The sequence below is a fragment of the Cupressus sempervirens genome, chromosome 8 (genome assembly GCF_028749045.1).
Source record: "Cupressus sempervirens isolate cs-2001-9-10 chromosome 8, ASM2874904v1, whole genome shotgun sequence".
NCBI classification, from domain to species: Eukaryota; Viridiplantae; Streptophyta; class Pinopsida; order Cupressales; family Cupressaceae; genus Cupressus; species Cupressus sempervirens.
In genome coordinates this window covers 79,412,526-79,484,614 of record NC_143125.1, presented here as the reverse complement: position 1 = coordinate 79,484,614, position 72,089 = coordinate 79,412,526, and positions in this window count along the sequence as shown.

The window sequence follows — 72,089 nt, the reverse complement described above, 5'->3', positions numbered from 1 at the left end:
GTAGGTTTTGAATATATGCACGTGATTTCTGGAACTACTAATGTGTGCAATTAGTGTGTAGGATATTTAACCAGGAAATCTAATGGAAAAATGAAACTGAACCCCTTACTATTGTGCTAATTTGTATTGTCTTTATTTGAAGGTTGTTATAATGTCTTAAAATTATCTTAGCTTTTGTTTGGGTTCTATTAAGTCCTTAAGGCCTAAAAACATTAAATTTAAGTACCCTAGGGGTAAGGGTATGGGTTGGGAGTACTTTCCACACCCTTAGCCTCTTTGGTTGACTTTTAGGGTCAATCTAAAACCTTACTTTTGGTTGATTGCTAAAATTGATTTGTCTCCTCCATAAGTTGGTTACTCAATCTCCACCTTGGGGTTACCTAAAGTTTGGTTGAGTTAGGATCATATTTAGATGCATTCTAGAGAAGTTTTGGGGTTGTTACCCAATCTCTAGTTTTTAGAGAGAAGTTTGAAGATTGAAGAAAAGAAGGAAAAAAGCTCTTCTCAACTTGTCATTTTATCATAACTTTTTGTGAAGGTAGGGTTTTTCACTCTTTTGTTCATATTTCTTCTTATTGTTCATGCTCAATTCATGCATAAGGCATTGTGATGATCTTTGTATTTCTTGTATGTGTGTTGAGGGTGTTTTGGGAGGATTCTTAACTTGTTCTCGGATGTCATTCTTATGTCTTTCTTTGAAATTTTAAGGGGATTTTATGGGGATTGTTTTGGCATTACTCACTCTTGGATAGGGAAGAAGTGGCCAAGTATGGGGGAAGGGCCTTAGTTGGACCTCAATAGTGTAGAGTCTCCTCTCATGGTGAGAAGAGGGAAAGAGGGTAGGGTGTATATGCCCCTACTTGTCATAACATACCTTGTATGAGAATTTGAATTATTGTAGAAGGGAAGGAATGAAAATCATTGTTGTGTTGGCCTCGAAAGGGCATTTGTAGAAGAATGGAAGTTCTTGAGTTTTATCCCTGAAAGGGCTATGTTATGGTATGGTGATTGACGTCTCCTATTGAGAAAATCCACCTTCCCTCTATTTTGGTTCAATGTTGAACCTATTTTGCAAAACTGGGTTGGGAATACATGCTTGAATTGTTCATCATATTATGTTGTTTTACCTTTGTGTTGGTTCTTGTCTTCTGCATGATTCCCTTGTTACATTGAAGATATTGGAAAAGATCTCTTGTGAAGGACCTAGAAGAGAATTCATTTGAATTGTAACATTATGTAAAAAAATGTATTTTAAATTCTGATGTATTGGCAAGGATGTCAGGTTTTCATACTGGTTCTTTCTTGATGAAGCCTTGAACCAGGTTGATTGATAGAGAGAAAAGATTAAGAAAACCTCATTGCATTGTATCTTATGTTGTTTCAATTTATGCATATGTGTGTGGAAGAATAGATTAAATGATGATGTTTTTGAATTATGCAATCTTCAAATTTCAAATATGTTAGAAGGAAAAGAAATTTGGTTATGTTGAAATTTTCAACCCAACTTCATATGTACTAGGAGAAAACAAACAATCCTACATTGTGGATAAAAAAATTCATCACTTTCCTTGTTAAACTATGTAAGTGGCAAAATCAAATTAGATATTAAAAAAACACATCTCCTTGTGCCAACTAAGTGATTGTAAAATCCAATTTCGGAGAGAGCATACATCTTTTTTATAAGATAAATTAAAAAACCTAAATTATATATATGTGTGTGTGTGTGTGTGTGTGTGTGTGTATACACACATATATATATATATGTATATATACATATATAAATATATATGTATATATATATATACACATATATACATATATATGTATATATACATATATAAATATATATGTATATATATATACATATATATGTGTATACATATATACATATATACATATATACATATATATGTATATATATGTATATATGTATATATGTATGTATGTATATATGTATATGTATATATATATGTATATGTATATATATATATGTATATGTATATATATGTATATATATATATATACATATATACATATATATATATACATATATACATATATATATACATATATATATAAATATACATATATACATACATATATATATGTGTGTATATATATATATATATCCTTGTATTAAAATGTATGACCAAAGGAAAACATGTCTCAAAACAAAAAGAGTTTATGCAAGTTAAAAAGAAATCAATCAAACACAAGATAACACTTAGAAAGAAAAACATGGCTTGAAAAAAAAAAAAAACATGTTCACCTCCAAGAGAAAATTGCTCTTTGGAGTTTGTATGGGGATACAAAAACTTAATCCAATTGTCAACAGAGCATATCCCCCTTTTGATTCTTCAAAAAAAATCTATTATCAATTTTCTTATATGTGGAAATATATAAATTTCGATTTAAAGGCAATATTTATTCTTGAAAAATACTTTTTTTTTTATGAACTGACCTAATAAATTTTTTTATCTTTATTACCCTTCCTCTATCCTAAGCCTAAGTTCTTACCAAAAAAACGTTATGAGATAACTTTGCCCCCTTTCCTAGGCGTCAGATATGGCAGAGAGGCAAGGTGAAGTTTTAAGCAAGTAAAAAAAAAAACACATTTATGTGACTTAACCCATCTTCATCCTCCCTAGTATTCACAGCCATCTTATAGCCTAGTGCTTGTTGTTTGAAAATCAAAAAATGAAATATTAAAAAAAAAAAAAAAAAAATTATACCTCTACTTACTTTTACCTTTTTGTCCCTCTTCAAATATTCCCCTTGGGTTGCATTGCCCCCACTTGGGACTGCATGGGGGAGAGGGAATATTGCCAATGTCAAATTGACTAACATATCCATGTTTAAGGCTTAAAGTGGCAGGTGATGAAGTGGGGGTTATTCAACCAACCACCTTGCTCCCCTTTATTTCTCCTTCTAAGCCCTATGAGTTTTGTCCTTGGGTCAGAGAGATGTGAGAGGGGTTGGTCTGTTGGGGCTTATGCCCACGTGTGGGACAAGCCACTTGAGCAGATTGCTTTAGAGCATGCGCTTTAAGTGCTAGGGATGGGGAGTAGCATGGGGTTGCAGGTAGCTTAGGATTGATTCAATAAGTTTTTTTTGTTTTGTTGTTAGTTTAGGTTAGTTGTTTAAATTTAAGTTAGTATTAATATAAGTTAGTTTTAAGCTAGTTACATTTTTTTGTAGCTTTTTTTATTTCATGTTATTAATTAGTTTTATATAATAATAATTAATTTATGTTGTTTCCTATTTTAATTTGTGTGTGTGTGTGTGTGTGTGTATTTATATATAAATGTCATAATAGTAATTGTAATTTAGTTAAATTAATTCTAGTGTTGGTATTAATAATGATTGTTAGTTTTAATATGTTAGAAATTGATTAATGTGCTTTAGTATTGTAGGAGTTTTAGATTTTGGTATAAGTAGAGTTTTAAATTTTAAGTTAAAATTTTTGTATAATATTATATGTTGATATCATTATAATTAGTGTTGAATTGTTTTAACATTGAATCAAAAAGAAATTACTATTTCTATGAGTCGAATATTGGATTGATTTAAATTAGTTTTTTGATCTATCGATTGGTGTAAAAAGCAATTTAGGAGGTAACATACTAGTAATTAGTGGTTGTTGAGTCAAATTTTCCTATTAATCAAAGATAATTGAATAGATTAGTTAGTACATTTTAAGGTTAGTAGTTACATTGCTCTTAAATAGATTGTTACTAGAACCAATATTATGTAATTAAGTAAAAGATGTTATTTTAGTTAAAGTGTTATTCTAATCTATTCGAGAAAATTAGTTTTATAATAGTTGAATATCCAAAATCAATTAATTAAGTTGTTAATTTACATTTTTCCTAAGTAGGTTGCTCTTGAATAAAGTTAATAGGACATGGAATTATTGTAAATTTTGGTTGCCATTGTCCTAAGGAGGTAATAATAAAAAAAGAGAGTATTTAAGGTTAATAAAATGTTAAGTCCTTTAGCTAATTGTAAACTAGTTGTTTAATTTAATTAATTAATTAATTTATCAATGAACGTATATTAACCTATTCCTTATGGGGATTTCAACTAAGTTGTAGTTTTACAAATTTGATCAGAGACCTTGAATGTAATTTACTTTTTAATCGATTTTGAACTTGTCATCTTAGTGTGTTTAAGTTGAATTATTATTGTATAATGAAATAAACGTCAAAATTAGTTAAATAATAAATATTCTATTCTAATGATCTATTATTACTCATTGATTATAATCTTAAATGGTAATGGTAGGACATTGTTAGGAGATTCCGTATCTATTTCTCATTTTATTTATACTTTAACTTGTGCATATAAACATTTAAAAACTTAGTAGTGTTATTGATTCAAAAAAAAAAAATTGTTGGTATGTTTTTGCTCTACATTTTCTGGGCATGACACAAGGTACTTTAGTTCTGTATCTCCAATAGAAGCTAGATAAAGTCTCATCAACCATTGCCATGTTGAGAAGTTGTCCCTGTTAAGTTTTGGAATTCCCCTCTTAGAAGACATCCTGACCTTTGGCTTAGATCCTTGAAATCTTTTCCTACAAGCACCAAAAGCTCTGATACCAATTGTTCGAATTATAAATGTAGTAACTGAGGGGGGGGTGTGGGGGGTTGAATTAGTTACCACAAAAAAAATCCAAAAATCCCTTAGATGTCTTTAATACTTATTTACTACTGATACTTAGTAAACACTGCAAGAATGCTATAACTTGATAGATTAACTAGTTACCAATCATCTAGCATTCATAATTATTAATATGCATGCAAAAATAAAATGAACACAAGAGACATCATATTTAACGTGGAACCCAATATGGGAAAAACCACCAAGTAACTAGCTACCAATTTTTCACTCTTTTGAAGTGAGCCATGTTAGGAGCCAACCTTGTTCAAGGTTACAATACACACTGTTAGGTGTGACCTTGTTAGAGGATTTAATCACCCTATTAGGAGTGGCCTTGCTAGAGGTCTCTAGAAAAATTCAACAAAACTATCACCTTGTTAGAGGATTTACAAAATGGTTGTTAAACCAACTCTATTAAGAGATTTGAAATCACTACTACAATTGTTAGAAAGCAACAATGAATTAACCTGAATAAGAATTTGCTGACTACAGGTCTCTGTTCTGGATCATTAGATCCTCCTTGATCAAATATGGCTTTGTTGTTCCTCAATGATCTTTGATCATCCTTCAAATTTGCTTCCACAATAATCAGTCCTCATTTCACATTAATTCCACACTTGCATCTCACACACTTAGAATTCGCTACTTGACCTCTTAATTATACCATTTAGATTATCGATTCGAATAATTTACATGTTACATTTACCAATAAACCATACATCAGTCGGCTACAAATATTACTTTAGAAAAATAGATGTTATTTCAAAAATAAATGAAATCCTTCACTGGTCGACCCTGCTTGGTATATATTGCTTTCAACAATATCCTGAGTTAACCATCTTGACTCAGTTAACATTACAACTTCTAAAAAATCCTTTGGTTACCAAGTTGACTCGGTAAGAACTAAATTCCTTCTTTTTCTGAGAGAGCTCGGTAAGAACTATTTCTTCCATATTTTCCTTTGATGATCGAGTTAGCTCAATAATAACTAAGTTCCTTTAAAGCTCAATAACAACTGTCTACTTTCTTTAGTAACCTTTTGAGCTTGGTAGACTTTGTCCTTTGCCTTGTTGACCAACTGAGCTCAGTAGACTCAGTCATTTGTCTTGCTGACCAACTAAGCTTGATAGACTTAGTCCTTTGCTTTGCTGACCAACTGAGCTCGATAGACTTGGTCCTTTGCCTTGCTGACCAACTGAGCTTAGTAAACTCTATTTGATGACTACTATGAAATTTGTGGGACATCAAAGACAACACACAATTGAACAATTGTATCCAACAGATAGTTTATATCAGGAGATTTTAACTTATTCTATGCTAATTGTAATGCCCCACCAGTGAACCCAAAAGGATAATTCTAAATGTTATGAAAGTTTAGTGCTTTTTTTTTTTAAACATCTTATTCTTGCTAAGTTTACTTAATCATAGTTGTAAAAGTCCTAAAAATTTTCCTAATGTTATCTTTAACAAAATTACTTAATTCTATTTTTGACATTTTATCCTTGTTGCTTAAGTTAAACCATCTATTAGTTTCATGTCTACAAGTATGATTTTAAACATTATCCATCCTAAGCTCCATTTACAAAATAAGGAACTAATTCCCTAATCCTTGCAATCAAATGTATCTAATTAACATGCAATAAAGATACATGAAATAGATTTAAACCATCAACTACAGATGCAAACCAAATAATAGCTTGTTCATTGATAACATTATGAAGAGTAAATGGTTATTTTATGTAGTATACATTTATATAATTACAAAGAGATATACAATTTCATGGGATCATTATAACTTCTTTCATCTTTTGAAATGATACAATATTTTCACATATCCCTTTATTTCTCCTAGAGACACCCTTTACACTTTTTACATAGATTTTCATTTCACTAAACATGCATATGATCTTTTACTTTCTCTAAGAGTTTGCATTACAATATTTCATAGATTTATTTCAAGGATATCCAACATATAGACTTCATGAAATGATCTTTGACTACTACTCAATAGGGATCCATACAAAAACAAACATGAATAATTAAATAGTATCTCAAAATATTTATCCACCCAACCATGTGGAGCCCTAAATGGTCCACTTCCCCAAGCTAAGATATAAGACCATGATCCAAATAAGTTCTAAAGTAATTGAAGGATTATACCCCAATATAAAAGTACAAAAATATCATAAGGCCAAACAAAGCATAATACCCAGATGAAATCACAATGCAAATTGACAACCAAAGGCAAAAGAAGAGTTAGGGGTTCAACTGTACTTAGGTGAGTGTCATTGTATCTTACTCTTAGTTGTGATCATTCACATGAGCTGAAGACCATTTTTCAACATAGAACATCTCTTCCCTAAGTAGTTCATTAGGATATGTATAGACTAGTTATGTTGGGATCATTCACGTAAGTCAGGAATTGATGACCTACACATGATGTCCCCTCTCTGAGAACTCCAACATGACATCTTCCTCTTACTTTGATTAATGTGAGTTCTCAAACACCCATAACCCATATGTTTAGTTAATTTTTTCACTTATGAACCAACTCACATGTAGAGAAAGCCTCTAAAGGACTCAGTTGTCTAAATAGTAGGATCCTATGGTAGCCACTTCTAAGCCCAAGCACCTATCATGAGCCACTCACCTAGGGTCTCTAGCCTACTCACCAAAAGAATCCAAAGGCACAAAGAGTTATAGGGAACAACAACCTAGGGTCCCTTATCCCTAGTCCAAAAATCTAACTCATACATCAAAGTATATTCATACAAAAAAACCTTAAAAATTCTCAATAATATAGGAAACTTTTCCTTCCAACAAGACCCGAAATCCATTAGCCTCTATTAACCAAAAGTACAAAGGAATTGCAAAACCCTACTGAAGGGGCATAGGTCCACACATTTAAAACATTTATAAAAATATTCAAATATTAAATATTAATATATCAATGCCATGATATCAATTAAAACTTTTATTTAAGATAAAACACTTAATAGTAATTAAATATTATTTTAAAAAGGTTGAAGTTTCTTAAAAATAAAATTTTAATGTCCTATAGTTTTGGTATCACATTCCTTAATCTATTACTTTTAAATTTATTGTAAAATATGGAATAATTAGTTCATGCCATTTTAACTTTTGAAACACTCAAGTAAAATATTAATCAAGAAAGTAATGTAATTTTTGGTGCAAGTTGTCCAAATGAGTATCTAGAATTTATAGTCTAAAAAAAATTATGGTAATGGGGTCAAATAAAATAATAAGACCATGAAATTAAGGGATATTCTAGGTATTTAAATTATCTTAAAAAAATTATATTTTCTATAAAATTTAATTTGGGTGCTTAGAGGGTCTACCACATAGATTTCCAAAAACTGTCCAAGAGAGATAGAATTCAGGAAAACCCTCAAACCTCAACATTCAATTCCCAACAAACAAAAATCATACAAAATAAAATGTCAACCACACGAATTTATTTTACAATATAATGCATAGATGATTTTAAAACACATAAATATCACTCAACACAAATCAAACACACATAGCATTCAAGATTAATTCAAATACATATATATCATTTATTTCTTTTTTTATAAATATTTGAGAATAAACGTTAAAATAAAGCCTACTTGTTTCTCTTGAGATGAGTTAAATAGGAGCTTGTTTCCTTATATAATTCTAGTCCAAATATTTTCAAAGGTTTTTGGCTATAGTTTTTTCCTATCTTTTCTTATCTTCTATTTTATGAGAAAAATCCTCGTTTATAGGAAGAACATTATAGTTGCATATGGTTGTGTCCTTTAGAACTAGTATTTTCTAAGGCTTGATTAATTAAATCAAACAATCATTTAATTTTCATATTATTATTTTTAAATTTTATTTTCAACAAATTTAGAACTTAAATATTATACCACCAAAAGTTCCATTCCATGGAATACACTTGGCATAGTGGTTAAGGTTCCCCTCTATTCTCCCAAGGTCAAGGGTTAAAATCCCATGTTCTTTTATTGGTACATTCTTATCCACTTATCCCTAAAAGTTACTTATAATTTATTTTTATCTTATAATATTCTTAATGAGCAAGATAGATGAATTGGTGAATAGAAGATCTAGAGAGTTGAAGGTCATAGGTTTGAGTCCCTAAAATTATTTATTAACTATATTTTATTTATTTATTTAATTTTTCAAAATCAAAAAACTAAAGATAGATGTTTAAAATATTATAGGATGCATTTTTCTATATTTATTTGTATGAATACTTGTGCACCTATATATACTCAAATAAATATACTCAATCATGCAATATAAAGACAAGATATAATCCATACACAACACCATAATTTGAAATAAAAAAATATCATCTCATCATATCTCAAAATTAAAATGTTAATCCAAACTTTCCCCAAAATAGTTGGTTAAATCCCTAGTTAGGACCTATAGTTTTAGTGTGCCTATACGGATGATGATTCCATCTCATTTTTAATAAAAATTGGTTCAAGGATTTTGAGGCATGCTTAACCCTATGTAGCTAGGTTGAGTTAATGCCTAGTATCTCCACAAAATTGCATCACAAACCAACAACATACAAGACATACCTATATATATAGATAATATATATAGGTATATAGGTATATTTATAGGTATGTGTGTGTGTGTATTCTGTTAGAAATATGAATTACTGAGGGGGGCTAAATCAGTAATTTACAAACTTTAGTTGCCAATTGGATATTATTTGTTACTTTAAACCATACATAACAAAGTAATAAAGTAATGCTATACAATAACAGTAAATAGGCACAAAGATAACTCATAACACATAATTTGTTAAGTAGGGAAACCCTGGCCAAGGGAAAACTCCGATGGGGATGATACCCACTAGATAATATACTAATCTATAAGTTACTTGTGAAAGGATGGACCATATTAGGAGTTATAGCACAGTAGATGCAAGATGAACCCACTACCCCAACATGCACCTCCAATTATAACAAGAGCTCACTACCCAAACAAGTGATTAGAATTTTGGAATATAGATTCTTTCTTAGTTTGATCTTGGATCAAAAATAGCTTTACAAATGTCACCTATATCCCTTTCACAAAAGTTCACATGCAAACACTCGACACAATTTCTCCAAGATAACACACTTGAACTAGCAAGATGTCCTTTGCATAAATACCATGCCTTTTCATAAATTTTTGATAGTTTAGCTAAGACCACAATACACTTTTCCAACTTGGAGTAAACGTCTAGGATATCAGCCCTAATTGAGCAAGTAATTATTTTGTAAATAAAATAGTTCCTTTCCTTTCATTCTGTTGTCCTATTACATTGGTAAAACACAAATATCTCTTTTTTGTACAGTCCATACTAAAATTTAAGGTTATACACATCATCATCAACATGTATACTATCTCCATCTAACTTTTCTAGTCACAATATGACATCAACAACAAGTTACAAACAAAATAATACACTGTTGTATACCAAATTCATACTTAGACAATTTTCTGAGTACCAAAAGCTAAGTATCTTTATTTTTGAGGTTTCCTATAAGAATGTACATCATGTGTTGTCATAAATGAAAACAATTATATATCCTCATTAGCCAATTGTCTACAATCTCCTCCTTTGGCATTGATGAAAACAAAATAGGGAAAATTGGCTAAGAATCAAAAACTTAAAATAAATAACACATTAACATTACATCTATTAAAATTTAAAAAATTTACACATGCTCTCCCTTACAATATGATTTCATACTTTTCACTTTACTCAATTTACAATTTTATTATGTTCTTCTCCCCTTTGACATCAATGACAAAGGTTAAATTGTCAAAAACTATCCAAAAACTATCCATCTACTATCAAAATTTCTATAAACATCTACCTTAAACTGATAGTATCTTCATGCAATCATCAAAATGTCCTTTCAAATTGTCCATACCTTTTGTCCATGTATCTTTGGTTGATTTAGTTGAGGTGAGAATTTTACATAAGGAATATGATGTAATATCAACTGAATTAAGGTTGGAGTATAAAATGTTAGAATAAGTGTCCTTGGCCTTGACACATGCCTCCAACTATTTATCAATGAAAGATATTTTTAGAGCAATAGACAATTTTAAAATTTGATACTCTCTTCAAAATTTGTTCCTTATGAAGTTCTAGTTTTTTCATATCACTTTGAATACTAGCCACTTGTTCTTCATCATCGATTTTACTAGCAAGATGTTATAATTGGCTAGATAGGGCTTCTAGCTCACTCATTTTTACTCCAATCTGACTGTTAATATCCTTAGTCTATGAGATAGAGTACTCTTGATGTGCAATATCTTTCCATCCTATTGACACTTCCAAAGTTCCTTGATGCAAGTATCAAGACTTATCAAATCATTCTTAATATTTTTTAAAATGATGCTAAACAAGTTAGCATCATGTGATATTTGTGCCTTAGATTCAACAACATTCAACAAATTTGTGAATTCTTAATCAAAAGACTTTAGTACTAGTTGTGCTCTCTGCTCTAGATCTACCTCTATGTGCTACACTACCAAAGCACTATGTAATCTATTAGTAACCTACATCAAGGTTCTCTGCAGGCTCTTCATTGCCTTGTTCTTCTAAATAATTTTTGACAAAGATGAGATCAAGTCAGTTTGATCACCATCATCAGTTTCTAGACTAGCAAGTGAAACTAGAGTAGATAAACTAGAAGGTTTAGTGTCATCATCACTTTGCTTCTTTTCTATTGCCTCTTTAACTCTTCTTTCTTCATCCTCTTTCTCTTCCCTTTCCTTTCTTTGTTTTTCTTTCTTCTCTTCCTCGTCTAATCTCTTCTTCTCATCTTCTTCTATTTTCCTTTACATTTCTTCTTTAGCTACTCTTTTCTTTTTTTCCTCTACTTTCCTTTTTGTCTCATCTTCAAGCAATTTTTGCTTGGCCTCTACTATTTTCTTTTTCTCTTCTTCATTCTATTCAAAACCTTTAAATGAATTTGTATGATAAATGTTAATGGTAATGTTGGTCTAATCTATCTACATTATGTCATTACTCATTGACACTTCCAAGGTTCTAGGTGATGGTGAAGATGCTGCTTTGGACTCTATAAACATCTAATTTATGGTTTTTGTAGTTTCACTTCTTATCTTTCTCACCACCATAAATAGAAATGGTCTTGCCTTATTTCTTAAGTAAGGCTCTAGATTGTTTAACAATCTCTTGACTTCTTCTTCATCATTAGTCTTGCATATTATTCTTAACATAGACTTCTAAAGTTCTATGTCCTCTTGTCTAGCTAGTGCCTTCTTTTCTATGTTTTTTTCATAAACCATTTGGTTTACTATGCTTTCAATATCCTCTAGTTTCATATTGTTGGCTATAATGTATCTCACAGTAGAGATATCAATTTGATCTTTCTCAAATTTGTTATATAAATTATAAAATTTGTTCATCTAAACAAAGTTGTCTTTAGTAGCAATAGCTGAGTTTACCTTCTCCATCTTTAGCTTCCAGGGTTGTCAAGCTTTTCCTATTGACAAATTTGAAGTTGTTACCTTCTCTATCTATTTAACTTCTTGTTCTTCTTCTTCTTCACTAGACTCAACAATTGTCAACAATCTATTTTGTCTCCTTCCTAGTCCAGTGGCATGTTATTTGACACTTTTAGTCTTTATGGTCATAGCTTCCACTAATCTCTCAAATTTTCTCTTTGGCTTACTTGTCTAAATATCTAACACTATTGCATAATGAATGCTCTATTCTAAAGATATCTCTACAATAGACACTGATAAAGGCTACACATTTAATATACCTTACTTCATGGTTTTCCTGACTATTTGCGACTTACTCTCAGTCATACCCACCTCTAATAAGGCTTTCTTTATTATAGTTTCCATCTTCTTGTGAGATGCCTTCTCCAAGGATGCCTAATGAGCTAATTGCATAATCTCATCATAAGTTTCAAATTTGTATTCAACTTGATCCTTCTTTGATTTCAGCAATAAGTTAATGTATCCAACTTCCATATCATCACTTAATTCATAACCAAAGGGATCAAGAAATGTTTCTTGAGGTTCTACTGCTTGAATATAAGTAAAATCTATATCAACCATAATACAAATGTCTTCTTTGAATCTATCCATAATTGTAAATGCAATCCTAAATCTTTGTCTCATTTCATTTTTAAATGTTTTCATAATTAAATTCCCACTACCCAATATTTTATCTACTAGATGTCTTCTACACACTTTTCTAATCTTCTCCATTGTACACCTCTCACTGCTCATAATATTTGTGACTGAATAATATGGAAATATTTTAAGTACATGAACAAATATGTGATTAATAAGTGATTGAAATCTAAACACACCATTCTTAGTCCTCTTGATCTTTTCTAGGTTTTCAAGAAGTTGCATTCTTATTATTTTACTAAGGTTAACTTGTTCCTTCTTAACCCATATCTTGTAGGCTACATAGATGAATCCAGCTAACAATTCATGAATCATTGGATTTGCATGTATATAAAGTAGGAAATTATTTTTCTCAAGAATCTTACATCATCTTTCTTAATGGTGCTGATCACCATGGCCTTTCCATCATATATTGCCTTTGTGTATCTCTCAACTTTATTCTTAACTATTTTCTTACCTATAGGTACACTACCTTATTTACAAAGACTAATTAGCTCATGAATAAGGTTAGCTAATATATCAACTACACTATCTTCCATCCATAGTTTTCCACCATGTATTCTGCTGAGTATGATATGTGTCCACTCATCTATGTCCAATTCTTAGTAAATATGATATTTGACTAGTAATAGTTCCTTCAAGTGTTCAAATATAAGCTTCATAGTCATATCATGGTTAAAGACTAATTCCATATTCTTGTTCATATACTTACTTCCAATCGATTCAAACTTACTAGTAAAATAACTTCCTACATCTTCCAAATATACTAGATTGTTTAGAGTAATGAATAATGTTGAGTTAGGGTTTCCTTCTATGGGTTTCATGAAAACAACCTTCAACTTTGGTCTCTCCTCATTCTCAACATTGTGAACTACTGACATATCCATTATTCTATTAAATACGAACTTTTATCAAATAAATTATATGGAAAAAGTGTTAATATACCTTTTCTAAAAATAGGGTTTTCTTTGAAATTGCCTTGTCAAGTCACTTCTAAATGCTCTATGCTTCTAACATATTCACAATGAAATGATAATCAAGCATGTACTCCATTTATTTCTTCAACTTGAACTTGCATTAATTACATACTTTGAAAACACAAAAAAATTGTGAATTAAATTTTAAGATTAAATAACTGCTCAAGATCATCTATCCAATCTTCAAATGCCACTTGAGGTTTACTATAGCTTCCTCCCATCGTGATAGTGCTCCACAAAACTTCACTCTATAATTTTTTTAAGCAAAAAACATAGTTTTCATCTTCTACTATAGAATTAACTTTCTCTATAATTATAGTAACCCTTAATTTCTTCATAACTAATTTAAATAAGCTGTAAATTGCAAGAAAGCTTAGATATAGTCTAAAATTATTTTGATACACCTTTTCCCAATTTTTCTACCTATAGTCTAATCTCTAGATGAAGTTTCAGACTCTTGTGTTGTGAACAAGCTTAATTCAACTTAATTGAATCAAACTTGATAACTAACTTCGATCTTCCCATCTCATCATCTTCTATCTTTTCTTTTGAGATGTCTAATCCTTTTACAAATGCCTCATTGAGTTCTTCTCGAAGTTCACTAACTACATTTCTTTGTTTCTCATTGTCTTTGTTAGTTTTAGAGTTCCTTTCATGGTTCCTTCTGTCATTTATGATGTTCCTTCCATCATTTCTTTTGTTTCTTCTATTTCTTCCTTTGTTCCTTCTATCTCTGAAGTTTCTCTCCATTCTGTAATACTTTGTTGTATGTCTAAAATTGTTGCATTATTGACATACTGGTGTTCTACTTCTAGGATTCTATTGATTATCAAGTGAATGGAAATTATGAGCTATGTGTCCAAAGTTGTTACATTTATAAAACATGATCTATCTTCTTTCCTCATAAGGTCTTCATTCTCTTGATTTGCTTTCATTACATCTTCTTCTATCTACAAGGTTAGTATTCCTAGATATTCTACTATGCCTTCTATTATTATCACATTTAGGTTTCCTACAATCAATTTCTTTATGACCATATGACAAAAATTATGACAATAAAAATACTTAACATGATTAAGAGACTAATTTGTATAATCTCTTTTCATATGACCTATTTTAATACATTAAAAGCACTTACCTATAGATTTATACATGGTTTCCTTAGGAGATTCCACTTGCTTTTGTTCATCCAATATTTCAACTTCGTTGTCATGTCCAACTTCTTTAGTGTACCAAAAGATTGACTGGATTCAATCTTATAATTAGATTTATATTTTTCTTTTGGATATGATCTAATCTCGGGTTTCCTTGTAGACATGTTAAATAGATAACCAAGACTAGTCTTATCATAAGTAGGTCTCTGTATTGACATTGAATCATCGAGCTTTTCTCTGCTAGAATAAAACTTCTCAAGTTCTTGCTTGCACTAAGTTAATTCACCTTTCACAATAGTATCATACTTATGAAGTTCTTCATGATCTTCTTTCAATGTTTCAGGTGTCTTCTTTGATAGACTTGCTCTAAGATCTACATTCTTAGTCTTTAAATCAGTTTCATTTTTTCTACAATCATTCCTCAAATTTAATTTTAGATTCATAATCTTCAATTCATGATTCAAGATCTTGTACTCTATCTTCAGTTTTGAATAATCATCATCACTAGTTTTAGATTCAATAGATTCGGGCTTGGATTTGAGATGTTCAATCTTTTCCTTCAATTTTCCAATGTATACTTTGGAGTCTTCATATCTACCCTTTGTTTTATCTCTTTCTTTAGTAAGGAGATCAATTTTTTCAATTTCCTATTCAAGGTTCTTCATCGACTATTCCATATGCATAAGGATCTCACTGAAGTTGTTAAGCCTCTTCTGAGTAATTGTTCTCTAATACCAATTGTTCGAAATAGGAATTACTAGGGGGGTAGGGGGTGAATTAGTAACTTACAAAGTTTAGTCACCAACTAGATATTAATTTTTGAACCATACATAACAATGTAATAAAGTAATGATGAACAATAAGAGTAACCATGCACAAAGATAACTCATAACACCATATTTTGTTAACTAGGAAAACGCTAGCCAAGGGAAAACCTCAGTGAGGATGATACCCACTAGATAATATACTGATATATAAGTTCCTTGTTAGAGGATATACTATGTTAGGAGTAAATGAGAAAATTTAGTATAAAGAGTCTCTATTAGGAGACTTTGAATCACTATTAGGAGATTCCAACCTTGTTAGGAGTTGTGTCAACCCGATTGGGAGTTGTAGTACAATAAATGCAAGATGAGCCCACTACCCAAACATGCACTTCCAATTGTAAGAAGTGCTCATTGCCTAAACAAGTAATTAGACTTCTAGAATATAGATTATTTCCCAATTTGATCTTAGATCAGAAAATAGCTTGACAAACTTTGCATATATCGCTTTCACAAAAGTTCGTATACAAATTTTTAGCACAATTTCTCCAAGATAGCACACTTGAATTTGCAAAATGTCCTTTGCATAAATGCCATGCCTTTTCATAAATTTATGCTAGATTGGATAAGATCATAATACACTTCTCCAACTTAGAGTAAACACCTAGAATGTCAGCCCTAATTGGACAAGTAATTATTTTGCAAGAAAAATAATTCCTTTCTTTTAATTATGTTGTCCTCTTACATTGGTAAAACACAAATATCTCTTTTCCATATAGTTTGTACTAACTCAAAAGGCTATACACATCATCATCAACATGTATACTATCTCCATCTAACTTTGCTAGTCTTAATATGACATCAGCAACAAGTTACAAACAAAATAATACACTATTATATACCAAAGACAAACAAGTTTCTAAGTATCTTTATTCTTAAGATTTTTTATAAGAATGTACATTATGTGTTACCATAAATGACAACAATTACATATACTCATTAGCTAATTGTCAGCACACACACACACACACACACACACACACATATATATATATATGTATGTATGTATGCATGCATGTATGTATATCTATGTATATGTATGTATATGTATGTATATGTATGTATATATACATATGCATACATATATATATATATATATATATATATATATGTATATATACATACATATACATAGATATACATACATATACACATATATATATATATGTATATGTTTGTATATATATGTATATGTATGTATATGTATGTATATATATACATATATCCATATATATGTATATATATACATACATATACATACATATACATATATATACAAACATATATATGTGTGTGTGTGTGTATCTATGTATATGTATGTATATGTATATATACATACATATACATACATATACATAGATATACATACATATACACATATATATATATATATGTTTGTATATATATGTATGTGTATATATACATATATATGGATATATGTATATATATACATACATATATATGTATATACATATATGTGTATATATATATATATATATGTATGTATGTATACATACATACATACATACATACATACATACATACATACATACATACATACATACATACATACATAGATACATACATACATACATATATATATATATATATATATATATATCAGAGCAATGTAATTTGATTATTTATATCTAAAAATCAATTTTATTCAAACATATGATCTAGATAAATTTATTCTAGCTAATTTATATATGGTGTCACAGTTTTTCAATAGGAAATGTCTATTAAATGCATGTTTTATACTAGTTTGTATCCAATTACTAAAAAAATGAAATTATTTGAGTAAAGTGACAATTTAATAACTCTTACTATTTGTTATGATAAGTTTTTAATAACATATAAATACCATTTTATAGAGCTCAAAGTCAAGAACATTCTTATATGGATTTTATAGTCTTTTAATTAGATATAGTATATTGCTATTAAAAATTCTACAAGCATGTATTTTAACACTCAAAAAGATCTTGATTTTGACAAAGAAAAAAATATTAAATCATATCAAAAAATTTAAAAATTATATGACATTCTAGAGGAGAGAATCATTTTCTAAAATATATAATTTTTGTCTGGTATAGAATAGATTTGTTTTGAAAAATGTGGTGGGAGATGAAAACTATTGATTTTAGGTGAGTTGAGATTTGAATCATTAAAAAAGAGAAAATATAGGTCTAAACCCAATTTTGATTATTGAATGTTCTAGCTATGTATGTTATCTATAATAGAGTTTGAGATCAAAGTTAAATAATTTTATTTCCATATAATTTTGTGGTGGGACCCCTAATTTTCAGCAGCTAAAAATCATGTATAAAAATTAGAAAAATTTATCAATTCTTATTCCAAATAATTATTAAAAATTATAATCCTATACTTCATCCATTTCTATACTTTTCATTAGCTTATGTCATTTTTAAATTAAAAATAATAATAACAATTTTATGTCATTGAAGGTGAACAATTATACTTTTTTTAGCCTTTTCCTTCAAGAAAGGGTGACACAAGTTTGTGCTTTTACCCTAATATGTATATATATATATATATATATATATATATATATATATATATATATATGTATGTATGTATGTATGTATGTATGTATGTATGTATGTATGTATGTATGTATGTATGTATGTATATGTATGTATGTATGTATGTATGTATGTATGTATGCATATAAACAAACACACACACACACACACACACACAGACATATACATATATATACATATACACATACATATATACATATATATATATATATATATATATATATATATATATATATATATATATATATATACATATAGATACATATATATATATATATAGACATGGCATCATGGGTGACACAAGTTTGTGCTTTTACCCTAATATGTATATGTATATATGTATATATGCATGTATGCATATAAACAAACACACACACACACACACACACAAATAGTGATAGACAAGGAATGACGAGTGTGACAACGTGTAGATCTCCCAAAGAAGTGACTATGATTGCCTCTTCTCATCCAAAAGATACACGAAGTAGAATAAACACACACACACACATGTGTGTGTGTGTTTATTCTACTTCGTGTATCTTTTGGATGAGAAGAGGCAATCATAGTCACTTCTTTGGGAGATCTACACGTTGTCACACTCGTCATTCCTTGTCTATCACTATTTGTGTGTGTGTGTGTGTGTTTTTTTATATGCATACATGCATATATACATGTGTGTGTGTGTGGCATCATGGGTTAGTTGGGGTAGCTAAACAACAAATAATAATTAGAACTATAAACAAGGTATTGAAACCATAAATACCAAATTTAGAATAACATATAAAGCATGATATAATTCAACCATATACATAATCTCCAAAATATATTATATAGACCATGATCAAGTGTATAATGTAGAGAAATATCTAACATCATAAGTAAGAAATGATGTGTATGATATATATAAATATTTTATAGCATAAGAAACTAGTTAATTACTGATTTTCAAGTAGATAAGTACTATTATTTTTTGTAAATAATGTCAAATATCATATTATAGTTTTACCTAGATGCATGAATTCATATTGTTTTAAAATCAAGGAGTACCAAAAGTAACCTTATCTCCAAGCCTAGTTAAAGTGTGGTTATACTAAATTGAAAACCCTACTAATACTTGTTACGATAAGAGGGGTATTACATCATCCACCCATAAAATTTGTCTTACTCCTAGAAGTCATCACAATACTATTATTAAATTTCAAGGTAACCAACCCCAGTTAAGCCATCTGATCACAATTAAATGCTATCATTTATTAGGAGGCAAGGTTTCTTGTGAGGAGTTCTCAAATGCATATTCTTAACCATGTTTATTTCTATAAGTTAGTTGTCTAATTTACTTAATTATATTCTAGGGTTGGAAAATCCTTTCTTGTTAGTTATATATAAAATTCTAGTTCATGTATTAATCTAATTTATCTAGAGACCTTCACATTCCATAATCTCCTATTTCTATAAAGACAAAATACTTAAGTATGTACTATAAATCTTATATTTGTATGCTACCTTCTTTATCTACAATTTACTTAAATTAACTTCAATCCTTTAGTTCTCAAAAGCTAAGAGGATATGTTTGAAGTATTGTTATTTCTCTATGCTATAAAATATAATAGTCATGCACTTTGATAATTAATTTTATAGAGACAAAAAATCCATTAGCCTAGAGTGTCCTCATTTATACTTAAATCACAAGGTACAACCATTTCTAGACATATTTCTTTAATAATTCTCCTACGGGGTTTAGTTGGTAAAAAATGAGTCCTTTCTTTATGTTTTCTATTAATTAAATATCACAGATTCCATCGTGGAATACATCTTGCTAATATATGGTCATGGTTAATTGTCTTATCAAAATATTATCCTAATTATAAATTCTTATTATCATTGTCCCAAGTAGCTTTGGACTATCTCAAAATATTCTACAAACTTATGCTTAACATATGATTTTATGATTTAACATAAATATTCAATTATTTTCTCCTAACTATTTTATTATTTTTATTTAGGATTTTTGTTAGTTATTAAGAATTATCTCTTACCATTAGCCTATTAACAAGGATAATACTCATAATTTATTAGAGTTATTAAACTATCTAACCTTTTAGAGTGGAGTGATTATTTTCTATATAATAGAGACCTAATTCCTTTAGTAACTTGTTATTCTAAAAAGCTCCAACTACAGTTCTGGGAAAGAAAGAGAAAATTATATTTAGTCTAATTGTTCTTCAATCTGCTAGAACCAAAGAAGGATATGAGATATAAAAAACTTATGTTGTCTAACAATTTCAAGTTGTTCCCTACAAAAATCATTTCATTATGAGTTGAGGTAGGTTTAAAATGCATGCATCCCTTAAGATAAATTTGACCATTAATGCAATATTTTTTCCAAACTTAACAATGAATGGCCTTACAATATATGGTTTTTTGGAACTTATATTCTTATCATTTTTTGTCTTTTATATATTTATATAGGATGGTTATCTTATAAGAGGTATTACCATATTTTCTTAATCAAGTATACAAGGCATCCATGTTTCATAGTTTTTACCCAAGAAGGTAGAGTATCTTATGAATCCCAAACATTAATATTTTGAAAATATAAGTTCACCCTGAATTGTGAAATTTTAGGTATTCATTAATCAATGGTGATTTTTTTCCTGATACTTAGGATAAGCACTAGTAAGGTATAACTTTTCTAGAGTTCTTTACAAACTCTCTTCTTTTTGTCACCACCAACATGAAGTATTTCTCCTAGACTATTTATGAATTATTTCTTATAGTTTAGGCCCTTATGATCATGATTTTTTTTTCTTACTCACCTTCAAAAATTTCCTCTTGGGGAATATCTTTATTCCTTACTTCCTCCCATGCCTTAGAAGGCATCCTAAAGATTACTAGAAGACAAGTCATAAATTGTTTCACATTTTTCCTTTCTCTTGCTCCTTCTAAGCATAATAGGCCTTTGTGCTCCTAGTGTAGCAACATAGGGCTCTAATACCAAATGTAATGCCCAACTAGGGAACCCAAAAGGATAAGTGTAAATTTTACAAAATTTTAGTGAATAATTATTTTTTCAACATAGTTTTCTTTCTAAGTTTACTTAATAATAGGTGTAAAAGTTCTAATAGGTTCCCTAATGTTATCTTTAACAACATTACTTAATTCACTTTCTAACAATTTATCCTTAGTTCATAAGTTAACCCATTTATTACTTCCATGTCTACTTATGATTTCAAATATTATCCATCCTAATGTTAATTTACAAAATAAAAAACTAATTCATTAATCCTTAAAATCCAATATATCTACTTAATATGTAATAAAGATACATGAAATAGATGTAAACCATCAACAAGATATTTAAACCAAATAATAGATTGTTCATTGTTAACATTATGAAGATCACATGGTTATTTTATGCATCATATATGTATATAAATACAAATAAATATACTATGTCATGCAATCATTAAAACTTCATTCATCTTTTGAAATGATACAATCTGTTCAAATTTCCTTTTATTTCTACTAGAGATTCCCTTTACCCTTTTTACATAGCTTTTCATTTCATAATATATACATATGATCTTTTATTTTCTTCAAGAATTTACATTACAATATTACATAGATGTCTTCCAAAGAGATGCAACATATAGACTTGTGGAAATGATCTTTGATCAATACACAACATGGATCCATACAAATCCATTCATAAATAATCAAAATAGTACCTTGAAATATTTTTCCACCCAACCACATGGAGCCATAAATGGTCCACTCACCTAAGCTACGAGATAAGATCATGATCCAAATAAATTCTAAAGTAATATAAGGCTTATACCCTAAAATCAAAGTACCAAAATATCATAAGGCCACACAAAAAATAATTTCAAAAATGAAATCGGAAGCAAAATGGACAACAAGAGGCAAAAGAAGACTTAGGGGTTCAACTTTATCTAGGTGAGTATTATTTTACATTGTGTCATTTACCATTCCGTTGCACATAATGTCTCCTGCCTGAGTACTCCAATAGGATATGTATGGACTACTAGTGTTGGGATCATTCACATGAGTTAGGAACTGATGACCTACATAGGATGTCCCATCTCTGAGTACTCCAATTATGCATCTTCCTCTTAGTTTGATTAATGTGAAATCCAAAACCCCCATAACCCATAAGTTTATTTAATGCTACCATTTATTAACCAACTCACATGTAGATCCAACCTATACATGACTATGGTCTCTAACACATAGGATCCTTTGGTCCCACTTTTGGGCCCCAACACTTATGGTGAGCTACTCACCTAGGGTCTCTCACCTACTCAATATAAAAATCCAAAGGCACAAAGAGGTATAGGGCATAATAACCTAGGGTCCCTTATTCACAAGAAACTACATTATAAAATCTCAATAATATAGGAAACTTTTCCTTCCAACAAGACCAAAAATTCATTAGCCTCTAGTGACTCAAAGTACAAAGGAACTCCAAAACCTAAATAAAGGGTTGGAAGTAAACACATTTAAAACACTTACAAAAATATTCAATTATTAAATATTGATATATCAATGTCATGGTTTTAATTGACAATATTATTTAAGATACAATATTAATATTAGTTAAATATTATTTTAAAATTGTGTAATATTAATTTCACTATCAATATTAAACACAAGTAGGAAGAAAATAATAAAATGTATTTCTTATATTGTATCCTACTTTGTCTTAATTAGTCTTTCTTCAAAGTGATTTAGAGAGAGAGAGAGAGAGAGAGAGAGAGAGAGAGAGAGAGAGAGAGGAACTCAAGACCTCTTAGTTATGAGGGGCCTCATCTCACTAATGAAATAATAGACTTAATTGAGAATATTTCCTTATTATTATATATTTAGTTGAAAACTAATTATAAATATTAATTCAAAATAAATAAATAAATAAACTTTATAATTTAATTATTTAATAAAGGTTGAAGTTTCTTAACAATAACAATTTGATTTCCTATATTTTTCGTATCACAATTCTTAATCTATTATTCTAAAACTTATTGAAAGAGAGAGAGTAATTAATTTATGTCATTTTGACATTTGGATCACTCAAATCCAATGTGAATCAAGAAAGTAATGTAATTTTTGGTGCAAGCTACCCAAATGAGTATTCTAGAATTTATAGTTTGATAAAAATTATAGTTATGGGGCCAAATGGACTCATAAGACCATGAAATTATGGGATATGGTAGGTGCATAAATTATCTAAAACATCTTATATTTTCTAGAAAATTTAATTTGGATGTTTAGAAGATCTACAAAATAGATTTTCAAAAATTATCCAAGTAAGACAGAATTTAGGACAGCCCTCCAACCTCTAGATTCAATTCCCAACAAATAAAACTCCAAGTAAGTTAAACATCAAGTAGCGAAATCTTTTTTCAATAATATATTGAATTAGATAATTTTAAAATATATAAATATCACTTAGCACAAATCAAACACACATAAAATTCAAGATTAATTTAAATGCATATATATCATTTATTTTTCTTCTTATAAATATTTCATGATGAAGGTTCAAATAAAGGATACTTAATTCTTGTGAGATGACTTGTAGATGATCCTTTGTGCATCATCAAGCTTCTTGGCCTTTGGTTTTAGCATCCTCCTTCCCTTGGTTTTCCCAAAATACTTCTAGTGTAAATATTTCTCAAGGTTTTTTGCTATAGTTTTTTTCCCATCTTGTATTATCCTTTTTTTCTCGAAAAAAACTCCTCTCTTATAGGGAGAAAATTATAGTTGCATATGGTTGTGTCTATTAGAACTGGTAGTTTCTAAGGCTTGATTAATTAAATCAAACAATTATTTATTTATTATATTATTTAAAAATAATAATTTTTTAACAAATTTATAACTTGATTATTATATCACCAAAACTTCCATCCCAAGGAATACACTTGGTATAGTGGTTAAGGTTTCCCTCTATGCTCTTAAGGTCAAGGGTTCAACTCCCATGATCTTTTCTTGGAACATTCTTACCCACTTATCCCTAAAAGTAGCTTATAATTTATATTTTTCCTTCTAAGATTCTTGAAGAGTAAGGTAAATGAATTGGTAGATAGACAATCTAGAGAGTGAGAGGTCGTAGATTGGAGTCTCTAACTTCTATATTATTATTTAGCTATCTTTTATTTATTTATTTACTTTTTTTTACAATCACATAACTAAAGATAGATGTTTAAAATATTCTAAGACACATTATTGTATATTTATTTTGATATATATGTGTGCACCCCTATATATTCAAATAAATATATTCAATCAAGTAATAAAAAAGAAAACATATAATCCATACATAACACTATCATTTGAAATAAAAAAATATCATCACATCCAAGCACCAAACTTCAAACATTAATCCAAAAGTTCCTCAAAACAGGTAGTTAACTCTGTAATTATGACCTATAGTTTTAGGGTGCCTATATAGATCATGGTTCCATCTACTTTTTAACAACAATTAGTTTGGAGATTTTGAGGCATGCTTAGGCTTTTGTAGCTAGGTGGAATTGATTCATTCATACCTACCCACACCTTCATCACCAACCAACAAGGTACAATACATACACACACACACACACACACACACACAAATAGTGATAGATGAGGAAGAATTGTGACATCATGTAGATCTTCTATAGAAGTGACTATTGTAATAACCCAAAATTGGCTCATTGCCATGATCACCAATTCTAGTATATTTTAATCAATCCTAACAGTCCTATCTCATTAGGCAATTCTCATTCTAATTGTCACTAATTGACTTAATTGTGAAATGCAGAAAACCTCAATTTGCATTAATCATACTCTCTATTTAATTCCCAAAGTATTGACTCATATTAGTCACATTAAACCCACTAATTAAGATTTAATCTAATTATTAAGTATTTATAATTTAATTAAATTAAATTATAACCTAAGGCTAATGTACTAAGGGATTAAATTTATTTAATTTAATAATTATGCTTATTTTAATTAATTGAATATGATTATCCAATTAAATAGAAAATGCATTTATGATATCACATCTCACTTTATTAAATTAAATAATATCTTCAAAATCCTCTCTTTAGTTCCAAAATAGAAACTTTGAGTGAACTACTTCTTGAAATTGGAATCAATGTAGTTAACTTGATCTCACACCCATGACAAGTTCAGTTAACTATTCATCACACTCAGAACTAAAATAGTTAACTTCACCTACACAAGGAAGTTTCCATTTCAACTAAATCTTCTATCTAATCCTGATCATTCATCAAGGTTGATCCTAATTGTTGATTCATTCTTGGGTTCTATTTAAGGGACTCATAATTCTTCATTATAGAGGTTGGATTGAATTGCTATCGAATCTCTGTTGGATTGTGCACTCATTTTCTTACTATCATTATAGCTTTTTTTTTGCTTAGATTTAATATCATATAGTTTTAATATGCATACATATAGCTTAATTTGTTTTATATGTTATTAGATTACTTGCATCTTGCATATAGAAGTAATTGCACATCATTTAGATTTCATTGCACTCTAAAACCCTTTTTTCTAGAATAATCTGGTTACCTGTACCTCAAATCTAAGAGCATATGTAGGTAAAATCCACTTAGATAGAAGGCAATAGGTCATCTTGTAGGACTCCTCTTGGGTGAGAAATCTCATGTTCATTCCAGGATGAATCCATATATAAAGACCGTGTTGAAGTGTGTGTGTTAAATAGAGGCCACATTTACACATATACATTTTTGGTGCCCACCATGGGGCCAAGGAAATCAATTTCTCTAGCCACATTTTCCTTTTTTTCTATCATTTTAGCATTTTTTCCATACTATTATGTATAGTCACTGGAATCTTCATTTGAGACATTCCATTTTTGCATGATGATTTGAAGTTCTCGCATGAAGTTTTAAACTATATCACCGAAAAAGTGCCTCATTGCGGAAGTCTTCACATGGCACATCATTTTCTCATGTAGCTCGGTGAAATATTTCATGCAACCCTACACAAGATTTAGCATAAGATTCTGCAACAACAAGCTTAATTTTATCACTTTTTGGCATTTTGTTCGTTTAATTTTTCTAATGTGTTTTGCTCTGAATCTTTATTGTTCTATTTCTCTAGTTTTTGGTAGCTTAATTGTTGCTCGCAAGACATTTGTCAAAGATTTCTTACAAAACTCACTCAAAAAAAAACTGACCCTATGTTTGCAAGATAATTACCAAAGATATGTTTGACAAAGACTACTTTTAGAACCCACAAAATAGCATGTTTTCTTTCTTTCTTTAAAAACATAGATTAATTAGGGCTTGTGAACTTCCTAGGTTATAAGACAAAAGAATAGGGGATTATGATCTTCACCACTTAAAGGTCATGACCAAGGGTGAATCAAAAACCTAGATGCTTCTAAAAGATGACATTCCAAAGAAGGCAAGCAACTTAGTGGTTCTCTAGTGCTAATTCTTTTCTATGATGAGATGATGGTTTCCTTTCAAAGGAATCAAAATCTCTAGGAAGAATTAGTCTGGATTGATTAATAAAAGTTGGTAAATTAACCTGTTCTATGTGTTTGGGTAAGAAAGTAAGGTAGAGGAGTATGCTCTTTCTCCTTGAGGGAAATCAAAAGCTTTGACCCTTGCAATCAAACCACCAATCTAAGTCAATCCTTTAGAGGGCCTACCAGAGTGATCCAACCTCTGGGAATGACTCAAGTGAGCACACTCCTTTTGCTAGAGATTTCAACTCACTATAATCAAGATGCTTTGTAGAGAAAAAGACTCCAAAGCTAGATTAATTTCTTTCCCTTCATTCTTGATATCACATATCAAGGGGAAGCTCTGTCTATTGCACTAGCTGACACTAGCCCTAGTCTTACTAAGCAAGTGTGTGCACTCTTAGATGATGGCATAGGCTGATGGTCTCAACTCTACTTGTAGAGCCACCAGGAATTAATTTGAACAAAAGCCAAATAAAAACCTTGTAGTTAGAAGGCACCTGATTTACCTCTGAAAGGAGGCATAATCTTTGTGCAAGGAGGGGGAAGAATCTCTCCTTTAGAACTCACCACAAGCATGCTACTGGACATTGGAAGGTGGTATACGCACTTGCCCCCTACCACAAGGGTGTTCATTTAGTGTATACTATTGAGTCCTTTGAATATACCAAAAACACAGTTGCCCTCTAGGGGGTGACACAACTATGTGAGGTACACGCATGCACATAAGATGTGGGACAAAGGTTTCACCTTCTCTACCATTTTCTATTTCTAGGGATAAAGCATGTTTGTTATCAAGTCTTCAACATGTCCAAACCTGATAAAACAAACTAAAGAGTTAAGACTCCCTTATCCCTCTGAGTTGCTTTGGCCTTAGTTGGACTGTATTCAACTACTATTTGCTTCACGTTTCTTACTAAAAACACTTTTTCTATTTTGAACCCAACACCACTTTCACAAGTCGAAAATCAACCTGCATTCTATCTATTATTTGTGATCTATATTTTGACTAGTCTCATCCTTTATTTCCCTGGATTCTTGTTCTGTAGTGCTTGCCATTCTCCGCATTATGATAGTCATAACCTTTGGTTGTTCTAGCCTTCAAATCAGACTACTCATGCCTTAGTATACAACATTCTTGTCTTTTCTTGTTGAGACTAAGTTTTAGTAGAGTCCTTCTCCAAGTTCTCACTTCTTGTCTTTGTCTATGACTGTCACAACAAGAAGTGGCAACATGTTTTATCCTCTTAGACTTAGGCGAAGTCATGCTAGGGGTCATAATTTTGGTAGAGGTCACCTTCCCTTTGTTACACAATTTGCATTCAGTTCATCTAGTGAGGCATCTTCATGATCTCCCTCACCTATCAAGTCACCTCGAGTCCAGTGTACATTCTCCATAAACTTGCAACAAACTAGGAATCCTCTGTATCAAGAGGATCCTGAGACTGGTAGAGGTTCTATATCTCCAAACAACATGTCAGACTTCCTTTTTAGGGGGCCTTTTGAAACACAACATACTAAAATTGAACACGTTCCTACAACGGCTAATCGTGAAGCTGAGCATGGTAGTTACAGAAGACATCAAGAACCACCTAGGAATGACAAAGAGAAATAAAAAGACCTTGACATTGATAAAAAATAGAAAGAGGTAGAAATACTCCCTAAACACATAACAAAATGTTGAAGAGACAAGAATTTTCAAAAGGTCATGGGAATTCTACTCAACAAAGAGAAAGAAAAGTACTTTCTCAAACTTGCCCAAGAGGGAGCTAAGCTACCTTCTCATTTCAATGTGGAAACCATCATCATGCTTGAAGAAGAAACTAAGACTTTTAAACTCCAAAAACAATTAAAAACTATGCAAGATCGACTGGCTCAGATGATGTAAGAAAAAGAGAAACCCACCAAAACATACACCTTGGATGCTCTTTGTCCATTCCCATTTGACAAGAACATAAACATGCCTCCTTTTCCATGAGGTGTAGAGCTATCTAAGTATGACAAGTGCTTTGGCACCATTGATCCCTAAGATCACTTGGAGAAATTTGGTGCCTTGTCTTTGGAGTTTTTGCATGACCAGTCATACCTCATGCATTTATTCCCCATAAGTCTAGGTTGTCAAGCTTTGGAGTGGTTCTCACAGTTACCTCCCAATATCAAGACGTTTAATGAAATTGCCAACTTATTTGTTGAGTAGTATTCTCATAACATTCAACACCCTGTCAATATTAGAGATCTATGTAACCTTAAGCAAAAAGTTGGAGAGCTATTTCTCACATTCCTCCAATGGTGGAGGCAACTTTACACTAAGTATTCTCACAAAATTCTAGAAATGGAGAAGCTTGACATTTTCACTAACAAACTCCTACATGATTTTGGGTATAGAGTCCAACTTCAAGGTCCACATACCTTTGAAGACATGATCACATAGGCTATCCACATTGAGGAATTTATTGTCAAGAAAGGTGAACTCACTCTTCAAAAGGATACAAAACAAGGTTCCACCTCCAACAAGGATAAAACCAAATACGCCAACAAGAACCAAGAAATTGTACATGATAGAGTTATTGACAATGTCACTCCAAAACCTACTAAGGCAACATTTAATCTCACAGATGGTCTCAATGTGGCCAAAAATGCTCAAAAGCCTCCTCTTAACAACAAGACATCTAGGAACAAATCGAGAAACTCATGGGCCACATGCCCCAAACAAGAGTATAGACCCTTGGGTGAAATTTTACATGTGGTTTACAAAACATTGCTACAACACAAGCTTATTTTACCAATGGATAACCCTCACCCCTATGATCCATAATCATTCCCACCATGGTGTAATGAAACCTCATTTTGTGAGTATCACCAAAATAAGGGACACAAAACTAGCAACTTCATAAACTGGTCCCATAAAGTCTAGGATATGATTGATGCTAGTGAACTTGTGGTAGATGAACATAACAAGAACTTGGATCATAAGGCATTCAAAGAGCCTTTCCTAGCCTATGAAAAAGGAGAGACTTTGAAACCAAAACCCAACAACAAGGTCAACTATGCATATTCCAATTATGACAACATGATTAACATAGTTGAACTTGTGGATTCTAACTATTACTACGTCATTACCATTAAGGGAAAACAAGATAATGATAAATCCAAGACACCATTTTTCTTGAGGGGCCCTACTTCCAACACAATAGATAACACACCTTTGCAACACTATGCTAATGTTGTTACTCTCTGTCATGCCAAGTTGATGCTTAGAGGCCCTGTGCCTTTTACTCCCAATCCTAAACAACATAAAGAAAAAGACCTTGCTGGTCTATCTGGAAAAGGTGCAAAACTCACAACAAACTCAATGGCAACTAGTTATAGTGTTCTTGATCAACTAAAATGAACTAATTCTTAGATATCCATCTTTGAGCTACTTAAAATCTTGCCTGCTCACAAGAAGATTCTTGACAAAGCCCTGATTGAGGCAATTGTTCCTCAAGATCTTGATCTTGAATGATTTCAATCTATGTTAGGTCACTTGACCTCACCTTATCTTATGACCTTCTCTAAGGAGGATGATAACTCACTTATCCACCTACACAATCAACCTTGACACATCAAGGTTATGATCCATTATACACGTTTTCATCAGGTACTCGTTGATAATGGTGCTGGTCTAAACATTGACAATTGAATTATTATGAGGACTCTATTGATCCTCAATGCAAGATCACTATCAAAGCATATGATGAGGTTGAATAAAAGTCTCTAGGTCTTGTGGTCTTAGCCATTCACATTGGTCTTGTAAAAAGGGATGTCACTTGTTAGGTGTTCAAAATTCCTTTGGCTTATAACATTATGTTAGGATGTCCATGGATTCATGTGATGCATGTTGTGCCATCTACATATCACCAATGCATCAAATTCCCATTTCATGGCTCCAAAGTTACTATTCTTGCCACTACTAGCTATACCTACAATATGCTCAAAGCTACTAAAACTTTTGTCCCTACTCACCAGGAATCCACTAATTATCATGACCATAAGCTAAAAAAAATTGAGCAGTCATTCAAACTAAAAGAAACTAGCATAGGAGAGTATCATATTGAACCAGTGTTGTCATTAACATCTCTTCCAAAGTCTCCTCATCATTATGGGAGACCATCAGAGGCAAAGAAGTCATTTGTGTTGACACCTCAAACCAAGTATAATGGCACTTTTGTCAAGGCTATAGTTCCCCTAGAGGATGAAAGTGAAAATAGAGCCATTGTTGCATGGCTTTATAGAGAAGAGGCTCCAGTAGACTTAATAGAACAAGCTCAAGAAATTACTTATGAGAAATATGGGCCTGGTCTTAGGCTCCTAAAGCATTTTGGCTACAAGGGAACTAGCCATATTGGGTGCAATAACAACAGCCTAATTGATCCTATCAAAGCAATAGCTCAAAGCAATAGTGATACAACTAGCCTAATAAATTCATACCAAAACTTGAGAGTTCACCTAGAAATGAGTCACAAGTCAAGTCAAATACTCAGGAGGAACAATCTAATGATGAGGATCCCTATCCTTATCCTATTCCTCATGATCTCACTAAATTCTTTATTTAGCCAAATGACTTTGTGCCACATGTTAGCACTATGGATGATACTAGTGATTCTTCTGAGGACAATTCTGATCAACCCAATGCTCATTTAGAAAAGTGAGAGTCTCGTCAATCATTGCATTTAGAGTACTTGTGTAAGAACCCAGATAATGAAGGTGAGTATGTCCCTATCATTGTTGGAGAGTTCTATAGTCTCTCGCCATGTAGCATTGATTCTAAGGAATATGAGTTCGACTCTCTTTTAGAAATGACTATTGATAAAGACATTGACCAAGTTCATGTCTAAGAAAACCAAATTGAAGTGGGTGAAACGTCTAGGATTATGTTGGATGGGTCTGATCCAACTAGTGTCCTAGAGTTGTTAATTGCTAATTTTGGCATTCGAACACACCCTTTAATGAAGTCACCAGAGGCCTTGAATTGCTGGTCCAAGCACGTAATGACTATAGCACGAACACAACTGAACCTCACTACTCTTTCACTCACACATCATGAGCTTATAGACTGGAACCCTAATGCATTTAGTGAAGTCCCCACATTCCAAAATGACTATGCTCTTCCCTGCTACCTAAACATTGTCGAACCTGTAATGTCTTCCACCAATGAAAAAAGCATCAACCTGACTAAATCTGACATCAAATATCTCAGTCACATAATAAAAAATAAAAAATGCAAAAGGTCCGGTGGTGAAAACCACATTGTGCCAGTGTCAGAATCCAAAAATGTAAAAAAAAAAGACATATCCAAAGGTTAAAACCTCTCTAAGGTGCTTGCAGATGAGATATTTGATGCACTTTCAAGTCGCTTTCAGGAGAGATCATCAATGTCGATAGAGCTAATATAGTAAATTATCCTGGGTATAGAAGAACATCTTCATATGATACATCTGGCACAGTCATTGTCACCTAAAGAAAAGGAAGAATTCATTTCCTTTTTTGAAGAGAAGAAGATAAATTTTGCTTGGACATACTCTGCCATGCTAGGACTGGATCCTGATCTTATCATGCATCACTTGTCCATACAATAGTAATCAAACTAGTTAAATAAAAACTTTAGAAAATGCATCCTCACATTGAATTTCTCATCAAAGAAAAACTGGAGAAGCTTCTGAAAGCTAGTTTCATCCATGTAATTAATTATGTTAACTAGATATCTAATATTGTTCTAGTCTCCAAGCATGATAAATCTATCAGGGTTTGTACTAACTTTCATGACCTTAACTTGGCATGTCCTAAGGATGATTTTTCACTTCCCAATATTGATATGATAGTGGACATGATGGTGGGCTATGAGATGTACTCACTTATGGATGGGTTTTCTGGTTATAATTAGATAAAAATTGGACCAGAAGACTGGGAGAAAACTACTTTCACATGTGTATGGGGAACCTTTTGCTAGAATGTAGTGTGATTGAGTTTGAAAAATGCTGGTGCAACTTATCAGAGAGTAGTAACCAAAAATTTCCATGACATGATGCATAAGACCATAGAGGACTACATGGATGATACCTTGGTAAAAAGTGCTAAACACAATACTCATCTGCAAGATTTTGGACCCATCCTAGATCGCATGGAAAAGTTCATTCTTTGGCTCAATCCTAAGAAATGTGTATTTGGTGTTACATCAAGTAAGTTGTTGGGATATATCATGTCCAAAAAAGGAATTGAGGTGGATCTGGAGAAAATACAAGCAATAATGGATATGCCACCACCTCAGAACATTAGTCAAATGAGAGGTTTACAAGGAAGGCTCCAATCTATTCCCAAATTTATCTCACAATTGGCAGATTGATCACAACCCTTCACAAAGACTTTACATAAGGGTGTGAAATTAAATTGGAACTAGGATTGTGAGAAAAACTTAACATGGATCAAACAATATCTTACCAATCCACTAATCCTAATACTTCCTATCCATGGGAAGCCTTTGATTTTATACATTTCAACAACTAAAACATCTTTGGGGATCCTCTTAGCTCTAGAAGACAATAACAATAAAGAGAGAGCTATTTAATACTTGAGTTGCACTTTTATAACTGATCTTGTATAAGAGGAACTATAGCATCATTGAGAAAGCTTGCTTGGTAGTCATCTTTGCTTCCTAGAAGTTGAGACACTACATGCTTGCACACACTATGTGACTTGTGGCTAAAATAGATCCACTAAAGTACTTGCTTAGTAAGGCAGCTCTCATAGGAAGATTGGCTAAGTGGGTTATGATACTCAGTGAGCTTGACATTCAATATGTTGAATTCAAAGCTATGAAGGGATAGGCAATTGAAAATCAGCTAGTAGATGCACCTATGCAGAGTCTCTTGCCAATGAACATTGATTTCTATGATGAGTCAATTTTGACACTCACACGCCAAGCATGGGTTATGTTCTTCGATGGGTCCTTCATGCAATAGGGATCTAGTGCTAGATTACTCTTCATAAGACCATAGAGATACTCATTGCCTAAAGTGTACAAGATTTTGTCTCCTTGTACAAACAACCTTGCTAAATATGAGGCTTTGATCAATGGCATGAAAATTGTAGCTGAATGGAGAGTGGATTAGTTAGACATCTTTGGAGACTCTCAGCTTGTCATCAATTAAGTTAATGATGTGTACCAAACAAAGGATGAGAAACTAATTTTGTACAAGCACATGGTTGATGACTTAAAGAATTATTTTGTGCACATTACCTTCTAGCAAGTTCCATGAGAAGATAATAAAGCAGCTGATGCTATGGCTACTTTGGCCTCCCTTCTATAAATGCCTAGAAATGATCTTTGACATGAGTTCTTGGTGGAAGCATTACACTACCCAGCCTATGACACCCCTGATTCTAGGATGATCTATTCTATTATAAGACAAGATTCATCTTGCTACCATCACATCTATTCCTATCTCTATAATCAAACCATTCTAGAAGGTTTGACCCAAAATGAGAAACATTATCTAATCCATAATGCTTCACAATATGTCATTATTGCTAATGATCTGTATAGGAGATGTCTCGATGGAACACTCCTTAGGTGTTTAGAACCCAAAGAGTCCAAACATGTACTAATTGACATTCATGAGGGCATTTGCAGATCTCACTCAAATAGCCTAACACTAGCTCTCAAATACCTTAGAGCTAGTTACTATTGGCCTTAAATGAAGCATGAAGCTATCAAGTACACTAGGTCTTGCAAGCAGTGTTAGCTTCATGGGAATCTGATCCATGCTGTAGGCAAAGAACTAATTCCCTCAACTACAACATGGCCATTTCAACAATGGGCCTTTGACTTGGTGGGTCAGATTCACCCAACCTCTTCTAATGGACATAAGTTCATTATCATAAGTAAAAATTACTTCATGAAATGGGTAGAGGTAGTACCTCTTGTATTCACCAATGGAAAAACTATAGCTCTCTTTATCACAAACTAAATCATCTATAGATATGGTGTACTATCCTCAATCATTACTAACAATGGAGGAAAATTCAAGAACAAAGACCTCAAGTAACTATGCAAGAAATTAAAAATCACACAACATTGGTCTTCCATCTATTACCCCCAAGGTAATGGCTAGGCTGAGGCATCCAATAAGGTGATCCTCAAAATCCTTCATCATGTAGTCAGAAAATCTGGGAGAGACTAACATCTCTAGATTAATTAGGCCTTATGGGCATATAGAAAAAGCATAAGGACTCCAATAGGTGTGATGCCCTTTGCTTTGGTTCATGGAGTAGATGTTGTGCTTCTAATAGAGGTTGAGATTCCTACCTTGAGAATCTCTATGAAGGGCCTTATTAATAATGATGATTATAGGATAGCTTGGCTTCAAGACCTATTTTTACTGGAAGAACGTCAACAAGTGGTACGTGATCATTTGCGAGCCTATCAAAAATGAATGTCAAGAAGCTACAATAGGAAAGTTAGGCCATGTGACTTCTAGCTGGGTGATCTTTTCCTAAGAGAGAACCCCAAGAATTAACAATAGAGAGTCCAAAAAGGGAAGTTTGAACCAAATTGGCTTGGTCCTTACATTATCACTATAGTATATGGATCTGGCACCTACCAACTTTCCAGAATCAAAGGAGAAGTGCTCAAGGGACCTGTTAACACTTTCCACTTGAAGTGGTTTTACAGCTGAGCTAATCTTGGTAGCTCTTTGTACATATCTATATGTCTTGAAAAAAATCATAAAAATCATAAAAAATTTTAAAAAAAGGAATCATTACCATAGTGAAAACCTAGCAATAGGTGCCTTGGTGATACCCAAAAAAAATTGAAAATTCCAAAAAATATGAAAAAATTTAAAAAGAGGAAAAATACAAAAAAATTGAAAAACAAGAAAAGTGCCATTGGTCAAAACTTAGAAATAGGTATCATGGTAGAAAAAAGAGAAGTTCTACCATGAAGGTGAAAACCTAGTAAACAGGCATCTCTTGTTACCAATGCTCTATCTCACAGCACATCTTCTAGCTTTTTATATAGTTGCTTTCTTTCTTTTCTCATTTTCTACTCATGTATCCATGGATTGAAACTTGTCACAACTTAGGGGCATTCCCCTTCAGTGTCACTCTTTTTGAGATTCTCATCATAGAATCTCTTTCACAACAGTCACTAGTTGTTTTAGCTACATCTACCTATTGTTTCCAGTGTCACTCTTTTTGAGATTCTCCTCATAGAATCTCTTATGTGACAATCACTAGTTGTTTTAGCTATTTCTACCTACTATCGCTAGTGTCACTCACTCTTTGTCAAGATTCACCTCATCGAATGTCTTTTGCAATAGTCACCAATTATTTCAACTATGTCTACCTACTATTGCTCGAGTCACGTCTCTAGATTACTTTATGGAAGATACCTCAAGCATTAGTCACTAGTTTTCCTAGCAATGTTTATCTACCATCGTTCAATCTTCTTAGGTTCTTCACTTTGAAGATTTGTCCTTGACCCCAGTCACAAGTCAATCTTACTATGTTTGCCTATTGTTGTCACCCTATTGAAAATATTTCTTTCAAACATGTTCTAGACACTAACACTTGACATCAATCCTAAAAAAATTTAACTCAAAATGACATACTTGTTTGGATATGCTAAGCATTTTCTTTGTTTGCTTTGTTTTTACTTTATCATGTTTTTTTGAACAACTGAATGATGTCATTTCTGACTAGAGAAGTGATGATTGGGGGCATGCTCTTTTCTTTGCTTTCTGTCTGCATTTTAGTTCCAATTAAGTTGACATATTCTTATAAGGGGGTTGTCCACTTTAAGAGCTTCCATCTCATATTGGATGGCCAAGTGTACCTTGACTCCTTTTATATGAATACATCATTAATGTTGGTTCTTCTCCTTGTATGTTAGAGTGAACTCTTCATGCTACAATACATACTGATACCCATCCTACTAAGTGAATGTATGGGTCACTGCAAGTACATCTAGCACACTTCTATCTCAAGTTACGAATGCAAGGGCCATTGTAGATGGAATAATTACTGAATACTTAGCATAAGATGGATCTCTCATGTGTTTGGTGTGTCTACCACACAAGAAACATTCTAGTCATCCTAACATTTATGTTTTGATGCTTATGTTAACTTGCTATAATAAAAGGGAAAAATGTTCTGGTCATTCTGGCTTCTTGTGCCTCAAATGCTTACATTTAGTCCCAAAAAACATACAACATATGTCCTATGCATATTCCAATGATTGGAATGTTAGTGGGAATTGTATGACATATGGGATTTCATCCTATGCTTAGTGATGATAAATGGTCAAGGCTTGGTAATCAGACCTAGGGTTGCACTTAACATAGTATTGCATTGCATACTTCACTTGCATAAGAACATGATTCAATTGCAACTTTGTTTCATCCTTCATAATGAGGGACTGTGTATCTCTACAAACATATCAGGATTCTCGATGGCTGGACAAGTCCTTAGCTCTTTGGTTTGTATTCATGCACTCCTTGAGGGGGTACCTATCACTGTCAAGCAAAAATAGGCAACACTATATAAGATGTCAGTTCATCTCCATATGCATTGCATCCATATACTCATATCATCTACACTAATTGAATCATATCAAATCAAACATGCACTCATAACATAACACATGCATCTTGTAATCATCACACAAATGTCTCATGTACATCAAAGTAAAACACAGTCACTGACAATGACATGTACTTAGGGATACTTAGCTCAAAATATCATATATATATATATATATATACTCCAAAAATATGTCAGTACAAAAAATGAGTGCTACTCAAGTGCTATCGGTAAAAAATGATACAAAATGGTGCTAGCACACCAATGGATACATAGCTAGAATCAAAATTAGGGATAAAAGCAATCAATAGCTAGTTGTACCCCACACCATCACCCCTAGTAGCTAGAGGAGGGGGAGGAGGAGGCATACCTGGTCTCAAAGGAGGACATGCACCCTTAGATTCTTAGGCTTACATGGAAAATTGTGGCACCTGTTGAGCCTCATTAGGAAAAATTGTAGAGTATGCTGAGAAGTAATAAGCCGCTTGGGCCATCTACAATCTAACCCCATCCTATGGCATCTCTACCCTATCTTTGACTATTTGTACCTACTCCTATAGTCTTAGGATCTCTTGATCCCACTCAACTAGTTGTGCATCCCTCACTACTACCACAATCTATAGCTCTCTAATCTGCCAAGAAACTTGCCAAATGCACTCTCTTTGTCATCAAAATACATCCTAGGATCTTGCGGTAGGCTGCTCCTACATCTCCTCATCAAGCATCTCAGGAGCCTGCCCTGCGAGTACTTGCTCCTCCACCCTCAGCGTCTGTCACCATCTCTACTTTCCACCATTGCTCCTAACCCCTAGATCCAATCCCATCTACTATGCAAGGATTTCTACCAACCTAACTCTCTGTTGCACCTCTAGTAGTGGACCCTAAGGAGCCTGCTACTACTATATTGGTTCCTATTGTGGGGCTAGTGCTACTCCCCCCAAGGGATTTGTGAATCATGGGATGGGGTGATCAATAAGATATGCCTGATATGTTCGCATCACCCCTACATCAACTAGCTCTAGATGGTAGTCCCACTATGTCACAACTAGGTTGGGCACATTGATCATAGATCTCCCTACATCTAGCCTTGCTAGCCATCCCTATGTCAAATCCTTCATGACTCACGTGTAGGCACAAAAATCCTAAGAGATGTCTTGCTACCTCCCATACTATCTCCATACCCAACTAATGGTGAACCACTCAATATTCTGTTTCGTCCTCCCCACCAATGACTGCGAGCAAAACATCCATCCCAACTCCCTAGAAGCATCATCCCAATCCTCTATCTTTTGCTAGGGTCACCATATGATGGAGATTAGGTCATCAAGATGAGCTCTCCACTACTCCATCTTACCCAGGCCTACTTGGGTAATTTTCCCTCTATATCGACAAATATATGGCTCTATAGGCTCCCGTGCATCCTCAAAAATGGGGCGTGTAACTGGTAGGCACTCCTATGCCCAGACCTAAAGAATTTACACACCAATAGCCATACTCTTCCACTCATGGTATACAATCTCATGCATCTCATAAAACATATGAGCTAGCATGCACTGGCCCCATCCAAATCTCTCTAGAGAATCCAACATCCTCTGAAGCATAACCCCCCAATTGCACTCTAATCCATGCTATCCTCTATCTAGAACCAAGAAAAAATAAATGAATATGGCCAAAATTGTGGCCAATCTATGTGTCTACCCATATGTGTGGATGAGCTCATCTTCAGTAATGGCTCGTCAAATAGCTAGCTCCCTCTAAAAAATGGCACACAAGGCTTCTGTACTAGCTCGGGGCACTGTGTCATAGGATACCCTCCATCCATGGAATAGTATTTGTAAGATCCTATATATTTCCTTGGGAGTCATAGTCATATCTCCCTAAGGTAGGTGGAATCCCTAAGGTAGGTGGAAGGTGTTCATTTTTTAATTGAAATGCTCTACCAAGGTAGTTAGAAGGCTGTGATCTAGCATAAAGAAGTAAGTCCCAATCTGTCTATGTGTGCCATATCTCTTGCATCTAAGCTCCGCAAAAAAGCTCCATATAATGGATAATGGGATTTGAATGAAACATCACCGAAGACCTCCTACACACATGAACAACAATAGTGACATAAAAATAGTCAGTACTCAATCAACAAATCTGAACGATGAAGAAATGAATGTGAAAATCATGCTAAAAATGTAAAAAAATGCAAATTTTCATGCAAAGATGTATTTCCTCGCATGAGAATTAATTTCTTCACACAAGATTGTGCATCTTCATGTAAAAAAAGAAAGTCATCACACAAATAAATGTGAGCCCACGCAAGTGATCAAAACCCTATGTGAAGAGACACTCTCTCACATGAAGAAGCAAGTTTTCGCACGAAGAGAGACAGTCTCGTGTGAAAGGTGACAACCACCCATGCAAAATTCTCACATTCTTCATGTGAGAAGTGGACATCTCCCATGTGATAACCCCCACTGACATGCATGAAGATATGCTAGGTTGGCAAATCTTTGCATGAGAAGAGATCGCCTTCATGCTAGAAAGGACAGTCTCGCATGAAGACCGATTGGGACTTCCTTAAGATGTGCTAAACATGCAATAAATGACCTCAAAATGCATGAAAATGAAAGTACAAAATATGGTTATCGATCACTCACTAGTGGTCCATATTCTGTTAGCTGGTTGTGTTGTCTGGAGCACTCAAAATGATGATATCTCATGTTCACTACCATCTTCCTCTCAGAGCTCCTATTCACTAAAGACAAAAGGTGCAAATGAATTGAAAATGATCCCTTGGGCCCTTATATAGGTTTTGACCTAATTTTTCAAAGTGCTCCAATTTACGCAAAAATCACCCCATTGCTAATTTCACGACTCTAGACCCATTTTCGGGATCGAATTCAAAATCTAACACACCTAAGTAGCCCAAAAATGCATTTAAATTTTTTTTAGAACTGATACGATTGGACGCTTGTGTAGTCCAGCTTTTTTCTAATACTTTGCAATTCTAGGAATCTTTTCAACTCAAAATTTTTCAATTTTTCAAAATTTGATTTGGAAAAAGTCAACTGTGGTCAAATTTGGTCAACTTTTGGCCAAACTTGGTCTTTTGGACCTCCAAATCACTTCAAATCAACTCTGAATTTTCTTTTGATCATTTTGATCTCTTTTATATTATGCTAAATCCTGGACACACTACTTTACATCATATTTCTGGTGTGTCATCTTTCAATTTTTCTCCTGAGGGGGTAGGATGATTACATCATTGAATCCGAATTTCAACTCAATCTAAACTTTCATTGCTCGGAGCATCTTGTTCTCATCTCATGTCCTCATCACTTGGGGAATCTTATCACTTAGGGCATCTCTTTCCCCTCTTTCTAGCATCTTTTTTATGTATTTCATCTTGACATCAGTTGATTACAAGTTTCAAGACAATCTAAACCTTGACTCCTAAGGATCACGCCTCATTCTGGGGATGATTCTATGACTCATAATTCAATCTTGCTATCATTTATCACTTTCAGGTATCTAGGTGTTATATCTGGATCCTTAAAGATTAAGCTCTATTCTAGATATAATCTTTTAAATGCTATCACTTTCAAGTATCTAGGTGTTCTATCTAGATCTTTAAAGATTAAGCTCCATTTTGGAGATAATCTTTTAAATGCTATCACTTTCAGGTATCTAGGTATTCTATCTGGATCCTTAAAGATTAAGCTCTATTCTAGAGATGATCTTTTAAATGCTATCACTTTCATGTATCTAGGTGTTCTATCTAGATCCTTAAAGATTAAGCTCCATTTTGGAGACGATCTTTTAAATGCTATCACTCTTAGGTATCTAGATGTTCTATCTAGATCCTTAAAGATTATGCTCCATTTTGGAGATAGTCTTTTAAATTCTATCAATCTTGGGTATCTAGACATTCTATCTGGATCCTTAAAGGTTAAACTTCATTCCAAAGAAAACCTTTAAAATGCTTATAAATTTAGGTATCTAGGTGCTCTACTTGGATTCCTTGGGATTAAGCTCTGTTCTAGAGATGGTCCTTAAAAGCTTATCAATTGGTCTTCGTATCATCAACTTTAGAACCAATCGTATCTCTTGATTTTTGCATCATACTTTCTAATTTTCTTTGAATTAAACATGCTACTCCCACATTCATAGAAAGAGGGGCAAAATGTAATACCCCAAAATTGGCTCATTACCATGATCATGAATTCTGGTCTATTTTAATCAATCCTAAAAGTCTTATCTCATTAGGCAATTCTCATTCTGATTTTCACTAATTGACTTAATTGTCAAATGCAGAAAACCTCAATCTGCATTAATCATACTCTCTATTTAATTCCCAAAGTATTGACTCGTATTAGTCACATTAAACCTACTGATTAAGATTTAATTTAATTATTAATTATTTATACTTTAATTAAATTAAATGATCACCTAAGGCTAATGTACTAAAGGATTAAATTTATTTAATTTAATAATTATGCTTATTTTAATTAATTGAATATGATTATCCAATTAAATAGAAAATGCATTTATGAGATCATATCTCACTTTATTAAATTAAATAATATCTTCAAAATCCTCTCTTTAGTTCTGAAATAGAAACTCTGAGTGAACTACTTCTCAAAATTTGAATCAATCTAGTTAATGTTGAGCATTCATTTTGCACGAGGTCAATGGCAGGAATCCATAGTGTAATTCCTCTCTTGAAAAGAAAATCTTTTTAAGGATCAACTCCAAGGTTCAGTATTTGTCTTGTGACGTACCAAAATTTTCTTAGTAGAAGATAAATGTAAGTGTCCACAAGGAGGCCTTTGCTGGTTCTAAAGAACTCTTTTATCTTGGAATTGAAGTAAAATCTCTCCGCTGTCTCAAAATATCACACCAAAAGAACAATATTTTTCTATTTTTCTATTTTTCAATGAATGCAACTCTAACAGGGGGGTTAGCAAAGAAAATAACAAAATTGAAAGCAAAATAACATGAAATCAAATTACTTGAAATTAAAATTCTTAAATGGACATAAGCTATAGGACACAACACGCTGTGAGTTAAATCTTCGAAGAAATTGGTAGCAAACCAATGAAAATAGGAGTAGTGCTTCCTAGAATCCATTGATGCAATCGTCGGTGAGAAACTTTAACAAATCGAATAATATTTGATGGGGACAAGCCAAGTAACTAGATGGATACAACAGGAAAGGGGAAAACTTTATTAACTATGTAAATATGCCAATACATTTAGTATAGAGAAAATAGACTTCAAAACATGCCCTAAGGGCTTACAACAGTATAAGTCTGGAGATAATTTCTCATTTTAGTACCTCCTCTCAAACTCCACTTTGAACTACCTTTTACAATGCCAGAGATGTTCTTAAATAGACCCTGAAGGGTTAAGGATTAGGAATACATTCTAGAAAGTGCTAGTTGGCATCCACTGACCAAGTAGAAGGCTCCAGAAGTCGCATTAGAAGTTGGCACACAATTAGAAGAATCCATAAATGGTAACTGAACTTCTGGGAGGCATAACTTTTGAACCGTAGCTCCGATTGATGAACTATTTACATTTCTAGCCCTATGGACAAGCTTTTCTCTTCCCCATTTTTTGGCCCTGTTTGAGGTCATTTAATGCCCCAAACCTGACTTTGAAACATTTTTAGGATCTCTCCAAAAATTAAAAAACTATAATAACTTTCAAACCGTGGGGCCTTTTGACCTGATTCTTTTTCTGGAATGCTCTAAATTATAGTGACAATAATCCGACCAATTTAAACCTTCTAGTTCACCAAAATGATGGCTCAATTACATACTCTTATTTTTTTGGCCTTTACACGTATCCCAAGGTGATTAAAAACTCTAACCCAAAACACTGATAGTGGAACTATGAGAGTTGGACCTTTTATTTGACCCAAATGGGTATCTTGAAATGAAAACACATGAAACAAAAACTAAGTCTAAGTACATTTTTTTGGGTGACATAGGATTGCCCTTATAGCTCTGGATGCTCCTGCATCAATATTTCACTCTTCATCAAATCTCAAGGCCATGGAAAATGTGCTCATGCGAGACAAAAAGCTAGATAGACACAATAGGGTGATCTCTTCTCAAGCTCATTATGTCAGTAGAATTCATATATCTGTAGCAAACACCAAAACTAAAAGATCGCACAACTAGAAACAATGCAATAAACCTTTGGCTCAATCACAATCTCATGAAAAAAATCCATAAAATAATGACACATTTAGGCAAGAATAACTACACTCTGAATGCTAGCACCAAAGGCATAATTTTATTGCATAATAATGGCTGCCTTTCTTACATTTTACAATGGGGTATTTATAAGAAATTGTCTCCTCAATTTGTGTTGAGAGTGAGAGATATCTTGATGCAATAAAATGCTTTTAAAACATTTAAACAAACTAAATATATACAAACTAACAATCTATATGGTGCTTAGAGGGACTCCATCCATATTTTATTCATTAATTGGATACATGAGCCCTTTACATGTCAAAAATAGAGAAAACATGAGAGAGAAAGTAGGAGCAAGCCATTAGTCAAAGTGGAAGTGCATGGAGGTGTCAAAAATGGAAACTAACCGTTCACTTGATGTGTGTTAGAGTTAACTTGCCATCAGAATGCACTCTTGATGCATGGAAAGTGCTATTTTTTGAACTGGCAATCAATTGTTGGTGCACCTCTGAATTGTGGAGCTACATGAAAATGTGGAGCTGCAGACCTACATGAAAATGCAAAGCTGCAGAGCTGTAGACTTGTGGACTTGTGGACCTCGGAAACTTAATTCACCAAAAAATCAAAGTTGTCAATTTTGAAAATAGTTTCTAGGTTTTGCTCAAATGTGGTTTTAGTTCATTTTTTGTATATATTCTTTGCCCATTTTTTGATGATTTACACCCTCTTTATAGCCAATCACTTTCATAAACTTGCACTCCTTCTGCTCCTTGAATCTAAAATCTCAAGGTACTTGCATTGAATCTCGTCATTAATAGTTGCATAAGATGAGGAGCCTATTTCACTTTATGTGTCCAACCTCTATATCTTCAACCTTTGTCTTCTCTCCAACTGCCCTATCCTTCTCGATGAGAAACCAAGTGATATAGATGATCAAAATTTTAAAACTTTTTCATATTTTTTTGCAAATTTTTCTAGGCATTTTAAAATGGATTTTTCAAAGGTCTTCTACTCAAAATTTCAAGTTGAAACTTTCATCAATCCTTAAAATTGGGCAGCTAAAGGCTCACTATTTTTAGGAACTAAAATTAGATCTTTAGTTCTTCTTTCCAATGGTGTAAGCGGTTCTGAATTCTGAGCTCCGAGTCAAAAGTTATGACCCCAACAAGTTAAGGATACCTTTTTTACCTACAAAAAGAAGCAAACATTAGTCTATAGAGATGAAAATGCTTAATTAAGACAAATTTTAATGACACTAGAAAGAAAACCCCAAAAACTAGCTACTTAAACAAAATTGAAGGTGAATGGGTCGCGTGGCACACGCGCAGAGTGCGCGGGTGAGCATCCAGCCCGTTATGGCATGCACGGCCCTTTCTAGCACATTATGGCACTTTGGCATATGTGGACCTTGGGAGCACATGTGGGGTCTTTGTGGTACCACACATGGCGCTCAAGCATGCACTACCCTTGGTGGTGCGTGCAACAGTTTCTAGTGTTGTGCATGGTGTTCGAGCATGCACACGACCTTTGGTGGTGTGCACGGTGCTTGAGTGCATGCTGCACTTGGTGGTATGTGTGGCCCTTTGTGGTGCCATGCACAATGCTCAGGCATACGCATAGCCTTTGGTGGCATGCACGTGCTGCCCTTGGTGGCACGTGTGGTGCTCGGGTGCATGCATGTAGCCTTTGGTGGCTCACGCGATGCCCTTGGTGATGTGTTTGATGATTTTTTTTCTTTTTCTCTTTTTTTCTTTTTTTAATTAACTTTTTGATTTTTTGATTTTTTTTTTTTTGGTTTTTTGACTCTAAAATTCTAACTTCTAAACAAATTTTCTTCTCCCGACTCTGAAATTATGAGTCTGAGAGTCAAAAAGAGTAGGGGGTCCCCATTCCTAGTGAGGAATGGGGCATGTGTTGTGGACACCACAACAGTTAACTTGATCTCACACCCATGATAAGTTCAATTAACTACTCATCATAGTCAAATATGAAACAATTAACTTCATCTACACAAGGAAGTTTCCATTTCAACTAAATCTTCTATCTAATCCTAACCATTCACCAAGGTTGATCCAGACCATTGATTCATTCTTAGGTTCTATTTAAGGGACTCATAATTCTGCATTATGGAGGTTGGATTGAATTTCTATTGAATCTCTCTTGGATTGTGCACTCATTTTTTTACTATCATTATAGCTTCTTGTTACTTAGATTTAATATCATATAGTTTTAATGTGCATACATATAGCTTACTATTTTTTATATGTTATTAGATTACTTGCATCTTGCATATAGAAGTAATTGCATATCATTTAGATTTCATTGCAGTCTAAAACCTTTGTTCTAGAATGGTCTGATTACTTGTACCTCAAATTTGAGAGCATATGCAAGTAAAATCCACCTAGATAGAAGGCAACAGGTCGTCTTGTAGGATTCTTCTTGGGTGAACAATCTCATGTTCATTCTAGAACGAATCTGCATATAAAGACCCTGTTGAAGTGTGTGTGTTAAATAGAGGCCACATTTACACATATACAACTATGATTACTTCCTCTCATCCAAAAGATACAAAAAGTGGAGTAAACATAAACATATATATAAGGCATCATGGGTTAGCTCAATTGGCTAAAGAACAAATAATAATTAGAATTATAAAGAAATTATTGAAAGAATAAATAACAGATTTAGAATAACATATAAAGCATGATATAATTCAACCATATACCTAATTTCCTAAAGACATTATATAGAACATGATCGAGTGTCTAATGCAAAGCAATATCTAACATCACAAGCAAGAAATGATGTGTATGATATGTATAAATATTTTATAGTATAACGACCTAGTTGGTTATAGATTTCTAAGTAGATAGGTACTATTATTTTGTATTATTAATGTTAGATGTCATCTTATAGTTTTACCTATGCATGAATTTGTAATATCATGAAATCAAGGATTTCTAGAAGTAACCTTATCTCCCAACCTATTCCAAGTGTACTTATACTATCTTGAAAACCCTACTACTACTTGTTATGATAAGAGGGGTTCGATATTACACTAACCTAACTCTTTATGGGTCCTTTATATTTTCAAGCTCAAAGAAATTATGTTATATCTCTTTAATCCAATCTATTAAATCTTAAGGATGTATGTCGTAAACCCAAAGTAATATGTACAATTAAGATGCACTTCAATAGATACACTCTATTTAAATGACATATAACCATTATTAAATGATAAATATGATACTAAAAGTTATTATTTATACACATTAAATAATAATAAATCAAATTTAATTTAGTGTTGGGTATGTGCACCAAGTTGAGGTACTAAAAAGGTGACACCATTTTTATTTTTTCTAATTTTCAATAGTGCGCATGCACTATGGCTTGGGTAACTCAAGCCATAGCACATACACTCTATAGTGCATACATGCTATAGTGCATACACACTTTTTATAAAAACCTAATTTTTATAAATGGGCTACATACTTGTAGCCCATTCATTTTAACTCTTTTTTGCTACTTCTCGTTACAATGTGTATGCAGATTGCAATAAAACAAGTTTTCTACCACCCACCTTGCCAATATACCACTTTTCCATCAAAGTTCAAGATCACAAGCACACCATATGCTATCTAACTTTCTTTTTGCATTGTTTGATATGTTTTTATATGGTTTTGTAGGTTTTTTTCATTTTTAAAAATATTTATTTATTTATTTAGATTTCAATTGATTTCTTATTAGGAAATGTTGATAATGAACTTGAAAATCGCCAACAAGGTCAAAACTAAAACCCTCAAGAAGATCAAAACCAAAACCCTCCACAAGAAGAACAACAAATTCTACAACTTGAACCAATTGCAAGACCTCCTCCTAGCACACAAGAAAATATAATAAATGAAATAGAAAGAGGCAAAACTAAATTAGAAGGACTCATTGGTCAATTGAAACAATGTGGACAAACTAATCCAATGAGATCTCAATTGGCATCATCCCTCAAATCCATTAAGATCCACATAGCTTCTATTAGTGGTTAGTTAGATGTTTGGTAGGCTAAGAGGGAAGAACAAAAAATATATTATGTAAATAAATTATCATATCAAGATTTTTAAAAAAAAGATATACCAAAAGGTAGAATATGTGCATTATTTAGAAAACTTGGTGAACAAGATATTGTTAGAGAGGGTACTAAATAGTTCCCCATCCATTGGTGCATACATGATGCTATTAGAAATAAATTTTGGGATAGATGGTACCCCTCCTTGCAATAATCACAAGGTCCCCATGTATTTCTTTAGGAAATTGTATTGTGAGTTTGTCCTTGTAGAGGTCCCAAATTATTTTGATATATTAGACTCTTAGGGTTTAGGTGGGGGGTCATAATTTGAGAGGCTGGGGGCACATTGTGAACCTAATGTAGTTAAGGCACCTATGGTCAGGCCACAAGGTGAGCATGTGACTATTCCTTTAGTTGTGAAGGAACATGTAGAGGCCAGCACTCTAGGGACTATTAGAGCTTTGACATAGACCCTCATTCATTGCACAAGTTCATTAGTTGAGGAGGAGCCTTCTACACATCATGGTCACATGTGCACATCATGCGGATCCTTATGCACATTTGGTAGTCATGTTGAAGATGGTGCAAATGATGGGCTAGTGACTGATCAGTTCCTAAATGAGACATTTGGTATTGACACATAGATGAATTACAATTATAATAAACTAATTTGATCACATTTCATATGTATAGTGAATGACTAATTAATTAGCATGTGGACATATTGGATATACATTTGACATATCAAGGTGGACTTGCAGAGAAAATATATGATGGGGATAAGAAAATAATTAATTTTTTGTGTACATATATTTTATTTCAATGTATAATAATTATTGATTCATATCTACTTTTTTTGTATCATCTTGAGTTAGAGAAGAGCCTCAACAAGAGGACAAGTGAGCGTGTGAGGAGGACCCCATCATCGCCACCGTCTCCCTCCACATGATGACTAAAGGCCTCTAGAGATTTGTTTCCTTCCCCTCATGGGAAGGAAAAGATATAATTGATAGACATGTACATGTATAGGCATCAGCAGACATATATGTTGGATTTTATGTCAGTGGACATATTTGATATACATTTGATGTATATATGACATTTTATATTAGATGTATGACATTTATTTGATGTATGACATTATTAAACTTATGACATTATTGGTTATCATTTTATATTATATGTTTGTTCATGTATGACATTAAATTCAATACATAATCAATTTGAAACTTTGATAGAATATTGATTAACAATAAACTTTATCATTGTTTAAGAATAAGTTTATCATTTCCAATATGTCATCGTCATATGATTTACTATCTTGTTCATGTTTAAAGTTTCGCTTCTCTATCATTTTTTTATCAAGCTTAATTCGATACCTAATTAGTTTGAATTTTTGATACAATATTCATCAGCAATAAACTTTATTAGTGTTAAAGCCAAACATTTATCATTTGCAATTTATGTCACTGTCATATTGATTTATGGTCCTCTTGTTCATGTTTAAACCCTGACTACTATGTTATGCATCTAAAAATTTATCATAAATTATTATTACAAACATATAACAAATCTGAAACTAAAACTATACATTACATTAATTCCAAGGTTTAGTTATGATGTAGAGCCTAATAGGATTCTCAAGGTTTCATTAATTCCATATGTTAGATCTACCATCATAAAATACCAATTTTAATGGGCACTCACATGTATTCCAATGCATATATTTTCTTATATGCACAATTGGTCAATATTGTACCTTATAGAAGATAGAATTTTATAGGTAGAATTACTCAATCTTGTACTACACTAGATAAGATGTTCTCTATTGTGCATAATGTTTAGTTGTGGTATTTTTTTATAAGAGTGTTTCAAGGTTGGGAACTACTTCAACATCCTTTGCATGGTTTAGAGGTAATTTTATTGTGGCAAAGGCTTATGCAAGGGAACGAGCCTCGTGATTTTGACATTTACACAAAAGTAGAACTTGCTTCTTCAACTCCTTACACTCAACTCTTCATCAAAGTTAATCTTATAGTAATGAGAATAGTTGTTAAAAATTCTTGGGAGTTAAGGGACCTTAAACCTATGCTACATTTTCTAGAGACATAGGAGAAGTTACTACATGCTTCAGTACTTCATAACATTTTGGATCATATAGTGATACCCAAATTAATAACAGCAGTAGATACTTGAGATCCTCATAGGGAGACTATGCCAATACATGCACGGTTACATCCTTGGCTTCAATTTTTGGGCCAGAATATGTAGCCTTTATATCCAACCATTCATTATAAGTTGGGGAATGCACACGTAGGTTTCTTATGGCTCATTAAGTGCATCACTTCTTGAGATTTTACTTCAACCCAAGATCATGTCATCTTTTCAATATTTTTCCTTATTTATGAGTTGGGGATGGGAGTGTCAATAATGTCATAAAGTCCTCCAAAATTATCCCCAACAAACTTTTAACTAGCTTGGTCTCATTTAATGGCTATCGGTCAACGATTAGAAGCTCGACATGAATCCATTAACCAATCCAAATGAATTTGACCAACTAAATATATATAAGTAACACTTTCTTATGATTATAAAATGCTTAAAATTACACACAAGTATATGTTTTAGTTTTATTCTATTTAGTATTGATACTAACTTTTTGTACATTATTACTAGTGAAAAAAATAATAAAGCAATCAATTCAACAATATGTGATTTCTAAAAAAATTTCTTGGGATGAAACATTAAAGAAAATAATTCCTTGTCGTTAACAAACTAATATATAAAATTTATATGGTAGGTCTAGCCATCAATATTTTTACATCATTTTTTAAAGAATTGTAAAGTATTTATATGTGTTGCCAAATGGTACGAATTACCTTAGAAAAAGTTAACCACAATTCAAATGTGCTACAGAATCAATAGAAACAAATGAAATCAATTTTGAACTACTTGAAGGCAAGACAAATAAATTTAACTTCTAATTCCCTATCAATATGCAAAGAGCTATTATCATTCATTCATTATGTTTGGGCATATCAAAATTTTATCCCAGAAACAACAATATGATCCATCCCATAGCAACTTGTGGACTCAGACTCGTTGTAATTAAGGAGGAGAAGAACTTTGAAGAGGAATACTTTTATGGCATAATGTTGAGACAATTATGATGTAACTAGTTCTTAGTTCTTTGAATCTAGACTATCTTGGCATTTCACCTATGCTAAATACAACCCACCTTTAGTCCTAATGTGAGCAGAAAAGATGACATCACATTTTTTATGAGAATTAGACAAACATGCTCCCACAAAATTGCTCAATGTCCACCCTAAAATTGAATGAATATTTTTAATGCTACACTTATGTTGATCCTAGCACTTTGAAAAATAGGGTGTATGTAATAGGATTCTCAAGATTTAATGAAACATTAATGAAGCAAAGATCTAACTACTACAAAGGTTTAAAAAGTTGTTCATCACACTCACTATTGTTGCCTTGGATATTTTCCTTTGATCTAATTCCTTCATAATGCCCTTACCTTATGCATTGATTATCCTTAACATTGTCTCTATAGTGATGCATTGATTATTCCTTCGTAAACCCTCATAATAATGCAAAATAGTGATCTCTATCATTCCTTTAATAGTTTTGACACAATCTTATAAACCTATGGCACACTAGAATATGTGCCATATTAAGCCTACCTCTAATAAAACCTTAATATTATGAGCTATGATGAGGAGGAAAATTTATGAGCCCTTTATAATCTTATCCTTCCACACATCACACCATGTTTTCTCCATGATACTTTCAATGTGGGGGAGATAAATAGAAACTTATGAACTCTTGTAAGCCCCTTAATGTGTCATTACCCTTGTTAGGGACATTTCAGTTTGGCATGCCTGAGAACATTCAAGCACTAAATGGGATGGGAAGAGGTTGGGGCTAGTGTTTACCTAGCCACCCAGAGCTAACAGAACAGCCAATTCAATCCCAGGAGGAAAGATGAGAGAGATTTGACAGTTGGCAACTTTGTACTGGCCAACACTAAAAGTTTCAGCATCACCCAAGATGGCATCACAAAATTAAAATAGAGTAAGATGTCCAAAAAGTGAGAGAGCTTACTATAGGTCTCTGCAACATGATCCTATAGGAATTGGAATCATATCCGTACCTCACACGAGCTCTAAGATATGCCCTATCAAAGATCGTTTCCCTATGGCATTTAGTGATCCTTAGGGACATTTTAGTTCGACATGCCTGAGAATGTTCAACCACTAAATAGGATGAGACAAGGTTGGTGATAGGGTTTACCCAACCACTCAGAGCTAACAAAGTAGACAGTTCAATCTCATAATGAAAGGTGAGAGAGATTTGGTAGTTGGCTACTTCATACTAGCTAACACTACAAGTTTTAGGATCACCTGAGATGGCATTGAAAAATCAAAATAGAGTATGATATCCCAAAAGTGAGAGAGGTTATTGTAGGTCTTTGCAACATGGTCCTATAGGAACTAGAATCGCATCCATACCTTGTATGAGCTCTGAGATATGCCCCATCAAAGATTATAGCTCTATGGCATTTAGTGACCCTTAGGGACATTTTTGGTTTGGCATGACTAAGAACATTCGAGCACTGAAAAAGATGAGACAAGGTTGAGGATAGGGTTTATCCAGCCACCTAGAGCTAATAGAGCAGACAATTTGATCCCACGATGAAAGGTGAGAGAGATTTGGTAGTTGGAAAATTTGTACTAGCCAACACAATAAGTTTCAGCATCACCTGAGATGGCATTGCAAAAACAAAATGAAGTATGATGTCCAAAAAGAGAGAGAGGTTATTGTAGGCCTCTACAACACTGTCCTATAAGAACTAGAATCACATCCATACCTTGCATGAGCTCTAAGATATACCTTGTCAAAGATCACGACCCTATGGCATTTAGTAACCCTTAGGGGCATTCCAATTCGGCATGCCTAAGAATGTTTGAGCACTAAATAGGATAGAATGAGGTTGGAGATAGGGTTTACCTAGCCACTTGGAGCTAATGGAGTAGATATTTTGATCCCATGAATAAAGGTGAGAGAGATTTGGCAGTTGGCAACTTTGTACTGGCCAACACTACAAGTTTTAGCATCACCCAAGATGACGTCACAAAAAAAAAATAGAGTATGATCTCTAAAAAGTGAGAGAGCTTATTATAGGTCTCTACAACATGGTCCTATTGGGACTAGACTTGCATCAGTACCTCACATGAGCTCTAAGATATGCTGCATCAAAGATTGTAGCCCTATGGCACTTAGTGACCCTTAGGAACAATTCGGTTTGGCATGCCTGAGAATGTTTGAGCAATGAATGAGATGGGAAGAGGTTGGGGATAGGGTTTACCTAGCCACTCAGAGCTAATAGAGTAGATAGTTTGATCTCATGCTTAAAGGTGAGAGAGATTTGGCAGTTGGCAATTTTGTATTGGCCAATACTACAAGTTTTAGGATCACCCAAGATGGCATTGCAAAATCAAAATGGAGTATGATCTCCATATGACTGATATAACATTTCAATTTTCTTTAATGATTCTTTTCTTCAATTAGGATCAATGAGAATATTTACAAAAGGACTCTAAATTGACTAAACAATGTTCTAACGTGAATGTGCAACTGACTTTGCATATATGAGTCCTAATCATGAAAAATGATCATCTACATCCAAATGGAGTATGATCTCCCAAAAGTGAGAGAGGTTATTGTAGGTCTCTACAACATGGTCCTATAGGAACTAGAATCTCATCCATACCTTGCACGAGCTCTGAGATATGCCCCATCAAAGATCGCAACCTTATGGCATTTAGTGACCCTTAGGGATGTTTCGATTTGGCATGCCCAAGAATGTTTGAGCACTAAATGGGATAGGAAAATGTTGGGGATAGCATTTACCTAGCCACTTGGAGCTAACAAAATAGACAGTTTGATCCTACGACCCTTTTCCCACTAAGTTGCAAATTTGAGCAACTTTTATAACTTTCAACAATGCAACTTTGCACAAAAAGTGCAATTTTTACATTTTTCACTTGATTCCAATTCTACAACCTGGAAAAGGTTTGGAAATAGTAAGATAATTTATTTCTAAATGCTCAGCCCTTCACCAATTCCCAAACTCCTGCAAAGTTGTAAGTATTTTTGCAATTTTGCTTTGACAACTTTTGCATTTTTTTGCAATTTTTGACATCTTAACTCCTAGATGCCTAAAACTTAACCTAATGACCCTAAGGACCTTGATAACCTTCTAAGAAACACAAAAATATTTTTTTCCTTGAGAAATCACCTATATTGGTCATTTTTATGCCTAAAAAGCAGCCCATAGTGTAACAATAGAGACTTGGTCCAAAACAACCATACCTCATCTTTTTATATGTTATAGATGACCAAAATGGGTATCCTAATATTCTATTTATTTTGTTGATGTTAGGGAAAAATGTGAAGAAAAATGCAAGAGGATAGCATTTTATGTAAGAGGAGAACATTTTATGCATTTTTTTCCCTTTTTACATCATCACAAATGGATCAAGGTCTATAGCCTCAGATTGCTCCTCCTTAAAGGTATTTATTCCTCTTGAGTATCGTTGTTAATCCTATCAGCCCCAAAAAACCTATCACAAGTACTTGATAAGATGGTAAGGTTATCACAACCCAACCACTCCTAGGAATCCCTAATCACAAGGAAAACCTATCACAAAGACAACTAATCACTAGTTGCTCTTAAGGGCATCACAAGGCTTATTTGACACAAAACCTCAGAAATACAAATAAGGACCAAGAGTGACTTCCAAGCATGGAAAGGTTCTATTTAAGTCCAAACTAACATGAATCCAACATTAGATTCAAACTATGCAACTTTCATTAGCTAGTTGCTTCATGAACTCAAGACTAGGCTTGTAGCCTTGAACATGGAAAATCACAAAAACATCCTCACAACCCAAAAAAAAGAATCACTTACTTGGATACCCTTTTGGGTTTTATAAAACATACTTAAGCCTTGGAATCTCAAGAGAAGTATGCAACAACTAAGTTTTTTAAGCCTCACTTAGGAATGTAGGCAATTAGGCATCCATTAACAAAGGAAGTACCATACCCCTTTAGAAAAGGTTCAATAAAAAAAATGGAACATGAGGGGGATCATGTAAGATGATCACATACCAATTTCAAAGCCTCAAAACCTTCTCTGTAGTAAGTTATGAAAGATGTTGCTATAAATTTCTAGAATGCACATGGATCTTGCATGCCTAGGGCATCAAAGTTTTCTCTCTAGCCTCATTCTTTTGACCTAAAACCAAAAGGAACATAAATTTTTTTTTCCTAACTTAGATTACACCAAGGCTCATTAATTTCTCATGGTGGAATCTCAAGATATGAGGGAAAATAGATGAAACCTTAGGTAATGACACAAAATGGGGATAGTAGTTAGTAAAATGGGAATATCTTGAGTTGTAGAGAAAATTAGAACCTCATTCCAAGCACAAAAAAAAGAAGATTCACAAAGATATCCAACCAAACTAGATATCTATACTTATATGTGATCAACTTGACCAATGAGCTAGTGTTTTTCATAAGTTCGAGTATAATAATCTATCTTTTGTTATGATTGAGTTCAATATTTTAGTGTTCTTGTTGATTAGTGTTGAAAATGATTTGCAATTTGAATTAGTGATGATATGAAGGCTCTAAATGGTATTTATGATTCTTGTTGTTTTTTAGTGTAGGGAAACCAAGTGGACACACAAAACTACAAGGTACACCAGGACCTATGATGCAGAGCCCTCCATTATTACCGTAAGTAGGCTAACTCAACTCGAGGATTCAACAAGAAACTTGGAACCAACTCAAGGAATCAGTACTACTCAAAGGTAAAAAAAATTTCTCTAACTTTGTAAATCACTTCCACAACCATACCAATCAAGTTCAGGTTCCCACTTCCTTATTCCAATCTCTCATTTCGCCAACTCCATCCTAGGCCACCTAGTGTACCTAGTGCCTCTAACACACCAAAACACAATTCTGACCTCAACCTTTGATTATAACCTTAGACCATCTTAACATAATACATTTTTCATGTTCCAACTCCCCATTCATTCCTATCAACCCATCTTTCACCATTCTTCAACTATGGCCTTCTAGGCCTGTCTAGTAGCCTACCAACACCAAAATCAGCATTTCATTCCCAAGATTCTCAAAAAACCTATGAATTTTTTCACATTTTTGAATACCATTTTCAGAGATATTAAATTCATATCAGTCCCAATTTCTAACCTTTAGACTAGTGAAGACTTCCTTCACAACCTATGCTTCAATTAAGCCTAATTAGCCCTTGCTCAAAGAAGGAAATGGTGTATCCCTTTACTTCCATGACTCTAAAACCAAAAAAAGTCTTAGGAAATGTATTAAATACAAGGATTTTCAAGTTTTTTTAAGCATGCATGCATATCTATGCACACTTCCACCAAACCCTCATTTCTTGGGCTAGAAATCAAGGGTTTCAGAAAAACTAACGTACAGAGCACCTAATGTTCTTTATTTTCTTGATGTAATAAGGTCTAGGGATAGATCTAATGATCTCCCTATGACCATCCACCTTTGTAATAGACACAAGACCCCATGGTGCAACTATAAGCCTTAGGCATCAATTAGTCTGATAAATGGATTTTTGATTATTTCTATGTTTTCTAGGCATGTCTAAGTGTTTAGAACATTAAGAAGGTCCCTAAGAGTTTTTAGAGTCCATTTGCAAACATATTTTCAATAAAAGTTGTCTTAGCGCATAAATTGCAAAATTGCGAAAAACTTGCTTAGCACCTTTTGCAATTTTCTTAACAACTTTTCAAAATACAACTTCCAATGGCTAAAACTGACCAAGAGTTGATTAAATCAGTTGTAAATAGCCTATATAGGTTTTGATCATTTGAAGATGGAGATATATAGATGTTTCAGTTATATTTTCTTTCAAAAATCAATAAAATTCTTGTTGTTCCAACACTTTTCTCTAATTTTTCACATGTTGTATGGAATCCACTAATTGAGGGATGAATCTTCTACACTAGAAAATTGGAGTTACCTATTTAGAAGGTTTTGGCTTTGATTTCAAGAATTTATCATTTGTTTGGAAAAAGTTATCAAATTTTGTTCCTTGTTGGTCTATGAAACCCTTGTTTTGAGGATTTGGACAATAAAATGCCCCTAACTTGAGATTCCACCAGTGGATTTCTCTCTTCTCTAGTATGGAGTAAGTTAGGGTTGTATATTATCTAATTTTTGTAGTTTTGGAGTAGGAGGACAAGTTGGTGAATTTTGGAAGGAAGCCCTAGGTCAAATATCTACATGTATTTGACCTTGTTTTGAAGAGATTAGAGTGGATAGAATGATGGAAAGAGTTTGAGGACTTGGTGTCAAAACAAAGTGCCCTTTTTTGAGCCTAAATAATGGCTTGGAAGTGGAGATTTGATTTCATGCACTCATTCTTGACCATTTTCCTTGAAAAACAAGCCTAAAGTGAATAATTAGGCCCGAGTACTTGGTTTTGGTTGGGATGTGTTGGAGTAGAGTTAGTCTCTAAAAAATTGGAGTTTGCTAGAGTTTGGAAAAGGGTACTTAAATCAGCATTTTATTCCCTAGGTCCTTTGATGATTTTTAGAGTTATTGGTAAAAATTAGTTTTAGGAGACCTAATAGGCTACTAGGTCTAAAATTGCAAGTTGAGTTGTGGGTTGTTGGAGTACAACTAGTGGTTGATTTGCCTTATTTGTGTTGAGACTAAGTTGTACCAAGCCCCTGCAGGTGGTGGAAAAGCCTAGAATAGAAAAATCCTCATTTTGCCCATTTTGACTAATTAGTGCATGCATGTGATCTCCATGCATGCGTGCCTATCTACCATGATCCAAATCTTCACCATGGTGCAGAGCACCTAACCCTCTTTATTTTCATGATGTAATAAGGATCTCCCTATGACCCATCCACCTTGTAATGGACACAAGACCCCATGGTACAACTCTAAGCCTTGGGCATCAATTCGTCCAATAAGTGGATTTTTGGTCATTTTTATGTTTTCTAGTATTTTTAGGTGTTTAGAACATTAATAAGGTTCCTACGAGTGAGTAAATTCCATTCACAAACATTTCTTGCAATAAAACTTTTCATAAGCGCAAAATTGGTAAAAAGTTGCTTAACAACTTTTGCATTTTTGTTGACAACATTTTGAAATGTAACTTTCAATGGTTCAAAACTATCAAGGGGTAGTTGAACCTATTGGAAATGGCCTATTTAGGTTTTGAGAATTTGAGGATGGTGAGGGTGTGAAGATTCAGTTGTATTTTACTCCCAAAATCAATAATTTGTTTTGATTTCCTATGCAATTTACTAGTTTTTTCAGTATAGTATGGAATATAAGGTCTACAAGATGATCTTTGGACTCTAAGAAGTTGAAGCTATCTTTTTAGAAGATTTTGATGTTTGTTTTGAGTTTTCATCATTTACCTTACAAAAGTTATCAAATTTTTTAGGGTGTTGGTTTGTGAAACCCTTAATTTTAGGGTTTGGTCATAAAAATGACCCTAACTTGAGTTCCTACTGGTGGATTTCCTTCTTCCCTGGTATGGAGAAATTTAGGGATGTACTCTATAAAATTTTGGCAGTTTGGGAGCAAGAAGTTGTGTTGGTGATTTTGGGGGATAAGACCTAGGTCAAATATTCCCATGTATTTGACCTTTGTTTTGGAGAAATTCGAGTGGACAGAGTGATGGAAAGGGTTTGAGGACCTAATGTTTGAAAAAAGTGCCCTTGTTTTAGCTTTAAGAACAACCTAGAAGTGGAGACTGGATTCCATGCACCCATTTTTGACCACTTGCCTTGAAAACCAAGCCTAAAGTAGCTAATTAGATCTGTGTACTTGGTTGTGGTTAGGCTATGCTAGAGTGGAGTTGGTTGTTGCAACTTTGGAGTTATTAAGAACTAGGAAAAGGATGCTTAAATTTTTAATTTATTCCTTGGGTCATTTGGTGAGTTTTAGAGTTATTATTCAAAATCAACATTAGGAGACCTAATAGGCTTCTAGGCCTAATCTTGCAAATCTAGTTGAGGGTTGTTGGGAGTGCAACCAATAGTGGATTTACCTTATTTATGTTGAGTCTAAGTTTTTCAAAGCCTTTGCTAGAAGTTGTAAATCCTAGAATAGAAAAATCCCTATTTTGCCCATTTTGATGGAGGTGGTTTTATTTGCTCAAGTTGGGTTAAGATTAGCTTTGTGTCTTTCTTAGAGTGGTGAGACTTGAAACTTTCCTTAGTGATTCCTAGGAGAGATATATAGTTGTGAGAGTAGAACATAACATTAATTAAACCCTTGGAGCAAATTTGAAGGTTGTGTGAGATTTGGCTTATTTGTTGGCTTCCATTGTAGGCTAGAGGGTAGACCTAGGGCTTCTTTGGAGTTTTTGGCTTGTAGTGATGCTAGCCAGATCACTAGAGTAATAATAGGATCAAATTGTTCATAATGTGAGGTTAGATAGGGTAGAAGAGCCCCACAATGCAATATTGCTCCTAATTGCTCAAAATTGCTCATTTGGCTCAATAGAGCATTTTTGGGTTTTGAGGGCCAAATAAGGTAATCAATTGTTTTAGGGTCATTATTAGGTGTCTTGGATCCATCTTAGGCCTTTTAGAAAGTTTGGTAGAAATTAGGGCAAGTTTGGGTAAAAAATTTGCAAAATTGCAAAAATTGCTCATTTCTTGCAAAGTTGTCATTGACAACTTTTGCAACTTTTATGCAAAAAGCGAAACTTCTTTTTGGGAGCCCTTCAACCACTTAAAGTGTTTGTAAATGTACATTCTAATCCTAATGTCCTATTTTTGAGCATGAAAATGGATAATTTAACAAAGCAACTCCCAATATAATAGACTCCCAGACCTTGTAACTTTCAATGGTCATCATTCATGACATAAAACCCCCAATTCCATAAGCAATCTATCCCAGACCTATTGGAACCCCAAAATCCCAAATTACCTTCTTTAAAATCCTCAAATCTAGGGTATCACCAATATCACCCTACCCAAAACTTCTAGATTAAATTAGTTGATCATACACCTTTACATTGATCATATAAGATGATAAAAATAACAAAATACTCCTTTCACATGCTATTGTACCTAACCACCATTTCCATGTTGATTTATTCACTATTTCAGAATGTGATCACATTCCCATACATTTTTATTAAAATATCCCCTTCCATGGATTATAGTTCATCCCAATAGACCATTCCAACCATTATGTAGCCCCTCTAATCATTCAATCATTCCCAACCATGACTAGTATCAAAACAAGCACTAGTTTCTATAATAAACATCAATAAATAGTGATCCTCCAAGGTCCTTACTTCATTTTCCTACAATATAAAATGCCATTTCAATGTATTTTTACATTAATGAACCCCCTCCCACAAAGTTATAGTCACCACAGGGATGGGAGGGTCACTCCATGTTGTTGGCTACAAATCTAAATTTTCACTATGCCTAGAATGCCAATCACTGGCACAATAGTCCCTTGCTTTAAATCAATAAAAGGAAATCAAGAGAACATAACACCATTGGAAATGTCTTAATGACCCCAAGAAATGCACTTACAACATTAAATAATACAAATTACATTCAATCAAAAATACAACTTTTTGTTGCAATGACTGTCATTGGGCAGTGAACACTATGAAATACAAAGAATTAAATTTTTATTGCTGAAAACCATTGCAAATTCCCATCACTTCTTATCCCTCAAGATTCCCTCTTTATTCCTGTGTTTCTCTTCCCCAAATAGACTTTACACATCAAGAAAATGATTGTAACTACTTCCTAATTATCTCTAACTATTTGTAATAGTGTACTAACTTAACATATGAAAATGTTGTCAAATTGACACCTCAAAATTTCTAACTAATCTAAAGACTATAATAAGGTTTAAAGACATACTTTAATAACTTCTTACTTCTACTCTCCAATCCCATCCTTTAGCCTTTTGTGGCTATATTGACAATATTTTGCAATTTACATCTTTTTGTACAACATTTAAGCATATTTTGTATATTAACCTTGAATGACCTATTACTCCTCCATACTATGACTTTGATGAACCAAATACATTACATTTGACTATGAAATTAACATTCAATGACTTTTAACTCCTTAAACCTCGCGTGTGCCATTTTGGCTTAAGTTTGCCCATTCTTGGCAATGTATTACAAATTTGACAATTTCCTGCTTCCTTTCCATGCTTTGGGTTTGTGGGAGAAGATGGGGTCTATGATGCAGAGGTGGCAAGGGAATATGGTGGATCCAAGGTCCAAATACAAACTCAATCAAATGCACAATTGAATCTAGTGACCAAAAGGGCCTTCAATAAGTGAAATGGTAAACTATCCACCAAAAAGTCTTATGATGTGATCTGATAGCCCTAAAATATGAAATCCAAGGTACTTGAGCAGGTTTCAGATTTTATTCAATGGTTTAGAAAACAAAACTTCAATATTCCTCAAAGTAGGCCTAATAGCATGCCTTGTAGCCCTGCAACAACACTCACAAGGATTTTTCTTCAATTTTTTACAAAAATCTAGGCAAATAAATTATATATTTGAGTACCCTTTATGGATTACCTTAACATAACAAAAGTATAGGGTAGGTTGATTTGGAAGGTATATGACTATTTTCACTATTTCTCAGATTTTTAAGGCTTAATTCTCATGCATTTACAAAGGAAGTGCTAACCATTCTAACTCCCACGCTCCAAATATTTGCATAGTGTCATAAATAGGTTCAAATAAAAGTAATATGAAGTAAATTTGACTCCAAGAGGTTTCTAGATACCAAAGCCCCAAGTTGTGCCCTCAAAACCCTTAAATTTAGGGCTTCCTCAATGTCATGCTTCCCAAAGTTTCCTACAACAAATAAAGGTTGGAATTCCTTGTATACAACATTTATATACACATTCCATCATAAAATAGTGCCCTTGTTTTGCCAAAACTCTCTAACCTTCAACCTATCCTCCAAATTCACTTAGTTTCTTAGTCTTCGTTATGGTGATCACCACATAAATTAATTAAACTTGCATTTCCAAGATTAGTAAAATACTATACATGTTAAATTTATATTATTTATGTCAATAAGATGCTATTCTATAAGAATTAGAGTGCTACATTCATAGAATGACATTCATCTAGTGTGAAATCTACACAAAACTATCTTAAAATTAGATTTTCCAAAGATTGAACAGTACCAAAATGATTAACAGTGACTATAGTAGAGTTCTTAGAACATGAAAGAATTCAAAGAGATGAAATATGAATGATAAAAACATTGTCCAAGGAAATCTAATCAATAAGAATTGTTAATCATACCAAAAAACCCTTTAACTTTGCAAGAAATCAAAAAATTTATTCAATTTGTTGTAGCAATCTGTACCATGGATTATCTTCTCATACAATGGATTTGTGAAACATTTAATAAACTCCTATCAACTATCCCAATCAATCCAAATTTGTTGGATGGTTTAATTTGGCTTAAAACAATAAAGAAACTAATTCCCTCCTAAATGTCCATGACTGCTATAATTTGAAAATTCAAATTTATAACTTTGTAACTTTTGAATTTTTGAAACTGCTAAGTGATGAAACTTTACCAAATCATCTAAATGGACTTATTAACATATTAAAAAGACTAGTTTATCCTAAGAACCCTAGGACCTAAATTATCCTTATTTAAGGTATTTCTACCTATTTCCCTAGATACTAAATGCCCTATAGGTCTTAAGGACTCAAGGTTTATAGAAACACTAATGAGTCTCAAACCTTTACAAATGGGCTAATATCAACTTCAAACTAGTCCTAACATTCTTTATGTTCTAGATGCATAAGCTTTTTGAGCAGGGGGATACTTCAAAGAGAAGTACCACCATGTAGTTGAGCACTAGATTTGCTATAGGACTGTTGGTTAATTGCCAAGGTTACCAAGAACATCAAGGCCTTTTCACCAACTGTCTAGAGGATTGACGAACTGACTCAAAACAAACACGCAAGGATTGCCCCAGTATCACACATGAGTCCCAGAGGAAGTAGTGTGGAAACGACACTGGGTAACCCACAAGTAGAAAAGAAAACAAGCAAAAGACATGATCAAGACCTTACGCTCTGATTGCCCCATTTGCAGTATACCATGATATGGAAGATCATAGCAACCTTGAGGAGGGAACAAGGAGATTGCTTGGAAAAGATATTTCAAGACCCAACAGGGAAGAGTCCAAATCAAAAGAAAGTGAAAATCCAAAAGAGAACCGTTTTCCAATGAGATGGGTAGGATGAGGTACTAACAGACCAAGATCAGACATGAGGAAAGCTATATCCTGCAAGGACCTATCAGAGAGCACCTAAGCTGGTGGATCTGGATGAGTGATGCATCTAGCAAGCTGAACTAAGAAAGATAACACTTTGGTGATAGGAAATCTAGCTAAAGGATGCATTGGGATAGCTAACCAAGGGTTGTGCGATGTGTGCAAGATGCTGATCAAGGAGGAACTGACACGAAAGCTGAATAGATACAATGGTACTAAGCTAAAGAGGATTTACAAGCTGATGGACCCAGATATTTACAAGTTGAAGCTGACCAAGATAGTTACAAGCAGGCAAAAGCTCAGGATGATAGGATAGCGGGATGGTTCGATGTTGTGTAAGATGCGAAAGCTAAGGGTGGGGTGATAGCGAAAGATATGGATTTGGCAGGATGCATCCAATGATGATGAGAGATTTTGTGACCAAGGATAGCTAGAGGAGCAGGATGAGATGGCTGGATAGGATGGTAGATAGCTAGGATTATGATGGATATAAAGAGATGACATTGGGTTTGCATGAGGATAGCCTAGAGCTAGATACCAATGACAAGGGAGGATGGACAAGACAAGATCTCTAAGGAATATAGTGCCCCCAATCAGAAGATAACATGTGGAAGGAGGTCTTATGATGGATGTAATAGGATTGAAGCTAGGATGGAAAAAGCTGAAGGGGCTAGGGAGATGGATGATAGCTAGGATGGTTGGCTGAAGCTGCAGGAGATAAGTTGATGGTGTGAGATCGAAGATGGAGGGTGGAGGATAGGTGGATAGATTGGAAGATGGAGTTGGATGTTAAGAGATGACCAAAAGCATGAGGGTGATAGGCTAAGCTGGGGATGGCGGGATTACGCATGATGCTTGTTTGCCAAGTTTTCAACATGGTACTTGTCCAAGGCACTTGAATTGCCATGTTTTCACCAATGGACATTTTATTTTTCTTTTTCTTTTTTGACTTTTTGACTTTCAACTTAGTTGGAATGATTTTGGCTTTCTTCAGCTATTTTTGGCTCATAGATGTTGGTGGGATGGATGAAAAAGGATTGGATTGAACAAGTGGAATGGTGGGTGGGAGTTTGACAGATAATGGATGCGAAGACATAAGGCTTGCAGGTAAATGGATGAGGAAAATGGAAAGATCATCATTGGCACACACCTTGAGAGGTGAAAAAGTAGTGGGAAAGATGGTTTTGAGCTAGGTTGAGGAGAAAATGGAGGAAGAGAAAGATAAGGACTAAAAGTAGAGTTGGAAGATGGAGGATGGGAACTTTAGGATAAGAAGCATATGGACTAAAAGTGGATTGGGGGGATGAAGGATGCTTATATGGGGATTTCGATGAAGGATGGATGGATGAGGCTTTTTGAGTAGCATGAATGGATGCCAATTGAGATTTTTCTTTGAGATGCATTTCTTTTATGAGCATCTTGGGTATCCACATGATTTTTGACTTTTTTAGCTTGGGCTTTTGTGGCCTCTTGACTTTTTCTTTGATTGGGATTAAATGTTTCTTTTTTTGAACAGGTATTTTAGAAGGGACATGTTGAGACTTGGATTTTTGTGGATTTTTGGATTTATGCTTTTGTATTTTGGCATCCAATATGCTTCTATTAGCCATGGGATGGGAACAGGAGCATGGAGGAGATGGAGGGATAATTGATGGAGTGATAGGGTTTAAAGGTTGGAAGGGGCTCAAGGGTGGGTGCCTTTGATGATCTAGCTAGTGGATTTGAGGGGATGGAAGGATAGATTGGAACATAGGATATGGATGGATATAATTGCCCAAAATGGATGGAGGGAAGGAAGGATATGGGCCCAAAATAGATGAAAACGACAAAGGTGTAGGTCCCAAAATAGATGGAGGGGATAAAGGATTCATATTAGGTATGTAAGGACCCAAAATGGATGGAAAGGGTGTGGGATTTAGATAAGGGATATATGGACCCAAAATGGAGGGTTGGAGATAAGGAGTAGGATGAGGGCCCAAAATAGATGTGGAATAAGATGGATGGGAACTTTGGGGTGGAGATGGAAGGACTTGGGACCATGCAGGAATAGCAGGGATACCAACATCTAGAAATACATTTTCATTTCTTTTTTCAATATGATGTTCATTATTTGGAACACAAGATGTGAGTCCATTATTAGCTGAAGGAGTTGGAGCTTCAGATATGATAATTAGTTCTTTTTTGATGGATCTATCATAATGGATTATGGGAGATGTATGATCATGAAGTAGAGGAGATGGGAGGATAGGATCTTGAGTTGGGTGGGATGAGGGAAAGGGATCTTGAGATGGAGTAAGTAAGATGGTAGGATTTAGATATGGAGGGGATGGTAAAAGTGGATCATGTAGGGGAATAAGTGGGATGGCGAGATCTACTATTCTGTCGAAGGATATTTCAACATGCTTTTGGACAAGATCTTGACAGGAATGGATGGGAGTGGATGCATGAGGTTCATTATATGGGATTTGGATAATGCTTGGAGGAGGAGATGTGGATGGGATTTGGAGTGATTCGATGAGTGGTGGGAATTTGATGCTTGCAAGAAGTGGAAGGATTTTAAGAATTTGATGGATGGTATGGGGATGATAGCTATGGGAGATGGGGGTGATATTATAGATGGGGAAGCTTCATCACTGACTACTTCACATGGTTGGAGGTGGAGGTGGATTCCTTGGAGACTCGTGTGTCAGAGGTGGAGGTGGATTGATTGGAATAGCTAGTGTGATGGGGGTGGAAGATTGGAAGCTTGGTTGATTGGGTGATGGAAGAGAAGCTGGGATATTAGATGGCATGACTAGATAGTTTGGAAGAATGCATGGATTTTGTGGGATGCTTGGGGGAATGTTTCTAAGGCTTTCAATATACCCGTCATAGTCAACAAGATTTTCATCATCATTGGAATAGGAGGTGGCGGGAGCAAGGACAATATGACCAAACACATCATGATAGGTTTGGGATTTCATGTTTTGATGATGAGTCGGATGGGGATGGGGTCTTGCATATGGCTGAACACGAAAGCTCATGGTTGGATTTGGATTAAGCACAGATTTTGGATTGGCTGATGAAGGATTTCCTAGGGAGAGTCAAAGCTATATGACAGACCTAAGGAGGATTGGCTGAAGATTTTTGGCTTTCCTGTGGATGGAAGACTTCAAGGGCATGCTGTCAAAAAGTGAGTTTTGCTTTCCTATGTGCTAGATTGGTGGAGATTGTGTCAACTTAAGGATAGACTAATGATCCTATGGGCATGACACGAGATTGACCACTTGTGGATCCCAACCTTTAGCTCAAGGTGATGAGGGATAACAAGTGACAAAGCTAGATCACCCTAGACAAAGCTCTATCAAAGGGATAACCTTGGTGAGGCTGGTGGATTGGTCGGATTGATTAGATAGAAAATTCTAGCAGAATGACAACAACTCTCTAAAGGTTTGGGTGTGAATTTGGATTGGGTTGCTAGCTAGCTGGGGGGGATGATTTGGAGAGACTTTGGATTTGGGATTGTTCTAAAGAAAGGAACTAGATAGATTTAGTTGCAGCGAGGGAGCTTGGATGATTTTTTGATGAGGCAGTGACTACGCTAAGTATGCCTTGAGCTGGGAGATTTTTTCTTTTTTGGAATTTTGACCAAAGTTGGCAAACATTCATTCAAAAGCTATGAACAAACAAGAAAACAAAATTTTGTAGCAAGCACGTCAAACACACCAACATCCTAAGAAGCTTTCTACAAGGATGAAATTTGTTATAGCTAGGGAGTCCTCGATATACGCAAGGTACATGAGGCCCAAATCTGTAGATGAAACCAAAAAGATGTCACACAGTTGAGAGGAGTGGTAACCCACTTCTCCTCTTTCACTTCTCAAGGGTATAAAGTTCCTTGAGGCTTAGCCCGAGTGAAAAAATCTTGATTCCAAGAGAGGTGTCTTTGGATTCACCTCCCAATTTTTATACTCTGTTGGAATGCTGGAGTTGAGGTTGTCCCAAGGGGTGATGAAATCCCCAAGCAGGCCTCCTAAAAAGTGTAAAACAAGACCACATACATGATCTTGGGCTTTAAAAGACACGCGTTTATTCCAATTGATTATTTAGATTTTGTAAGCTATGATTGAAGACACTTGTGATTATGGCATACAATGTTCATTCCAATTTGACAGCATCGTCAGCATAATGAAAGTCGAGAGATCGTCAACATAAGAAATGCGAGCGTTATTGAAAATGCGTCCAAACCATGGAATGTTCATTGATTGTTAGGCATTCAAGATTGAGTGTGAGTTTGTTTTAAGCCCAAAACAAAGATGTGTGAAACTCGATTGCCAAGCACACTCCCAGAGGCCCTCCACGTCAAGATTTGTCCAATTTTTATGCCCAAATGAAGTGTGAGTGAGCTTAATGCCCATTCAAAGAATTTTCTAACTTAGAAAAACCACTAAAGACCCAAGTGAGTGGAGTTTGATCTTTGTGGAGCACTTAACACCCTCTTAGGTAGACCCATCCCCATAGATGGCATTAAGATTGCAACCAATGGTTAAAGTGATGGGTGATTAAAGAGGGTGAGTCCAACTACAAACTTACTAAAAGCATTTTTATTAGTTTTTATAACTTAGAAGATTTCAAAAATGTGGATTCTTTTTATGCCCCAAAAGATGATTATTTGATCTATGTCATTAAAGATTGGATTTGTTGTTTTAATCATGCATTCATAAAAAAAACAAACTTGATTTTAATCCATGGCACTCAAGAGTGATTTTAGCAACATGCATTCAAAGACAAGTGATTAAACATTCGAGTTTTTTCTTTTGAGCATTCAAGATTGAGATTTTGTGTGTTGTTTTAAGAAATTTGAAGTGCTTTGTTTTAACCTTAGATCATTCAAGATTGTTTTGGACTTAAAAGTGAAAATTAATCTTTGGACTTTGGTTTTCATTCAAGATTTTGTGTTCTAGTTTTCATATTTTAAGCCCAAAAATGATATTCCTAGATTGTTTTGATGCATGAAAAACCTAAGAAACATTCAAGATTTTGCAACAAGACATTTGTTTGGAACAAATAACAAAGCTTTTAGGACAATTTTGTCAACCATTTAGGACTCTTAGTTTTCATGAGATTTTTAAAAGAACTTTAAAATATTTTCAAATGAGGTTCATTTTATCCTTGATTGATGCTTTGAGTTTGATTTAGATTTTAGTGTGCACTTAATGTTCATTTTGAACCTTTTGAAATGGAAACTTGAAGTTCTTTTTAAATTCCCAAAAATGAAGTGTTCCTAACTTTGCATGAATTCATCTAAAACCTTGATGTTGGAAGGATGCAAATGATTGGATTGGTTTAGTTTCACTTGTTAAAAGATTTTTTTTGTTTTTTTTTTTTGCAAATTTTTAGTTTTTAATGGATTTAAGTATGATTTAGGGGTTCATTTTAAGCACTAAAAAGAAGTGTGTATGATTTTGCTTCCTTCAAAAAAAATGGCCAAGATCTCCCACAAGAAGAAGAAGAAGAAGTAGATGGCATAAGAATAATATTGACAAGAAGGGGAAGAAGAATTCCAAGTGCTTTGTCCACCTATAAGCTTGAAAAGTCTGCAAAAACTATGAGATAGATTATGAGTTCGTTTGTCTTTTTCATGCTCATGTGGACCTACAAAACCAATTTATACAATCCTACCAATCACAAAAACAAACAAAATTAGCCAAAATTAGCAAATGACATACAAAACTTGATTAAAAAAGCTAATGAAGATGACCCATGCGGGGTCCCACCGGGCGTACCAAAATGTATATGAGCAATGTTAGTATGCTAATAGAAACCAAATTTAAATAAAGCTTCTACAAACTAAACAAAATTCATAAACTTCAAGATAGACTAAGATGAGCTCTCAATTGAAAATATGAGCCATTAATGGGCTCTCTCAATGAGAAGCTCTCTTGTTGAGTGGCTTTGTCTAAATAGATAGGATGTATGCTCAAGCTTATGCTTCAAAAAGGGCTTCAAATGGAGTTGGAATTTGGGTGTGAGTGTATGGTTTTGATGTAAAATGGCTTCTTAAAATGGAATTATGACTTTACTTCATGGATTGTGTTATTTTCCAAAGGGGAAAGATCCAATTTATAGGCAAGAGGTTTGAGGGATTGAGGGCTAAGATACAAGGATGGGAAAAAGCTCATGGAGGGCTCAGATTGCATGAGAAGAGAGCACATGGATTGTGCTTTCTTATAGCCAATCAAGGAGTGACACATGTCACAGGGTGAGAGGATGGAGGAAAGGGGAAGGATGAGTCAACAAAGGAGGCTCAAGGGATAAAATCTTCATAAAGACCCTCATAATGGCTTGTAAGAGCAATAAAAGGGCTTGGAAGAGTCATTTATGGCCTAGTGGACTTGATAAAGTTTTATGGTTAAGATATTTTGAGGGAGATGAGAGCAATTTCGACTTGGGCTTGATTAGGAGGGTTTTAAGCTTGCTTAGGCTTGTGCAAATGATTAGAGGATGGAGTAGGATGGTTTAGGATTAGCTTAGGGATAGGCAAGTGGATGGCATTTAATGAGGGTGGGTGAAGGAGGAGATATTTGTTAACTTTGGCTTGGGTTAGTAAGTCTTAACCCATTTTTAAGGAATGTGACAAGGTTAGGAGGGGATTAGGATTAGGTTTAAAGACATCTTCTAGAAGAGTCTAGACTTTGGATGAGGATAAAGACTTTCTAGAATAGTTTAGAATTTCCTAGGATGAGGATGAAGACTTTCTAGAAGAGTCTAGAACTTCTTAGGATGAGGATAAATTAGATTTTTAGGAAATAAATAAAGTTTTATTTATTTCAAGGGTTTGGGTTGAGGAGATATTTATTAAAACTTTTTTAATAAACATGAGGATTAATATTTAATCTTAATTAAATATTTTGAGTTGGGATTAGGGGTAGAAAATAATGGGATTAGCCTTTAATCAAAATTAAAGAAGGATTAGAAGATTTTGGAAGAGGTTAGTGGTCTTAAGGAAATTGGCCAAGTTTTGGGAAAAAAATAAATTTTTTATTTATTTTGGGATTTTTGGTCAATTTATTAATTAAATAAGGAAATAATGTTTAAATAAGATTTAAACATTTTTGGGAGGGATTCCTTAATTAAATATTTTTAATTAAGATAAAGGGATTTAATGGCATAAAAATAAATAAATAAATTAATTAATAAATGATGATGTCATCAGGAATTTTTCAGAAAATAAAAATACTTTATTTTCTAAAGGTTTTTAGGTGTCTACAATAAACTCCATCATGAGTCTACTAATTAGTTTGTGCATGTGATCTCCATGCATTTTGCATTTTTAGGATAAATAAGTCAAATGCATTCTCAAGTTTAGTTTAAAACCAAAAATGGTATTTTGGAGTTTACATACCAAAGGTTTGTCATTTGAACTCCTTGCAATTGTATCTGATGATATCCCTATTTGGTCTTGATTTGTTATAGTTTTCACTTCCTTAGCTCCCTTAGATTTTCTTCCACTTCCATTTGTAAGTGTGTTTGTAGGTGCAACTTGTTTACTCTTTTTTCTTTGTCCTCCTTCAGTTAAAAACAAATATTACAATCATATTAAATGCTGGAACAAAATAAAGAAATATTGTAAAAGTTGTTAACATAAGAACCATTTTATGGAAGAGTAAATTGATTGTCTGAACGCTTTTAATTCTTGTCAAATCCATCAGTAAACATTTTATATCCTAAAATATCAAAAGTTCCATTTGTTTTTAGTAGACCTAAATATTCTTTTGGTTCTCTCAACTTATACATCAATTAAACAACATTATCCTTAGAGAGAACTATATCTGTAACTACCTCATTATCATAAGATCAAGACCTATTTTCCTTCTTACTTTTTGATGATTGTGATCCTCTGCAATCCCAGGTATAAGATGATTAACACACAATGGTACTTGAACAAAAAACACTAATAAAAATTAAGGATGTGAATTGATAATACTATTTTGTAGATGATTTTGGCATCTCACCCTTTATCACTGGTGATTCAACTTTATTAGCCCTCTTCTTTGGTGACCTACAAATGAAGAATTAGCACAGTAAAAAATCTAAGATAAGATTAATACACTAAAATTAGAGAATGAAAAAAATTGAAGCTGGCTTATCATTTCGAATTATCCATTTGTAGAAATCATTTCTTTCTCAGTTGTATGATAACCCTTGCTTGATGAGTATTGGAAACTTCTCCCATTGTATCCTTGCTTTCGCTAGTTTGAAGTTTCTAGTTACATGCACACAATCATGAATTTACATCACAAAGCATTCACATTCTAAATTTTTTTAGGTTCTTTCATTACATTTTGATCTAAACAACAAATTCTAAACTTTCACTTATTCAAATGACTAATCTGAAAAATGGGTCCTATTAAAGAATCTAATATGAATTCAAATAATATATCTAGATTCTAAAGAAATCAAAACATAAAATCTGTGATTTAAACTTATCTCATCACTTATATATAATAAAAATACACACTTTTTCATGTGGACAGTCTTGGGGGAGAGGTTGCAACATTGTATTTGGATCCAATTCAATCTAATGTACCAACTAGATCTGCTCTACATTTTAATGTCTCAAGTATTGCCTCATGGTCTAACTCATGAACTTTCTAAAGAATCTTATTATGTAGTTTTTCAACATATTTTATCAAGTGGACATTTGATGCAACAAGAAGGTTTGAATAATGAACAATCCTCCTCTCTATTTGCCAATCCTTGAATAACCACAAGTTAGGGTTCTTCATAGAATATTGTATAAGCCATATGTCGATTACAACCACTGCACTGACATGGTACTCTAAACTTTCACCATCTATAACTGAGTGATCCAATTTTTGTTTGGCTTGGATACAATGACAAAAATAATAATTTGTCCCTTCTTCATT